The sequence below is a fragment of the Dama dama genome, chromosome 19 (genome assembly GCF_033118175.1).
Source record: "Dama dama isolate Ldn47 chromosome 19, ASM3311817v1, whole genome shotgun sequence".
Taxonomy (NCBI): domain Eukaryota; kingdom Metazoa; phylum Chordata; class Mammalia; order Artiodactyla; family Cervidae; genus Dama; species Dama dama.
This window is the reverse complement of record NC_083699.1, coordinates 4,798,731-4,866,051: the sequence shown is the minus strand read 5'-3', so window position 1 is coordinate 4,866,051 and position 67,321 is coordinate 4,798,731. Positions and strand designations below refer to the sequence as shown.

At 44.3% G+C, this 67,321-nt stretch overlaps 1 protein-coding gene across 1 annotated transcript; it reads left to right on the top strand.

Moving 5' to 3' along the window:
• The first annotated feature begins 22,425 nt into the window (after nucleotides 1-22,425).
• On the top strand, nucleotides 22,426-62,817 carry MINDY4B (MINDY family member 4B). The gene is made up of 12 exons (XM_061167844.1): nucleotides 22,426-22,551; nucleotides 23,078-23,105; nucleotides 24,754-24,921; nucleotides 35,552-35,671; nucleotides 36,393-36,484; nucleotides 39,000-39,165; nucleotides 40,209-40,274; nucleotides 46,861-46,931; nucleotides 48,708-48,780; nucleotides 49,345-49,506; nucleotides 61,190-61,370; nucleotides 62,675-62,817. Exons 1-12 carry the CDS (start codon nucleotides 22,445-22,447, stop codon nucleotides 62,815-62,817), a joined length of 1,377 nt encoding a protein of 458 aa, XP_061023827.1. The 5' UTR covers nucleotides 22,426-22,444.
• The last annotated feature ends 4,504 nt before the right edge of the window (nucleotides 62,818-67,321 follow it).

Here is a 67,321-nt window from a genome sequence, read left to right as displayed (position 1 = left end):
GTGGAGGGCAGACCACCCGGCCCTCGGCCACAACTGCTCAGGACTCAGCCCCCACACAAGACGCTCTGAAAGGGCTCATTCTAAAACATCCTTTTTTTGGGGGGGAACAATTTACAAGAAACAATGACTGACTGTATACTTGCTCTGATGGTGACCCACAGCCCACAGGCTAACGTCAGAACACTCACTTCGTGTCTACATGTTAGTCTCTCTACCTTCATTCAGGAAAGATAACCTGGAGAGTTTCTAGAAGACCACGAGTCCATCTAGTGAGAAAGAGGCTGCTTATTTCAGTAATGGGCCGGGGGCACCCAGTTCTGGAAGTCTTCAGGAAACACTTACATCCCGAAGCATCTCGTGGTCCCATCTGCTCCTTCAAAGCAGCTGCCCCAGGGGTGGGCAGGACAGCTCAAGGGACTCCACAGACCAGGCAACTGGACTGAGATCCCGAGAGGGCCCACAGTCCCATCTGATCCTTTCTCTTCCTCGCTTTTGAAACACGTCTGACACCAAGCTTTCTTCTTTGGAAAACACCTCCCTGGTTGTTCTCTGTTCCATAAGCAGAGAAAACTCAGAGCAGCAGCTGAAGATCCAGGGGCAGCCTTCACAGGCAAACGGATGCTCTTTCCTGATGAGAACGATCACTCCCTGAGGAGGGGAGGCAGGGCTGCCGGTCCCTGCAAAGTGGGGTGCACCCCAAAATACAACAAGATACCAACCAGGCCCTCAGAGGACACCCCGTAAGCTGGCTCCCTCTCTTCTCTCAGAAGAAACCTCTGTGCCATGGGGCCGGTGAGGAAGGCTTTCCAAGGCGGCTGTGGCCGGGTCGATCTCTGAGCGGCCCTCTGGGCGGATCAGAGCCCAGGGATGACAGTCCTCGAGCTGTGTCTGACCTCCCGCCCCCGGGGGCAGCCTCGGTCTCACACTCACGGGGATGCGGGGCCCCCCGCTGGCCCCGGGGCAGCAAACAGGGGCACAGCAGGGCGCCCCTTTCCCGGTGTCCACACGCACCACCGGCATCCGTGCCCATTACCCTGTAGGAAGCAAGGAGCGGAAAGCCGGTGCTCGGGGCAGAGCCGGCAGGGACGTTCGCAACAAGCTCCCTGGAGCAGCGGGAGGCTGCAGAAGCGAACTCAGGCGTACGGGGCCGGGGGGCGGCGGCGGAGGGCGCCTTCCCTCCGCGCCCGCGGTGCCCATTACAAAGGGCCTCTGCTCTGGGCCCCGTCCGCCCGCACCCCTGCCGCCGGAGGCTGCATAGGCGCGCGCTGCCACACAGGCGCCCCCTTCGCCCCGCTCTCGTGTTGCGCCCCCCCGGCCCTCTGTAGCGGGTGATGTTTGGCATTCCCCATCAGCTTCCTCTCGGGCACACAGCTAAGCCACGGGCCCCAGCTCCTTTGCAGCTGGGGCCACGGGAGTGAGTCTGTGTCGATGGGAGGGATGTAGGCTGAAGCGACCTGAGCTACTCTCGGGCTTGGCCCTGAAGACCCCCACTTGCGATCCTCCACCTCTGCCCTCCCTGGCACTACAGCCTGGGAAGTCTGGGGATCCAGGAGCTGAGGTAAGGAGACCGAGGCGGGCTTTGTGACCTGCCTCAGAGTGTGACAGAGTGGTAAATAAACTTTCTGAAAAGCCGCTGAGTTGGGGTGGTTATTTTTTAGTACCCAAGCCTCGGCCAACAAAGCCTTGCTCTCCAGGAAAGCTCTGCTTCAGGCCAAGGAGACCCTCTCTAAGCCCCTTGAGATACAGCCTCAGGCCAGGGGCACCCTCCACCACACCCACTGAGTGACTGTCTGTACCATTGACTTTCTTGAAGCCCCAGCCCTCTAGCCATATTACTCATCCCCTTATCCCAAAAATGAAGACCAGAGAGTGAATTTTCTGCATAAATATCTCAAGAGTAAATGAATACTATAACTTACGCTGGTATCCTTCAGCATGCTTTCCAAATGCTGGTTAGTAAATCCCTTTTCATTCATTCAAATCTTTCATCTACAGTGGATCTAGCTGTGTGTAAGGCATTGAAGATGGGGGAGGAAATGTACAGTCAGGAAAATGTTTTTTTCATTTTTTAACAAACATTTTTTTCTTGATCTTTGGCTGAGAGCCAAGAAAAATATCTTTCAATTGCCTTGGAAAAAAGTGAAAGTGTTAGTCGCTCAGTCGTGTCTTAACTCTTTGCAACCCCATGGACTGTAGCCTGCCAGGCTCCTCTGTCCATGGAACTCTCCAGGCAAGAATACTGGAGAGTGTTGCCATTCCCTTCTCCAGGGGATCTTACCAACCCAGGGATCAAACCCAGGTTTCCTACATTACAGGCAGATTCGTTACCATCTGAGCCACTAGGGAAGTCCTTTCAATAGCCTTATTTCTTTTTAAAGCCTCAATTTATTATTAAAGGCAGAGCTTATTTGCAGTAAAAACTCCAGCTAAGCAGTTGAGACTCTTTAACTACATAAATTCTGCACCCCCCAATCAACAATTATCCTAGAGTTCCGATTTTCACAAGATGTTGTAAGAACTCTATACTTAATGAGACCAAGTAAAGGGTTTTTTTTTTTTTTTTTTTTTTAATGTATCTGAAAGAGTCAGGCGAGAGAGGTGGGGAGCCTTCCACAACCACCCAGGTTCGTGGTGTCAGCAGGGTGACACCCAGCTGCCTCAGGCGGCCACTGTGACTCCCAGAGCCCCACTTGCCCTCACTTCCCCCTTCTGAGGCATCATGGCATTTAGAGGAGGAATCTTCCACAGTTCTGGGTCAGACACGTCCTAAGCCCAGTCTTGGGGCCTAGAGTGATGTCCTTCCTGCAAGGTTGCTGACAAGAGCCTCATTCTCTGCTGTCAACTAGGGCTTCATCTGGACGGCAATGACGATGACCCCTGGGCACTGCCTCAGTTTCCCCAGTGTTCTCTGGTGCTGGAAAAAGGTGACCCTCACTCCAGCAGAGATTTTAGGTATAATCTAGTGTACCTCCTCTCCTTTTCCCGCCCCTCCTGGTCCTAGGGATTTTTTAGCTAGGTTGGAGAAAAAGGGGCTTCCCTGGTGGCTCAGATGGTAAAGAATCTGCCTGAAATGCAGGGCACCTGGGTTCGGTCCCTGGGTTGGGAGACTCCCCTGGAGAAGTGCATTGCAACCCACTCCAGTATACTTGCCTGGAGAATCCCATGGGCAGAGGAGCCTGGTGGGCTACAGTTCATGGGGTCGCAAAGTGGCGGACATGACTGAACGAATCACACTATCACTTTTTGGAGAAAAAAGCAAGCTTCTTCTGCAAGAATGTATCTGACTCTGTTTCACTCCTAAGTTAGTGACCATTGAACTCAATATCACTTTTTACGTTCACCACAGTCACCCCCCTTCTGTCCAAATTGCATATGTAGCTATACCTGGACTGTGCAGAGGTGTTTGGAGTACAGGAGCGGGAGTGAAACAGGCATGGAGGAGCAGAAAAGCAAAGAGAACCAGTGAAACATCGCCCCACCCTGCAAACACATATTAACATCAAACTGGCAACAAGGACATGCTATATAGCACCGGAAACTATGCACAATAGTTTGCAACAACCTATAATGGAAAAGAATCTGTAAAAGAGTATGTATACATACATACATATGTGTATATATACACACACACATATATATAATGTACAACTGAATCCTTGTGCTGCACGCCTGAAACCAATACAACATTGAAATCAATGACAAAGAAATGTTGACACTGGGAACTCTGTTTCACTTTTTTTTTTTCAGTTTTCAGCAAATTTCATAGCCGCCCTTCCACAAGCACAAATATGCTATTTCCTTCTTTAAAATTCATAAATATACAAAAACATAAAATATATTTATGCCATATCCATTAATCCTCTATTCCTCACCTCAAAAGAAAGAAAACGTCCTATTTTACTTCGTATATTTGTCAGGAAACCTTTAACTTAGAAATAAAGACCCACTTAAAACATCTTAAGCAAGAAAGGAGTGAGAGAGAGAATGCATGGGAGAGGGATTCACTCGAAAGACACACGGCGTCTTCATCTCCCGGGTACAGCAGGGTGCCGTGTGCGCTCAGCCCATGGACAGGCAAGTCTGTCGGCAAGTCCAGTGAGAGCAAGGTTGCCCTTCCCTTCCTTTCTCGTCTCTCCTACCCCTCCTCTGAGTGTGTGGATCTAAGGCCACATGCCTCTAGCCCCTGTTTTCTCCCTAAGCCTTTAATTCACTTTCCTCTCTCTCTGCCCACCAGCTTTCTTTGTTTTTTCAAAGCATGAGAGGAGAAACTCCATCTCTACATTGTCTACAGGATCTACACTATCCCCTAAGATCCAGGACCATTGATGAGAGGCAGTGGGGGAGGGAGGGGGGAGGGAGGGGGGAGAGAGAATGACCATCAGAATGAAGCAGCCGGCCTCTGGACCAGATGCCCTTGGGCAGGTGTCCACCCTTGTCCCACACCAGCAAAGAGGGATGAGTCACAGTTACAGGGAGGGGCTGGAGGCAGAGAGAGAGAGAGTGTGCGTGTGTGTGTGTGCACGCGCACGTGTGCACACATGCGCATGCTTGCGTGTGCCTGTGTGTGTGCTCATCCCAGAAGAGGATGTCAGTTTGGCAAGTTCCCCAAAACTACCCTTCATGGTTGGTTATGTGACTCTGTATCCTGCACATTAATCTTCACTACTCATTGTCTTTTAGTGTCATTTCTTGCCTTCTAATGATGGACCAAACTTCCCTCACCATTTCTTACCCATTCTATCGTTTTCTAAAATTGGAGAGATGAGACAGAGTTACATTGAGAGAAAGACATAGAGACACAACTTCACCTTTTCTGTGTACCGTATTCACAGATATCCTGGCCGACTGAACAGTGCGAACTTCCTTTTAAAAAGGGCAGGAGAGCACTCTAGATGATTCCTATGGAACAGGCAAAGCAGTTTCACTCCAGCTTTATTCTTTCTATTCTAACAAAACGTGACGCCCTGTTTCCATCCTTTTTCTGGCCTTCCTCACCCACCGGACAGCACACCTATGGGCCAAACCCACTTGTACATAACAAGCTGGGTGAGCGAAACGGCCCGAGTGGAGATGGTTCTGATCGTGTTTACAAGCACACATTTCTCTGCAGGAAGCTCACTTCAGGCCTTCTTATCTCCCTCTTGCCTTGCTTCTAGCGATTCTGTGAATCACATTAAAGTTCTTTATCTCATGAAACACATGCAGGATCAATAGCCATGCTTTCCCATGTGTTAATGTCTGCCAAAGAATGCTGCAGGGACTGACTCACTAGAAGCATGCCTCCCCTCTGTTGGGGAAGATGCCACATGAACCCACGGAGACCCGGCCACTGGATTCAAGGTGAGAGCTCCCCCCGCCTCACCCGAGTGCTGTTTGGTTTCTGATATAGTCCTTTAGCATATTCACAGAGTGTCCTGCTCTTTGGAGGATTCTTAAATTTCCTCCTCCTCTTGGTATTAGGATTTGTTCTTCTTCTTCCAAAGACCATGGTTGGTTGGCTGTTTCAGGGGTGGTATCATCTCCCCCCACCCCCACCATTGTTTAGTCACTGAAACGCCTAAAGCCCCATCTGTGGCTCACCTGTGGTGTCTAGCATTTCAAGGATACATGTGTCTTAGTAACAAGCCTCACTCTGGGCTGGGTTTGGATTCCAACGATTTTTAAATTTTTGAAAAGTATTTACCTATTGCTTCTACTGGAGAAGGCAATGGCACCCCACTCCAGTACTCTTGCCTGGAAAACCCCGTGGACAGAGGAACCTGGTAGGCTGCAGTCCATGGGGTTGCTAAGAGTCGGACACGACTGAGCAACTTCACTTTCACTTTTCACTTTCATGCATTGGAGAAGGAACTGGTAACCCACTCCAGTGTTCTTGCCTGGAGAACCCCAGGGAAGGAGGAGCCTGGTGGGCTGCCGTCTATGGGGTCACAGAGAGTTGGACAGGACTGAAGTGACTTAGCAGCGGCAGTAGCAGCATTGCTTCTACTTCTATTTTATAATCTCATCATTAATTGCACACTACTTTAGAAGTTGCTTTAAGTTTTTTTGAACAAGGAGGATATAAATTTTACAAATCCAAGTCTTTCCATCATCTTTGGATGACAAGAGCATAAGGAGAGATGTAAATAAAATATAACCCAATCCTCCACATGCTTTCACTGTAAATCAATTCTGTTTTGTCCACTCAGCAGTGGTCCCCAGAATCCCCGATCCCTAGAACAATACCTGACATGTGCTAAGCCCTTGGTAAATCTCTGTTGAATGATGATGGTCAATTTTCAACTCTTCTTTCTGTTCCAGAGATCTGACTGCTTCTATTATTTACTGAAGTCCCGATACTCAGGCTCCTTCCTACCATCTTGCATGTACCCTTTCCCTTGGTTTCTATCTAAAAATGAAGCCACCAGGGCTTTCACTTCTCCATTTAGGAGGGGGTGGCAATGTTAGATATAAGTTTTATTGCTTAGCTACATCTTCCCAATCCTTTGCCAGTGAACGTCCTACAACATTCAAGAGAGGACGCTGATGCTGGTTCTAGTGAATAAAATGACTCACGAGACATTGATTGAACTTCAAACACACACCCTACAGGAAAGATGTACAAGGCGTTGGCCCCTGCTCTTAGAACTTAATCAGTTTCCTAAAATCACTGAAACTATGCTGCCACTAAAACACAGACTATTTTCTCAGTAAGTGAACTCCAATGGAATCAGCTTGCTAAAGTGGGAAAGCAACTTGGTTTAAGCCCAAACTCTTGCTCTCATCAGTTCTGTAATGTTGGGGCAGAAGTTAACTTTTCCTGACTTTTCTTTACCCATCTGAAACCAATCTAAATATCCCCAGACTTCCCAGTAGATGAACATAGATAACAATCATACTAGATTTAATTTCCAAATTTCATGGCTCTTAATAGCCTCCAGCCATAAAGAGAACCGAGGCATTGATCCCTACCCCGCCCTTTCACCCATGTCCCTCTTCAGTTCAGTTCAGTTGCTCAGTCGTGTCTGACTCTTTGCAACCCCACAGACTGCAGCATACCAGGCTTCCCTGCCCATCACCAACTCCCGGAGCCTGCTCAAACTCATGTCCATCGAGTCAGTGACACCATCCAGCCATCTCATCCTCTGTCGTCCCCTTCTCCTCCCACCTTCAATCTTTCACAGCATCAGGGTCTTTTCAAAGGAGTCAGCTCTTCGCATTAGGTGGCCAGAGTATTGGGGTTTCAGCTTCAGCATCAGTTCTTCCAATGAATATTCAGGACTGATTTCCTTTAGGATTGACAGTGGATCTCCTTGCCATCCAAGGGACTCTCAAGAGTCTTCTCCAATACCGCAGTTCAAAAGCATCAATACTTTGGTGCTCAGCTTTCTTTATAGTCCAACTCTCACATCCATACATGACTACTGGAAAAACCACAGCTTTGACTAGATGGATCTTTGTTAGCAAAGTAATGTCTCTGCTTTTTAATACGCTGTCTAGGTTGGTCATAGCTTTTCTTCCAAGGAGCAAGTGTCTTTTAATTTCATGGCTGCAGTCACCATCTGCAGTGACTTTGGAAACCCCAGAAATAAAGTCTGTCATTGTTTTCATTGTATCCCCATCTATTTGCCATGAAGTGATGGGATCAGATGCCATGATCTTAGTTTTTTGAATGTTGAGCTTTAAGCCAACTTCTTCACTCTCCTCTTTCACTTTCATCAAGAGGCTTTTTAGTTCCTCTTCACTTTCTGCCACAAGGGTGGTGTCATCTGCATATCTGAGGTTATTGATATTTCTCCCAGCAATCTTGATTCCAGCTTGTGCTTCTTCCAGCCCAGCGTTTCTCATGATGTACTCTGCATATAAGTTAAATGAGCAGGGTGACAATATACAGCCTTGACGTACTCCTTTTCCTATTTGGAACCAGTCTGTGGTTCCATGTCCAGTTCTAACTGTTGCTTCCTGACCTGCATACAGGTTTCTCAGGAGGCAGGTCAGGTGGTCTGGTATTCCAATCTCTTTCAGAATTTTCCACACTTTATTGTGATCCACACAGTCAAAGGCTTTGGCGTAGTCAATAAAGCAGAAGCAGATATTTCTCTGGAACTCTCTTGCTTTTCCCATGATCCAGTGGAGGTTGGCAATTTGATCTCTGGTTCCTCTGCCTTTTCTAAAACCAGCCTGATCATCTGGAAGTTCACAGGTCATGTACTGTTGAAGCCTGGCTGGGGAATTTTGAGCATTACTTTGCTAGCGTGTGAGTTGAGTGCATTTGTGTGGTAGTTGGAACATTCTTTGGGATTGCCTTTCTTTGGGATTGGAATGAAAACAGACCTTTTCCAGTCCTGTGGCCACTGCTGAGTTTTCCAAATTTCCGGGCGTGTTGAGTGCAGCACTTTCACAGCGTCATCTTCCAGGGTTTGAAGCAGTCCCTTTCCTTCGTTCTGAAAGTCTCTAAGTCTCCTGTTTCCTCAGGGTCATGTCTGCTGCCTCAGCTGACACTGTGGCAGCTCACAGTCCGCCTGACTCTGAGGCTTCTGTGGGAAGATTGCTTTCCCAAGGGCAAAGAAGTGCGCCCCAGGGATGCTTTGCAACCCCAGGGTTCGAGAATGCATGGCGTCTGTGATAGGGTGAGGGTATGTCGGAGAAGAGCAGACCCTGTCATCTGTGCGTAGTACCTCAGTGTTACACGGAGGTGGAGAAGGTTGAAAGCTCTTCCTTCTCTTCAGAAAGTCTACCTTCTCATTTCTGTCTTAACACAGAAAATTCTTTTACTATATAAGTGGAATTAAGCCTCATTTGATCACCCTGGGAGGGGTATGTGTATATGTGTGTATTATATGCGCTGTGCTCAGTCATATCTGACTCTGTGACCCCATGGACTATGGCCTGCCAGGCTCCTCTGTCCATGGAATCTTCCAGGCAAGAATACTGGAACAGGTTGTCATTTCCTTCTCCAGGGATATATATACACATATATATGTACATACATACATACACACACACATAAATCCACATTTTTTTACAGCATTAATAATTGTTGTCAGAGCCTCTTCTAATGCCCAGTTTTGATTGGGAAAGATCACGGAAACACAAAAAAACCACCATTTACCTTTCACTTTGAGAGGGTGAAAAGGCACAGATTTATCAGATGAGAGCACCAAATGTTACACTCTGCCAAATTTGCCAGTAATAAGAGTTTCTTAGTTGAGGTTCTTGTAAGGAAAAGAAACCACTCTAACAAAGCAAAGAACAGAAATGGAACATGTTGAAGGAATGAGGCATCTCATAGAATACAAAGACTTGCTGAACTCCAAGGATCCCAGGGCTTGTAATTGGTTCCTCCAGACCTCAACCACTAACAGGATTCTCTAACCATCATATGACTCTCCAGTCCAAATGCATATTCCCCAAATAAACAGTCAAGCCTGTTGGGACGAGATTCTACATCTGAGCCAGCGATGATTGGGATAAGGTCACATGCAGATGCATGGCTCCCAGCAGCTCACTCCATGAGAAGAGCAGGATGGTCAGATTTCAGGAAGGTACAGCATACCTGGGCTCCCTCCATGCGTTACTTCCCAGGCATGTGGCTCTTCACCCTCTATAAAGTCCAAGCAGTTCCCTCCGGCTATTCTCATCCTCACAGGTATCACATAAGTAGGCTAAGCAGGGACTCTTCAGATGCAATGATGCCTTCTTCCAGGTGAGGAAAACAAGGTTTACAAAGCTTAGTAGACTTAACCCAAGATCACAGACAGACTAGGAGAGGAAGTAGGACTTAAACCTATGTCTCTCAAGCTGCAAAACCAAACTTTGTGTGTGACTGTGGGGGAGACAAATGACTACATGGGTAGGAATGCATGAATAATAGGTGAGTGGGTGTCTGGATCAGAACCACTAGAACTGAAGGAATGTAGTCACTTGCACTCTCAAACTAAGCTATTTACAAGATGGCAAGGAAAAGGGGAGGAGGGACCAGAAGACAGATGGAGGAAAGAGAAAAGCAAGAAATAGATTCAGATCAAGAGGGAGACTTCTGGAATCTGTACATAAACGTATCTATCTATTAATATAAGGCATCAATGGAAGAGGCTATTCATTGTCCCCCCCAGTGGCCTCTCTCCCCTTATAATAGAGTAAAAACATTCTTAGTAGAATGAATGGTTGCCCAGCTAGGGGTTTCATTTCCAATCTCCTTTCCTAGGCGTGGCCAGATGATTCTAGCCTTTAGGACATGAGCAAAAGTGACATGTGCAAATGCCACATCATGCTCTTGAAGGGCCTGTCCTTTCTTCCTTCCGCTTTCTATGCTCTGGAATACAGAGGTAATGGCAGTAGGTGAAGCAGCCATATTGGACCATGAGGTACAAGCTAAGTAGGAGGATGACAGAGACACAAATGGATAAAGCCTGGGTTCCTGATGATTAAGAAGCCACTACACCAGTCACTGCCAACCCAGACTTGTTTTCAAGCCCGAGAAATAATTTTATTACAGTTATATTGGAAAAAACAATATAAGACCATCCATCATCCAGTAGGCACTGGTAAATGCTAAATATTTATATGATTAATATGCAAGCTTAATAAAAGTCGGTACATTTGGCTAGGGAATTAGTAGCAAGTTCTATGATTTCTTTTTCTATTTACTGTAAGATTTTAAATAATTATATATCAATAGCAAAATTATTAATAAACTATACTTCAGCAATTGAAATTTTTTAATGCTTACAGGTTTTAATACAGTTATTCCTCTTCAAGAAATTTTTTTTTCTCATAGGGAATTTTTTTCCAGAAATTTTTATCAAAGAATTATATACTTTTGGCTTTTGTATAAGGTTTTTTGGACTAAATTCCTTTAAAAATACAAATTTTAAATTACTGGTTATGAACACAGATATTTTTAACTTTTTATTATGGAAAATTTCAAATATACACATGATTAAAGAAAGTAATATAATGAAGCCCTGTTTATCTATTACATGTCTTCAACTGCTAACTCTGGACCAACTTTCTTTCATCTATATGGACTCATCCACTTCAGATCCTGCTCAAGTGGGTTATTTTGAGGCATATCCCAGACATCACATCATTTCACCCATAAATATTTTAGTGTATATCTTAGGATAAGGACTCTTCTTAAAAACATGATCATATCATTCTTTGTTATTATGATCAAACATACAGGATTTATTAATTTTTTAAAACATATAGTATTTAATTTCCTCCATAAACTTTTTTGTAGGCTCCAAATACATTCCTTAAATTGCAATTAGTTGATATATCTCTTTTAGTATATAGGTTACCTGGAGTTTTATGGGAAAGACCAACGATCTTTTGGCTTGTTTAAGCCACATACTTGGAGTCTCTCTATCAAGGCAAGGACATCCTAACACCTTTCTCCCTCCTCTAGACCTCCAGCGGCTTTAGCCCAGAATCACTGCAGGTCACAGCTGCCAGAGCAGGCATGGGACTCTACTCTGGTCCCCAGGCCTGGGCCAACCCAGACAAGGGCAGGACCAGAGTCCAGCACCCGATCCTGTCCTGGGTTGAGATATTTCTAGTCCTTATCAGGCCATTCATCAGCCAGAGCAGTAACTAGGACTTGTTGGAAGCACTAGACAGCCCAGGTCTGTTTCACCTAAAGCCTGAAATTCTTTCCCAGGTAAGTAAGGTTCTATGCTAAGACTTAGTCAATTTGTATAGTGACTAAGACACAGCAGTCCCCAACCTTTTTGGCATCAGGGACCAGTTTTGTGGAAGACAATTTTTCCATGGCCAGGGGGACGGTGATGGGGAAGGTTTCAGGATGATTCAAGAGCATTACATTTATTATGCACTTAGGTTCTATTCTTATTACATAAACTCAGATCACCAGGCATTAGATCCCAGAGGTTCGGGACCCCTGGTAAAAGACCATCTAGGTCAGGGATCAGTGAACTTTTTCCTTAAAGGGCCAAATAGTAATTAGTTTAAGCTTGGAAGGCCATACGATCTCTGTCACAACTATTCAACTATGCTGCTGACTCTGAAAGCAGCCATAGGCAGCAAAAAATAACCCAAATAAGTGTGGCCATATTCCAATTAAACTTTATTTCTGGAGACAAACTGGGATTTCATCTAATTTTCACAAATGTTATTGTGTACATTACACATTATAATTGTGCACTATTAAATTACACTATTAAATAGTAAAATATTTTCTGTCATGAAATATTATTCTTTTAGTTCATTTTCAACCATTTTAAAACGTAAAAACCCTCCTAAGCTTGCTGGCCACACATAAACATATGGCAAACCAGATTTGTTGGTCTGTGGGCTGTCATTTGTGAAGCCCTGATCTAGCCGAACCTTCTCATCTCTTTTACTGAGAATTTTAACTGAGGATCAGAGATGTGAATTAATTCAGCCAAAGTCACACAGCAAGTTTGATGACAGAGGCCACATCAGAACCCCCAAGGTACCAAAGAGTAGAATAATATGCAAGAGCAGTGCACTCAAGAACCACTTGAAAGACCCAGGACAGAGAACCAGAGCTTATACTGCATGCCATATGGATACATAATGACAATAGATAGCCTGACTACAGTGCCCGTTTCCTAGTAACCACAGCCTCTCTGATGAAAGATTGCTCCCACTTGTTATTTATAACTTATTTCCCAATAGGGAGGGTGAGTGATTTGTTTATATTTAGTTATAAGAGCCAGGGAAACCCTGATCTACCGTCTCAGGATAGACACAAACCTTCTGGCCACAGCTGCCAGGAGATGGGAGAAAGCAAAGAAAGCCGCAGTGTACGTGCGGTCTCTGTCCCCAGCAACAAGGGTCACATAGAGCAGTTACCAACTGCCTGACACAAAGAACAGATGGCGGGAGGGGAGGCGGGAGGGGACGGATGCATCCCTGTTTACACTCTACAGAGGCAGTCGTTACCAAAAACCTTCCTACACCTTGTTCACTACCGGGAGCAGCTGTTCATTTTGCCTGCCTTTTGACTTTGTTAGCTTTACTTTGCTTCTGGCTCCTAGTATTATGCGCCTGAGAATGAATCCTTCTGTCTTTGAGGGGGTTTTCTTGATTCCACAGAAAATTGGATGACCTGAAATCCAAGAAGAGCGCGGCAAGCATTAGAGAACTGTGAACAGCCTATTAAATAGAAGAGAGTTAATAGGCCTGAGTCAAGAGTTTCCAGGTGGAGTTGGGTAGAATTGACAAATGAAGCCAAAATCAGAGAAGGGATGCACTGAAAGGCTTATCTGGAGATTACCTAGTGTGGTCCAACATCTTATTTGACTTCTGCAGGCTCAGAGAGGGTAGGTGACTTTTGTAAGATCACACAGCAATTTGAGTATGCTCATATCTCATCACTTCACTTTTTTTTTCGTATCTCATTACTTGCTGCCCCATGACCTTTCTGCTGCCTGAACAGCCTCTAAAACAAGGGAGAAAGTATCTCAAAGCAGGCAGAGGTGGAGTGTCAACATGATGAATAGGTGCAGAAGCTTCGATTCTCTTCATCTACAGATGTAAACAGACAATTATATGTCACTGCACAATCACAGGAAAGTAGTCAAAAAGCAACTTTTTTTTTACAAGAATGAGAAAGACAAGCCCTGAAACAACAACCCACAAGTATTTGTGTGGTGCTTTCAGTTAACAGAGATCCACATCCCCCTGAGTTTTGTAAAAACTCTAAGAGGTCAACAGAGCAGGAATTGTTGTCCCTGTTTTGAAGAGAATCCGCTAAAAGTCATAGACACCTGCTATGTCCCAATGTTCTAAGTGCTTCTTAGGTGTGAATAAATCCTCATAGTGATCCACTAATGCATTTAAAATTATTATCCCCATTTTTCAAGGTTAGAAAGTAAGGCACAGAGAGGGGAAATGATTGGTCCAAGATCACTGCCAGAATCTAGGTACGGTGGACACACCCTAAGGTAACCTCCACACCCCAGCAAGTCACCATCTGTATGATACCCTCCCTTTGAGTGTCAGCAGGACTTGTGAATTGCTTCTTATCAACAGAATATGGGATGTAGAAGGATATTACATAATGATAAAATGGTCAATTCTCCAAGAACACATAATGATTCTTAATATGTATGTGCCTAACATGTTGTAGCATGAAACTTCAAGAGGCAAAAATCAATAGAGCTGTGAGGAGAAATAGATGAATCCACTATCATAGCTGGAGACTCCCAGAAATGGACAGATCCAATAGGTGGAAAATCAGTTAGGACATAGTTTAACCCAACAATGCCATCCATCAACTGGATATAATTGACACATAAAATACTGTGTCCAACCAGAAGCAGAATATATGTTCTTCTCAAGCTTACATGGAATGTTCACCAAGATAGACCATATTCTGGGCTATAAAACACACCTAACTTACTATAAGGTATCAGGTTGGTGCCTGCATTCTATTAGGTATTAGAGAGGCCATGAAATACATTTAACTGGTCCACCAGTTGAATTCTTACAGTTGTTAACGAAAGCCAACAAATTTAAAAGAATAAAAAATATACAGTGTCTACTCAGACTACAATGGAATAAGATGAGAAATCTATAATAGATCACTGGGAAATCCCAAAATGTGTTGAGATTAAACATACTTCTACATAGGACATGGGTCAAAGAAGAACTCTCAAGATAACTAGATAAAAATAAAACACAACTTATCAAAATTTGTGGAATGGAGCAGAAGCGGTGCTTAGAGGGAAATTTATAGCATTGAAAAAAATGAAATTTATAGCATATATTAGTTAAAAAAAAAAAGATCTAAAATCAATCATCTAAGTTTCCACTTTAGGAAACTGGAAAAAGAGCAAATTCAATCCAAAGCAAGGTAAAGAAAACACATAATATGTAAAACTACAGCAGATATCAATAAAATTAAGGACAGGAACTGAATAGAGAAAATCTATGAAACCAAAAGCTGGTTCTTTGAAAAGATCAATAAAAATCAATGAAGCCTCTACCCAGGCTAAGATAAAAAAGAGAGAGGATGCAAATAACTAGCATCAGAAATTAAGGAGGGACATCACTGCAAATCTCATGGACATTAAAAGGGTAATAAAGGAATACTATAAACAACTTTATGCTCACAAATTTGACAATTTAAGTAATAAAATTGACCAGTTCCTTGAAAGACACAATCTGCCAAAAACTCACACAAGAAAGAGACCATCTGAAAAAGCCAACAAACCGTGGCAATGGTGGTAGGCTATCACTCTCATAATTGCGTTACCTTATACGGCAAAGGTGAAGGAAATTTGCAGATGTAATTAAAGTCCCTAATCAGTTTGACTTTCAGTTAATCAAAAGGGAGAATACTCTGGGTGGGCCTGGTCTAATCAAGTTAGTTCTATTGTAAGAGAGCTTAGGCTTTCCCCAAGATCAGAAACTTGAAGCAGCAGAGCCTCCCTTTTTCTTTCTGGTCTTGAAGAAATAACTTCTACAGTCACAAGGAGATGAATTCTTCCAACAACTATGTGAGTTTAGAAGAGAAGATGAGCTAGATGAGAGTACAAGGCCTGGCCCAAAGACTTGTGAGACCCTAGGCAGAGGACACTAAACCATGTCCAGACTCCTGACCCAGGGAAACTGAGATAATGAATGTTGTTGAAATCATCTAAGTTTGTGGTAATTTCTTATGCAGCATTAGGTAACGAAAACCACAGAGGAGCTTCCCTGATGGTTCAGCAGGTAAGAATCCACCCGTAATGCAGGAGACACAGGTTCAATCCCTGGGTCAGGAAGATTCCCCTGGAGAAGGAAAATGGCAACCCACTCCAGCATTCCTGCCTGAAAAATCCCAGAGACAGGGGAGCCTGGTAGGCTACAGTCTGTGAGGTCACAAACAGTTGAAGACAACTGATGCATGCATAGGAGAGGAGCAAAAATTCCCACCCACTCTGACTCCAGGACATTTGCTTTAAATACTGGTTCTCAGATTCTTTCTGACACCAAGTGGGAGACGTTTTCCCCCAAACAAACTAATTCTCCATTTCTCCAACACCACCTAGGTGTTCTACAGTTGAAATACCAAGGTTTTTAGGAATTCTGTGGATAAAGACCAAATATATTTCCTACTGTATGTACCACATTGGTCTTTAAGACCTTTCAGAGCAGGACTATGACCCAACACCAGTGTCTAAGTGACCAACCAAAGATCACATGGCCACTGATGGGGGGACCAATGCCCCAGTCTTCAGGTTTGAGCACTTCTGACTTCTCATTGTATCCCTAGCCTGTGCTACCACCCATAAAATGCATAAAGGTAGGAAAAAGTAAAACTTTTAAAGGAGAATTTTTAATATATAAGAGGCAAGAAAACATTGGTTAACGGTTAAGAATTTTCACATAAGTCATATTCATTATGATTCTGTGAGGTAAGTCAAAGGAGACTCAGAAAGTGCAGCTCATAGAAATGAAATAACTTTTCCAAGGTTAAGGGCACGAGGGAGGCTCTGGGATTTGACCTCGGGCCTGATACTCTCTTTCTCTTCCTTACCACACCACCAAGGAACAAAAGAGGAATATATCAGCTATCTTCTAGTTCCCAGGCCTTAAGGAAGGACTTAATCAAGAAATTTCTATCTCCACAGAAAGAAGAACTAAAGAAAATGAATGATTAAAGCGCAAAGGATTTAACTTAATCCTAAGGAAGAGCTATCCATGGGTAAGTTTAATTAAAGCACTTAACAAGATTTTATTTAAGAAAAAACACCAAAAGGCTCTCAAATTCTCCTTCCAGATTTCTGTATATAAAGCCTCCTATGAAAACAGCAAGAAGAAAGGTTGGGGATCATTTTACAAGCTGGTCAAAACACTTGCAAGAACAATGTTTTTCAAATTTGACCATAATGATGAACTGAGTAACACTATAAAGATCAATCATAGTTTGCTTAGAAACTATAGCAAATGGTAATAACATTAAGTGTTCATAGGTTAATTTCCAAGTTTGGAATAAAAACTAGTTTTTCTCATGAAATCATTGGAATTAATTTTCAGAATTATCAACGAATAAAGCAAATGGATTCAGGCACAAGTTTCTGTACTTAGTGTATTTCCTTTATAGGCCAATGATTTCAGACCCTCTACCATCCTCCCTAACCCCCTGCCTCACTGCAGGGTTGCAAAACTTCCCTCCTCTCCCACAACTCCTGCTTCATACTCTCCTTTTGCTACGATACATCCACTTCTGTGTGAGACTCTGTGTTCAGGCTGGATGCTGCGGTACACTGCAGGCAGTCTAGGGAGATTTAGGTGACTTCACATGCCATGTGGTGGGAATAAAGGTATTAAAAAGTGAGGGGGACAACCCTAAATTCTACATATTTCTATACCGCCCTTCCCACCTTATCTCTCCAGATCTGGCTCAAGATCCCCCAATTCCATCTTTTCTTTTCACCCTACTTCTTACACCCAGACTCCTGCTCTAAGTTCTTTGACAAAATGCCCAAGAGAAACTGCCTTCCTCTGAATATAACTAAATCACATTCTGACAACTCCTGATGTCATCTACAGACCAGTCCTTTCCATTCCAGAACCTTTATCAACATCTAACTGCAAAGAAATAGAGGAAAACAACACAATGGGAAAGACTGGAGATCTCTTCAAGAAAATTAGAGATATCAAGGGAACATTTCATGCAAAGATGGGCTCAATAAAGGACAGAAATGGTATGGACCTAACAGAAGCAGAAGATATTAAGAAGAGGCAGCAAGGATACACAGAAGAACTGTACAAAAAACATCTTCACAACCCAGATAATCACGATGGTGTGATCACTCACCTAGAGCCAAACATCCTGGAATGTGAAGTCAAGCGGGCCTTAGAAAGCATCACTACAAACAAAGCTAGTGGAGGTGTTGGAATCCCAGTTGAGCTATTTCAAGGCCTTAAATATGATGCTGAGAAAGTGCTGCACTCAATATGCCAGCAAATTTGGAAAACTCAGCAGTGTCCACAAGACTGGAAAAGGTCAGTTTTCATTCCAATCCCAAAGAATGCTCAAACTACCGCACAATTGCACTCATCTCACACACTAGTAAAGTAATGCTCAAAATTCTCCAAGCCAGGCTTCAGTAATATGTGAATCATGAACTTCCAGATGTTCAAGCTGGTTTTAGAAAAGGCAGAGGAACCAGAGATCTAATTGCCAACTTCTGCTGGATCATCGAAAAAGCAAGAGAGTTCCAGAAAAACATCTATTTCTGCTTTATTGACTATGCCAAAGTCTTTGACTGTGTGGATCACAATAAAGTGTGGAAAATTCTGAAAGAGATGGGAATACCAGACCACCTGACCTGCCTCTTGAGAAATCTGTATGCAGGTCAGGAAGCAACAGTTAGAACAGGACATGGAACAACAGACTGGTTCCAAATAGGGAAAGGAGTCCGTCAAGGCTGTATATTGTCACTCTGCTTATTTAACTTATATGCAGAGTACATCATGCAAAATGCTGGGCTGGATGAAGTACAAGCTGGTATCAAGATTGCCAGGAGAAATATCAATAACCTCAAGATAAGCAGATGATAGCACCATTATGGCAGAAAGCGAAGAAGAACTAAAAAGCCTCTTGATGAAAGTGAAAGAAGAGAGTGAAAAAGTTGGCTTAAAGCTCAACATTCAAAACACTAAGATCATGGCATCTGATCCCATCACTTCATGGCAAATAAATGGGGATACAATGGAAACAGTGACAGACTTTATTTCTGGGGGCTCCAAAATCACTGCAGACGGTGATTGCAGCCATAAAATTAAAAGACGCTTACTCCTTGGAAGGAAAGTTATGACCAACCTAGATGGCATATTAAAAAGCAGAGACATTACTTTGTCAACAAAGGTCTGTCTAGTCAAGGCTATGGTTTTTCCAGTGGTCATGTATGGATGTGAGTGTTGGACTATAAAGAAAGCTGAGCACCAAAGAATTGATGCTTTTGAACTGTGGTGTTGGAGAAGACTCTTGAGAGTCCCTTGGACTGCCAGGAGATCTCAGCAGTCCATCCTAAAGGAGATCAGTCCCAGGTGATCACTGGAAGGACTGATGCTGAAGCTGAAACTCCAATACTTTGGCCACCTTATGCGAAGAGTTGACTCATTGGAGAAGACCCTGATGCTGGGAGGGATTGGGGGCAGGAGAAGGGGATGACAGAGGATGAGATGGCTGGATGGCATCACGGACTTGATGGACATGAGATTGAGTAGACTCTGGGAGTTGGTGATGGACAGGGAGGCCTGGCGTGCTGCAATTCATGGGGTCGCAAAGAGTCAGACACAACTAAGTGACTGAACTGAACTGAACTGCAAAGAAGGATAAGAGAAGTAAAGACAGCACTTTCTTGATTGAAAAGAATGGGACCACAAGTTCCAATTTAGGAATACAAGGAACAAGAGGGACTGGGGAAGGGATGCCCACAAATGATGGTAACACTTGACAATATGTAGCAAAAGTCTTTAAATAACCATATCATTTGGTTCAGGCACTCTACTCTTAAGAATCAAACTAAACAAGATAAATAAGACCTGTGTAAGTAAGTGATATACCGTTTTCATAGATATGCAAATATTCCCATTTTACAGATGAATAAACTGGCCACGGAGAGGTTAAATAACTAGTTCAAGGCCATACAGCTAACAAGAGGTGAAAACATGATTCATTTAATTGGGGCCCAGAGGCCATGCTCTTTACCACTCTGCTCTGCTATCTGTCCCCTGCATTTCCATAGTTCCAAGCCACTATTAAAACTGTAAAGGAGGAAACGAAAAAGAATTTCTTTATGCCTCTTATGTTTACAACCAAAATTCTGAACCCAAAGGAAGTTTATGAGACGTCTGAATATTAAATTGTTAAACATTCACTAAAAGTCAGTTTAAGAAAACTGGAGGTGGAGCATCCTCAAGCAGAAGTGGTTGATGTGGTGTCTGGCTGCATTTGATTGCAGCAAATGCAAATGATTGCATTTCCATATGCAATCAGTCCCCTCAGCGCTGACCCTCACTCTAGCATAATAAATCCACATAGCCTCTTTGCTTTGACCTCTTAGTCTTCCCAAAGATTTTACAAACCTTATAATCAGAAATGTCATAAAGTGACCTCCTGCTTAACAGGTTCAGTTTCAAACAGAAAAGATAGGAATCCTTTTCTGATAACCAGCATTTGTTTTGATTAAAAAAAAAAAAAAAAAAAAACCCACCGTATCTCTCAGCATTCTCCAGAGAAACAGAACCAACAGGATATAAGAATCTCTCTCTTTCAATATATATACATATATATATTGGCCAGGGCTTCCCTGGTGGCTCAGACGGTAAAGAATCTGCCTACAGTGTGAAAAACCCAGGTTCTATCCCTGGGTTGGGAAGATTCCCCTGGAAAGGAAATAGCAACCCACTCCAGTATTCTTAACTGGATAATTCCATGAACAGAAGAGCCTGGCAGGCTACAGTCCATGGGGTTGCAAAGAGTTGGACATAACTGAGTGACAAACACTTGCATGTATATCGGCTGCACGACTGTGGGGACTGGCGAGTCTAAAATATACTGGGCATAGGGCTAGCAGACTGGGGATCCAGGAAGAGGCTGACTCTGCAGGTTCAAGTCTGAAGGCTGTTTGCAGGCTGACTTCCCTTCTTCTGCTGCGGATCTTGGTCTTTTCTCTTAAGGTCTTTGACTGATAGGAAAAGGCTCACCCACATTATGAAAGATAATCTCCTTTACTCGAAATCTACTATTTAAATGTTCAGTTCAGTCGCCCAGTGATGTCCAACACTTTGTGATCCCATGGAAGGAAGCATGCCAGGCTCCCCTGTCCATCACCAACTTCTGGAGCTTGCTTAAACTCATGTCCATCAAGTCTGCGATGCCATCCAACCATCTCATCCTCTGTCGTCCCCTTCTCCTCCCACCTTCAATCTTTCCCAGCATCAGGTGGCCAAAGAATTGGAGTTTCAGCTTCAGCATCAGTCCTTCCAATGAATATTCAGGACTGATTTCCTTTAGGATGGACTGGTTCGATCTCCTTGCAGTCGAAGGGATTCTCAAGAGTCTTCTCCAACACCACAGTTCAAAAGCATCAATTCTTCTGTGCTCAGCTTTCTTTATAATCCAACTCTCACATCCATACATGACTACTGGAAAAACTGTAACTTTGACTAGATGACAAACCATAGTTTTTTCTGTAAGGTAATGTCTCTGCTTTTTAATATGCTGTCTAGGTTGGTCATAACTTTTCTTCCAAGGAGCAAGCATCTTTTAATTTCATGGCTGCAGTCACCATCTGCAGTGATTTTGGAGCCCAAGAAAATAAAGTCTCTCACTGTTTCCATTGTTTCTCCATCTATTTGCCATGAAGTGATGGGACCAGATGCCATGATCTTAGTTTTTTGAATGTTGAGTTTTAAGCCACCTTTTTCACTCTTCTCTTTCATTTTTATGAAGAGGCTCTTCAGTTCCTCTTTGCTTTCTGCCATAAGGGTGGTGTCATCTGCATATCTGAGGTTATTGCTATTTCTCCCAATAATCTTGATTTCAGTTTGTGCTTCCTCCAGCCTGGCATTTTGCAGGGTGACAATATACAGCCTTGACGTACTCTTTTCCCAATTTGGAAACAGTCTGTTGTTCTAGTCTGGTTCTAACTGTTGCTTCTTGACATGCATACAGATTTCTCAGGAGGCAGGTCAGGTGGTCTGGTATTCCCATCTCTTGAAGAATTTCCCACAGTTTGTTGTGATCCACACAGTCAAAGGCTTTGGTGTAGTCAATAAAGCTGGGTACCATAGCCTAACAAGTTGGGTACACAAAATTAACCATCACAACCATCAACATTCTTCATTATGCCAGTTATTAAAGCTACAATTCATTCAGCTAGTAGGAAGAGACATACTTTTAAATTTCTCCCAGAAAGAAATCAAACCAGTCCTTCTTCACATTGTGTAAGACTTCTGTGTGCTAAAATCCATATCAAGTTGGCCTTGATATGGCCAGTTTCTTCCTCGGTCTACACTTTATCCAATAGTACTTGATACTGTTTTTCAATATCATCATGATGGCTTTTAGTCTCTTTGACTACACATTTCCAAGGAGGCAACATAGCAGAAGGTGCTATCACATTCCACGAACATGATATCTCTCATCAATTAAATTATCCCAGTTGCTTTGATACAGATAAGTAATTGCTGTCCTTTTGTTTACAAATCTGCGTCTTGGATTAAACATTCATGGTATCCATACAGTGAAGAAAAACAGAGAAGCATTCCACCCCTAATGAAAGTTTAATCATGACCTGACAGCAAGGTCTTACAAAAAGCCCAGAGCTGCAACTGTGGGCGTGATCTCCTCATTGGTCAAAAGGTAGGGACTGCACACGTCACCTGGGCATTGTTGCCAGCCGACTCATTTCACTGCCAGCCCGCTTTCTCTCCCATTCCTTCTTCCAATTCTCTACAGTATCTAATAGTTATGGAGCCGTCAGATGAGGCACAAAACTCCCAAGGGCTGGATTTAGAGGAGATAACCAGAAAGATTTTATTTCTTGACAAATGGAGGGAAATCTTTAGTTATCGCCGGTAAGATGCTCTCATTTTCTCAATCCTCTAGAACCAAAGGGATTTCTTGTTTTAAATTCTGTATATTTATTTTCGGTCTTTTGGGGGGGGTCTTCCTTGTAGGCTGCTCTCCTACTGTGGTGCGCAGGCTTCTCATTGCAGTGACTTCACTCATTGCAGAGCAGGGGCTGTATGGCTCCTGGGCTTCAGAGCACAGGCTCAACAGTTTGGGCGCACAGCTCCAAGGCATGTGGGATCTTCCTGGAGGCGGGGAGGGGACCCCTGCCTCCTGCATTGGCAGGCGGATTCTTCACCACTGAGCCACCAGGGAAGCCCCGCTAGAACCAGGGGGATTTTACGTGGCTAAACAGCCAGCTTTTACGCTTGCTATGTGAGAAGTCTCCATTACAGATTTACATTTAAAATGCTTCAGGTAAAACTGTTTGCAGAAAAAGCATCCCAAGCAAAGTGGAGGTTGAGGAGGTTTGAGGGAATAAGGGTTGAATAGAGTGAGTAATTTTCTTGATGTTTTCTCTTTCATTTATAGGTTGGGAACCAATAATACAACTTCTCAGGTAATTACTTTTCTCAAAGCCAGAGTGTTTTCCTCTAGTTGCTTCTTCAAACAATCACATTAACAGCATAATCTGCATTTATTCTGTGCATATAATGTCACTCGGGCACTTGGCGTTTAATGTGTGAAAACAAAAAACTGGAAACCCTGCTGGAGATCTTTTCTTGTGCTTCCTTTTTTCATAAAAATCTCTTCTTACTTTTAAGAGCTACCTTGCATCATTAAAAGCACCATATGGTTATTATTTTCAAAAATAAAAATCACATGAGAATCTAGAGTTCCTACACTTGCGAAATAGCACTAGATTCTGACATCCAAGTGCTTCAGTGATCCTGAAGAAAAGTAGCTCTGAAAATAGTTATCCTATTGATTCAGCTCCTGAAAAACTGTTTTCCTTCACCATCTTCAAATAAGGAAAAGATGACTGAATTCGGATGTTAAAAGGTATTTTAAAATCTGTTATACAATATAAGATGAAAGATGTTTTCCTCTCCTGCCACCTGAAAAGGTTAGAAGGTAACGGGCTTTGTATTTCAGATATTAATTCAATCACTGAACAAACACTGCACAAAATATTAAGGTGATTTTCCTGGCACTAGTGTATAATACAATCAAACAACTGAATTATTAATATTTTAACTATAACACTAAAGCACCTTGCTCCAAGTAACATATGATCAAAAACCTTATTATTTCTGCTGAAACTCTCTTAGCCAGTCTACATTACAGTCAGAGAGAGAATACTTCTATTTCAGTCCTAGAAGTATTAAATGGAGCCAGCTATCATTTGGGGAAATAGAATAGTCAAAAGATAAAACAATCTTTGCAAGGAAAAAAATAAATGTTGAGTTAAGCTTTCCACAAGGTGGGGGAAACCCCCTGCTACAAATGTAAAGATTTTCCATGTGATTTTTATAAAATGCATCTTATCCCATTAGTAGTCTATGACTTGCATACTGTGTTTCTGAGATAAAGTATCTTAGCCTCTAGGAATACAGAAAACAAGGAAGGCAGTTTCCTTCATGTTTCAGCTACCAACTGGTCAGACATGTTTCATGACATTAGGATAGAAGTTTAAACCAAGTGGAAGAAGAACTGATGCTATCTTATATTTAAATGTTGTAAGAATCAGTTAAGAAAAGTTTTTCTTAAAGATAGGGAGTATTTTTTTTAAGGAAGAAAATCATTGCACTCACTTGCTAGGGATCAGGAATCTGACGGAATTAAAAGAGGGTAACCTGACTTTGTTTATTGGCCAGTTAACAATATAATGAGAAATACTTCGTATAGACTAGAAAGATTCACTCATTGTTTATAAAATGTTGTCTCCTCAAAACAAGAGACAGAAACATTTACAATCGTCTATAAACATAACTTCAAGTCAAGGTCTTGATAGCATTAATTATGTTTCCATAGTTACACTTAACCTCTTCGAGTCACATAAAACTTGGGAGAACCCCTTTGACACAGACACTGGGATTTTTCTGCCTCTTTTATATCTATTTATGACCATTTTCAGACATCTCTAAAAGGGAGACAACATTTTATGAACACGGATATTTCAGAGAGAAAGAATAGAAGGAAAGCAAAGTAAAAGGTCAGCAGCAGCTGTTTGCTTTGTTTTTTGGTGGTGGCGGCGTTTCACACAGAATCATGAAGGTGACCACATATCTGCTGGTGAAACCGAAGATGGAACAGGAAGGCCTCAGCCAAAAGGACAAGGACATTTGCCATCAAGTAGCCTTTGTTCTGTTCCCAAACCCTCTATCATCTCTTCAAAATCGGGCGGTTTTCCTGTCTCCCTAGCAATGGCCACGGTAAGTATAGCTTGTCAATTAAACATGAAACGAAACGTAATCTTCCCCAAACAACAAGGCTAGGGGAATCTAATCGGCTGTCATGTGAGAGTATTATGGAAGATAAGACTACGGACAGCTGTTATTGCTAAAGGAGAATATAATGAAACTGACTTACGCATGGCGTTTTTCAAGGGCACTGGTGATGTTACAGGCTTTCCTTCCCAAGCTCTGAGAGTCTCTCTTTATTGACTTCCTCAATTTGACAGCTAAATGTGAAGGCATAGGGTGTTAAATTCAAATAATTGACCATATAAGGTAGGATGGGGTAGATGATAAAGACGGTAAAGGTAGAAAATCAGAGTAGATGTGGGAGACAGGACCCCTGTGCTGTGTGGACAGGAGGAAGATGGGGAAACTTCCCCAGCTCTGTCCTGCAGCAGAAACATGATCCCAAGGAGGAAACACTGTCTGGGGTGCCAACTAATAGTCAGATTTGAAGAGAACCTAAAAGTTTGAGAATCCAAGTGGATCTGGAAGCTGCTATTTCCAGGGACCACTTGTTCCATTCAAACCTTGACCAAGGTAGGGGCAAGGGGTTAAGGCAGAGACCCAGCCACATCTCCTTGAGTGGGCAGGGGCAATGCCTTGGCAAGTGGCCAAAGGACCAGCTGTCATGGTCAATGAGGCATGGTTGGGACCTGGGGAAGCACAGCCAGGGATCGAGGAAAGGAAAAAAAGCACCAGTGAGGCTGAGCGATCTTTCCGACAGGATGGTCCTCCAGTATCGCCCTTTCAATCACAGTGAACATCAGGGATAATTTCTCCACATTCAGCCCATCCTCTCAGACTATATTCTAGAGACAGGCAGAGACCTCTCCTTGGGGCCCTAAGAACAAAAGTAGGAAGAGGTACTTTCTTCCTGAGGACATGCTGCACCTGGGTATACTCTGAGAACACACCCAGGACCAGCCTGACAATCCAGGCAAAGACCAGCAAGGCTGCAGTCAGGCCACCGTGGACAGAAAGTTCCGCAGTCTGTGCCCTACAGGCAGGATCCTTGGTGGGAGGGAGGGATGGGAGCCGGACCCCTTTCTGGGGGAACCTCACAGTCTCCACCTGCTTTGTGAGCCCAGAGGCCAGGCTGGCCCTCACTGCAGTATTTCCAACCTCAACATAACCCATAACCATTCCTCAGGCTCCCAGATGGGACAACATCACACACAGACTATAGCCCCCGTGTTCTTCATCTTCACACACATCCTCATGGGCTTCACGGAGCAACTCTCTCCACTGCCGGAGTTGTGGTGCAGACATGCTGGGAGGCACATGTGCTCTTTCTCATCATCACAGATCTTTCTGCCTCAACCCACCTTCCCCCTTGTGCTCGAACGCCGGATGTCCCAGGCAGACAAGGCCGGCAGGGCCCTCAGAGATGCAGCCCTTGGCTCATTGGTGGCCCAGCCCCTGGATGGTGCTTTAACTTGTATCTCAGGCATCTAGTGTATCACTCTCCTTCTGAATAACTAAGACAAGTAAAATGTCATCCTGTTACAGTCTCCAGCCTCCATGGTTATTCTGCCTACGATGTGCTATATAGGAACAGTAGTTAGGGCAACTGAAGTCACACCTCAGTATCCTGGGGGATTGGTTTCAGGCACCCCCAGAGGAAACCAACCCCCACCACACTCAAGTCCCTTATATAAAATTGCCTAGTATCATTGGTCCCCCAATATCCTCAGAGACAGAGGGCTGAGTGTATCTGTATTTTACTGTACAAGGGTTTTAACAAACAATCTTTGTTGTTGTTCAGTCGCTCAGTCATGTCCGACTCTTTGTGACCCCATGAACTGCAGCACGCCAGGCCTCCCTGTCCGTCACCATCTCCCGGACCTTGCTCAAACTCATGTCCATTGAGTTGGTGATGCCATCCAACCATCTCATCCTCTGTTGTCCCCGTCTTCTCCTGCCTTCAATCTTTCCCAGCATCAGGGTCTTTTCCAATGAGTCAGCTCTTTGCATCAGGTGGCCAAATTATTGGAGCTTCAGCTTCTGCATCAGTCCTTCCAATGAATATTCAGGGTTGATTTCCTTTAGGATGGACTGGTTGGATCTTGCAGTCCAAGGGACTCACAAGAGTCTTCTCCAACACCACAGTTTAAAAGCATCAATTCTTTGGTGCTCAGACTTCTGTATGGATGGTCCAACTCTCACAAGCATACATGACCACTGGAAAAACCATAGCTTTGACTAGATGGACCTTTGTTGGCAAAGTAACATATCTGCTTTTTTTTTCTGTCTAGGTTTGTCATAGCTTTTCTTCCAAGGATCAAGCATCTTTTAATTTCAATCTTTAATAAATAAGTATTACTGGGCACTAATGAATTTCTATAGAGAAGGTCATTTTAAAATTTACACATATCAGGAAACAGGAAATACACTACCTTTTATATGCAAAACAGAGAAAACTATGATTCTATACTAGTACTGTATTTGCCTGCAAATGCACACAGAATTTTCCAGAAGATTTCCTAAAATGTGACAGTAGTGGGGGGTGGGGGAGAGAGGGACAAAAGACTTAGGGCAGGGGGAAGTCTTCTCAGCATAGCTTTTTGTGCTCTCTGGATTTCAAACCATGTGCATGGACAATCTGTTTTTTAAAAAAACACCATTATAGGACTTCTCTGGTGGTCCAGTGGTTAGGACTCTGCGCTTCCAAGGTGGGACATGTGTGTTCGATCCCTGGCCAGGGAACTGAGATCCCACATGCCATGTGGCACAGTGCTCCCCACCAGAAAAAAAAAACAAAAACTACATTTTAAAAATGCATTTATGCATTTTAAAAACAGGGGGCAAAAAAAAGAGGCAGTCACCGATGTTTCCAAAGTCTTCTAGTTTCTCTCTATACTGTGGAGGCCAGTGAATCTGGGTCTGAATTCTCCCACTTGTCTGCAAGCACAGACATGATGCAGTTGGAGACCTCTTCAGTGACTTTTCCAAGATAATTCTCTCCCTTTGGAAGAGGCTTGGAGACAAAAGAATCAGACTTGATGAAGTGTTAAGGAAGTCCCAGGAGAAGAGAGAATTGATTTTTCTTCAAAAAAGCTGAATTTGGACGAATTCCAATTATCAGGACCAGATGATAGAGTGTCCTTTAAACAGCAGCAGCATTAATTAAACACACCCTGGGATTTCAAGATGATGAGCCTTGGGACTCTGAATATGCATGTCCAGGAGTCAATCTAGAAGCTTGACCAGACCAGATCTAATGGACTATTTCAGCACTGTAGCTGCCTGGCAAATTTGCAGAGTGATTGGATCTTCATTCTCACATGAGAGCTCCGTTTGTCATCATCCTGCTACTCTCGCTGTCCCCATCCATTTGGAATTGGGATGCATGGGACTTCCTGACATTTGCACACGCTTTTTGCTGGGAATCTGCTGAGAAAGTAGGGTGGGCAACGCACACAAGGCCCCTCCGCTGTCTAACTCTCCAGTTTCTCGCTTTTTGCTGACCTATTTCCAGTTCCACAGCCTTCTCCCTTCCCCAGCCTCACATCTCACAGTGTGTGTGGTGTAATGAATGGCCAGCCAGGCTGCTGACCCAGGTGAGGTCCTCAGAGAAGGTAAGAGTCCTCCTCAGGGCTCTTCCGCTCCCCCATCTCACCCCCTCTCCGCCCCTCCGCCCCCACAGCTGCTGATCTTCCCACCAGCAGCAGCTTCCATCCTGCAGAGCCAGCCCTTCTGCAGACCCAGACTGGAACACATTCCTGTTGCCTCTTTTATCAGCAGCCAATAAACAAACCCCTAGTTGCATTTGGGATGCCACCCAGCAGGATCATCTAAAAAACGTAATATGGGAGATCAAAATATTCTGGGGGAGACCCAGAAGAATGAAGCTCCAACAGAGGATAACAGGCAATGGGTTGGCCTTGAGTTACCAGAGCCTGGTAACTCCAGCATGCTGTTATTGTTCAGTCACCCAGTCATGTCAGACTCTCTGCGACCCCATGGACAGCAGTACACCAGGCCTCCCTGCTCCTCACCATCTCCCAAATTTTGCCCAAGGTCATGTCCATTGCATCGGTGATGCCATCCAGCCATCTCATCCTCTGACGCCCTCTTCTTCTACCCTCAATCCTTTCCAGCATCAGGGACTTTTCCAATGTGTCTGTTCACATCAGATGACCAAAATAATGGAGCTTCAGCCTCAGCATCAATCCCTCCAATGAGTATTCAGGGCTGATTTCCCTTAAGACTGACTGGTTTGATCTCCTTTCTGTCCAAGTGACTTTCAAGAGTCTTCTCCAGCACCACAGTTCGAGCGCATCAATTCTTCATTGCTCTGCCTTCTTCATGGTCCAGCTCTCACAACTGTACGTCACCACTGGGAAGACCATAGCCTTGACTATACAGACCTTTATTGACAGAGGTCTGGCTGACCTTTGTCAGCACAGATCTAATAGATGGTCTTACTGCTGCTGCTAAGTCATTTCAGTCGTGTCCAACTCTGTGCAACCCCATAGACGGCAGCCCACCAGGCTCCCCCATCCCTGGGATTCTCCAGGCAAGAATACTGGAGTGGGTTGCCATTTCCTTCTCCAATGTATGAAAGTGAAAAGAGAAAGTGATGTCACTTAGTCATGTCCAGCTCTTAGCGACCCCATGGACTATAGCCTATCAGGCTCCTCTGTCCATGGGATTTTCCAGGCAATAGATGGTCTTGAGTAGATGTTTATTTAATTAATTAATTCACTGCCTCTGCACAATCTCCAAGAGAAGCATTTCAGTACAGGAGAGTGGATATCATCCGTGTGCCCCTTCAGATGCCTGTTCTACCCCTTGCCACTCTGCTTACTGCCCTGGAGACTGAGCTGTACTCACTTCATCAATAGGGCTCCCTCCTGTGACTTCCTGTTGAGTTTGAACAAGGGGAGCCCTGGAGGGAGGGATGGGAATGAAGTCAGGTTGAGCAAGCTGGCAGAATCCCTCTCCTCTGAAGGCAGTGCTCCCCCAGGACTCTTTCCTGCCTTCCCCACCTCCAGGTCCAGGAGACATAACAACTTCTCATTCTTGGTAGCTCTGGCACTCTGCACTAGCCCTTGTGGTTTCCCCACATGCAGCCATCATCTTTATAAACAGTCCCTGAATTAAACTTTCCTCAAGTCAATTATCCTGACTTGAGTGCCATCTGTTTCCTGCTGGGACCCTGACCGGTGCCAGCTGAAAGGCTTGCATTTGAGTCCTGGCAGCACCATTTACCAGCTATATGACCTTGGGCATACCACTTCACTGCTCTGGCCCCAAGTTCTTTAACTGTAAAATGAAAGGGCCAAGTTAGATTTTTATTCAACAAATACTTCTTGCGAGCCTACTATGTACCAGGTACTGCACCAGATGATGAGAAACTGACCGTGAACATAACCAGGTCTAGAGATTACCACTCTACTTGGCAGGCTGGTTTAGAAACGTCTTAGGACTCACTAGTTCTAAATTCTCTGATTCTACAATGGTCCAGCAATTTCTAAGGCAGGAAAGGATTCAGGGAAGGAGCTTCAAAGAGAATTATTCTACTTCAAGTTGTGAAGTACGGTGATGTGGCTGAGCGATGGATGGAGACAGGCGGTCACAGGGAAACTCTAAGCCCAGGGACCAGGGACAAGGCAGTCAGGGTAAGGAAATGAATCTGTTGGGGAAGAATGATCTGTGGGTGCGTGCGTGCATGTGTGTATGAGAGAGAGAGACATAATGATCATCATCCTTAGTATCATCACAGCCATCAGGAAAGAGAGGTAAGTATTCCTGGAAAACTAACAAAGTAAAGAGAAAAACTACGAACCCTGCTTGACTGTGTTAAATAATAACACTCATTACAGTCATTCATTAGGACCATTTACCATTTGTGTCTAGTTACTAGGCAGCACAAAATATATGTATCGTTTACCATGTGTCAGGTTAATCTTGTTATAAATTATATTGATATGAAAGTCAGTGTTTGGGGGGATAAACCGGGAAATTGACATATACACACTACTATATATAAAATATATATAATATAAAGATACTCTGGGTCGGGAAGATCTCCTGGAGAACCTTCTCCGGTAATTTTTGGAAAAATATCTCCAGTATTTTTGCCCGGAGAATTCTGCAGACAGAGGTGCCTGGCGGTGTCCAGTCCATGGGGTTGCAAAGAGTTGGACACAATGGAGCGACTATCAGTCATATATAAAATAAATATCTAATAAGGGTCTATTGTGGCTTTCCCTGGTGGCTCAGATGGTAAAAGAATTTGTCTGCAATGCAAGAGACCCGGGTTCGATCCCTGGGTTAGGAGGATCCCCTGGAGAAGGGAATGGCAACCCCTTCCAGTATTCTTGCCTGGGAAATCCCAAGGACAGAGAAGCCTGGCGGGCTACAGTCCACAGTATCGCAAAGAGTCAGACGTGACTGAATGACTAACACACATGGACACACACACAGGGACCTATTGTGTAGCACAGGGAACTCTGTAATGACTTACATGGGAAAAGAATCTAAAAAAAGAGTAGATATACACATATGGATAACTGATTCACTTTCTTGTACACCCGGAGCTAACACAACATTGCAAATCAACTACACCCCAATAAACATTTTTTTAAAAGTCAGTGTTACGTAAGTAGAGTGGGTCATCTTCACTGCCATGCTGGTCAGCGGGGGCTACCCCGAGGGGCCTGCAGCCCCTCTGCTCTAGGCCTCCCCAAGATGCATCTGGATGGCAATGCTCCCTAAGTTGGAAGGGGCAGCTGGCAACATAAACAGGAGTCTGATCTGGCTCATGAATTTTTCAATTGAATTTGAATTCTAAGCTTCCTTAGTTCTGACGGTCTTAGTCTGTCACATTATCCACGGCTTCTCCTCCCTTACTCCTGCCTGTCTCTGGTCTTTTTCCATCTGGGCTGGAACTTTCTTCCACACAGCATAAGACGTTCCAGCACAGACAGACTGTGTTTTCACAGAGGTAATAACAGCACTTATGGTTCCCAGAGTTCCTTCCATACATCTTCTCTTGCAGTGGGATAGCTTTCCATTTCAGGGATGGGGGCTGAGCCAGGGGTTATCCCCGTTTCAGAAGAAGCAAAGAAAGTCTTAGGCTTGGCAATCGGTCAGCAAGGAGCAGAGCAGGGACTTCGCAGCCCTGGAGTCAGGAGGGAGCCCTTTTCCTTCCGCACTGTGCAGTCTTGATGTCAGGGAAACACTTTCCATCCAGGGCCAGTCCCCTGCCCAGGAGCTGGTGACCTTTTTTGGTTAGAGTGCACACCGATTCTGTCTCCCAAGAGCAGCCTTTGTGTCTTCTGCTCCCTCCCCTTGACAGACACGGGACACATCATTTTCCCTCAAGTGCAGTTTCGGGCTCTTTCTCACTCTGAAACGTATCTGCCTCTTTTTCTCTATTGCTGTTCAGTCGCTAAGTCATGTCTGACCCTTTGTGACACCATAGACTGCAGCACGCCAGGCTTCCTTATCCCTCACCATCTCCCGGAGTTTGCCCAAGTTCTTGTCCATTGTACTGGTGATGCCATCCAACCATCTCATTCTCTGTGGTCCCCTTCTTCTCCTGTGTTCAATCTTTCCGAGCATCAGGGTCTTTTCCAATGAGTTAACTCTTCCCATCAGGTGGCCAAAGTATTGGAGCTTCAGCTTCGGCGTCAGTCCTTCCAATGAATGTTCAGGGCTGACTTCCTTTAGGATGGACTGGTTTGATCTCCTCTCTGTCCAAGGGACTCTCTTGATATACAGCCTTTGACAGCCTTGCTGTACTCCTTTTTTCTCTGTCGAGACAATCTTTTCTTTCAAAGGTGGGAGCGGGCTGGCCAGGAAATAAACTCCAGCCACAGGTGGCACTAGCGGTAAAGAATCCGCCTGCCAATGCAGGAGACGCAAGAGACATGGGTTCGATCTTTGCATCTGGAAGATCCCCTGGAGAAGGAAATGGCAATCCACTCCAGTATTCTTGCCTGGAGAATCACTTGGACAGAGGAAACTTGTGGGCTACAGTCCATGGGATCACAAAGAGTCGGACACAAATGAAGCGACTTAACATTCATGGACGCATGGAAGCAGCCCCTGGTCGGACACTGAGAAGACTGTTCCAGACGCATGCTTCTCCTGCCTGTGTCCTTCTTGGAAACCACCAGGGTCTGCTCAGTGCACTGCTGAGAAGAGGTGCTCTGGCTCTGGGTCAGTTGTGCTCCAGGTTCCATTCGTCCACACTCTTCAACTAGCTCCAAATGCCTGAGCGTACTGTTCAAAACACTCCACAATCAGACTCAAGGTACTTTCCAGTCTGAGCTTCCACTGACTTTCTGCCCCATGACCCTGGAACACACACACACACACACACACACACACACACAGTGTTCTAGCCTCACTGAACTGCTCACTGTCCCCAGATACCCTGGTACCAGGTGTGTGCACTTGTAGGTCTTCCTCTCTGCCCAGCCTCCCCTCTTTCACAAGTGACAGGCCATTGTGTGGTTGTTGCAGAGAGTGGGATGTGTCCCTGGGCTGGAGTATGTGGTGTTTGGGGCTGTGGCAGTAAGTGACATGGACTAACATGGAGTTGCGTCATGGAAATTCAGTCCCCTCTCCACTCTGGCAGGCCAAAGAGAAGACCAGTTAAGGGGCAGGACATGTTCACATCTTCCTTTGTAGCTCAGTTGGTAAAGAATCCACCTGCAATGGAGGAGACTGGGTTTGATTCCTGGATCAGGAAGATCCCCTGGAGAAGGGAGTGGCAACACACTCCAGTATTCTTGCCTGGAGAATCCCATGGACAGAGGAGCCTGGTGGGCTACAGTCCATGGGGTCACACAGAGTCGGACACAACTTAGCTACTAAACCACCACCACCATCTCCCTTTTTAATTAAAAAGAGTGCAGGGTTCAGTCAGAGACTTCATAGAAAATGGTTTCTAGCATGATTCAACAAGATCATTTTATTTCTATTACATATGTATGCATTTACTTTTGGTCACTATTCTGTACAGTTTTTTATTTTTAACTGGATTATAATTGCTTTATACGGTTGTGTTGGTTTCTGCTGTACCACAACATGAATCAGCTATATGTATGTATATATATCTGTCCCTCTTTCTTGAGCCTTCCTCCAAACCTCCCCCCATCCCACTCCTCTAGGTCATCGTAGAGCACGGGGCTGAGTGCCCGGTGCTATATAGCAGCTTCCCGTTAGCTATTTTACCCATAGTGGTATACATATATCAATGCTACTCTCTCAATTCGTCCCTCCCTCTCCTTCCGCTACTGTGTCCACGGGTCCATTCTCCACGTCTGCGCTTCTATTCCTGCCCTGCAAACAGGTTCGTCAGTACCCTTTTTCTAGGTTTCATACATATATGCATTAACATATGGTGTTTGCTTTTTTCTATTTTTTATTATGGCAAGTGATTCTGATTCCCAATTAAGGACATGGTGTAAAGTGTCCTTTTAAATATTTAAATAAACACTTCAAATGTTTTCTAAATTACCAAAGAGTGGCCCAAGCCAATGAGCAATATTAAGTCAATAATGACCAGCACGTAAAGATGACAACAGTCATAGGGATGGCGCATATAGGACTTAAGCTGGGGGTGGGTCAGTGCTGCTAGACTGGTGTGAATCCCAGCTCTGCTGCTTCTGGCTGGGTGATCTAATGCAAATACTTTCCCTTAAATGGAGGATAATAAGGGTACCTTTCTCAAAGAGTTAAATTAACATAATGAACTCAAAGCACTTAGCCCAGTCCTGGTGCACAGAAAACACTCAATAAATACGAGATGCCATTCGCCAGCCTAGTTCAAACGCCACCTCTTCCACGAAGCTTCCACTGACTACTTCAGTCAGAAGTTTTCTTCACGCCTGGCACTTTGCCTGGTGGAATGAGACACATTCTTTATTGCACACGGTTGCAAGGTTAGACTCTTTACGTATCTATACCCCACATAGGACCTAACACATACTAAAAGATTCTTGTGTCTCTGATTATAAAGGCATTCCCTTTTTGTCGTGTGTTTGGTTTACAAAGGCTTGTACCAAGCTTTCTGGGATTTTCTAAAAGACCCCCTCTAATCTCAAAATGCTGCTGAGTATCCAGAAAAAAAACATAAAGATTCTAGGGCAAGAACAGAGGCTGCTTGTTGAATACCATTTACACCACTATCTCACTCAGGTTACAATCATAGAGGCCTGCCTATTCCCTTTTTCCGGAGCAAGAGAAAAAGACCCAAAGGCAGGAGAGGTAGAGGTTTCAGAGTCATGGATGGAGGGGAAAAGGGCATGAGAACAGAACTACAGCCTTATCGCGGATGGTAAGAGTGGACAGGGAAGATGCCAGCAATGGAAGGTGAGACAGACATGGGGACAGAACTCAGATGGGGACAACAGGTGCAGAGTTGACCCTCTGGGCCTTCAGGATAAAGTGTCCTAAGTGAACCTGATGCAAACCTTTTGCGGAGGGCTGGACAATCACGCTCAGAGGAACAGAGTAATATGCTAACCTGATTCTAGGAAAGGGACAGGCCTACCTCCGTGATTTCACAGTCTGGTTAGGGCTGTTTGCTAAGGGCTGTGTCTAGGAAGAATACCCTTTGAACCATTTGTTCCCCCTTTTTCAGAAACTGCGCCAGACCCTCTTTGGAAATACCACCCAGGTCTTCAGCTCTGACTGGACAAAGGCCTATTTCCAGTTTCATGAGCCTTTTTCTGACCTGGCTTTTGCATTGCAAGTGGGAAAGGTAAGCACGGGTGATCTCTTTTTTAATCCTATGCTCCCCGTGTTTCCTTCCAACCTCCTCCATATAAATGCATGTTTTCATTATAATCAAATGTAGAAACATGTTTATAATTTAAAATGTAACCTTAAATGATAACAGACTTAGTGTGTTGAAAGTTCTAACACACTATCAAGGATGTAATAAAGTCTCCAACTCCTCCCTACCCTCTTCCAAATTCTGGTTTTCCTAGCTCTTCTTTCAAAGTCCTAAGTATCACTAAGAATTTAGAGGTAGAGAGAGATCTAGGAATTTCTGACTTGTTTTAAAACCTCAATAGTTCATATCATTGATCACTAGCCATGCAGAACTTCAAGAGTTAGCCGACTAGTTTCTTCCTTCCTGCAAATCTCAAAGTTGAATGTGAGACAGGAGCGCAGTGAAGGTAGGACAGAGGAAGACAGACAGCCCGGGTGCTGGTCTACAACGCTCCACAGAGAAGCAAGTCAGTGCAGATTCTAGTCTGGCCACGGCATCCGGCCACAGTCCACGGAGAGGTGTGGCATTGTAGAGTGCAGCGGCGCTTTGCTAAGCCTAGGGAAGCTGGGCGCCAGCGGGAAAAGGCTGCCAAGGAGAATAAATGATGACCTCCATTTCCAAGAGTTCATTTTTATAAAGTGGGCCCTGAGGGTTCCAGCACCATTGTAAAGCCCTGCTCCTCACTATGCATCCACTCCCATTTCAGGGAGGTGTCCGAAGCATTCAGATGGCTGTACAAGGATCCATCATTAAATACCTGCTGTTTACAAGGAAGGGAAAAGACTGTAACTTCCTCAGGTAAGAGGCCTATGAGAAGGACTTGAAAAGAATTAACCGTTTTATGAAAAACTTTATGGACTAAACAATCACCAGGGAAAAGCCCCTGGGTTGCCTCAGGAAGGAGACTTGACTCAGAAGGCAAAACGTGGGGACTTGCCTGGCAGTGCAGTGGTTACGACTTTGCCTTCCAATGCGGGGGATCTGGGTTTGATCCCTGGAGAGACAGCCAAGATCCCACATGCCTCACAGTCAGAAAACCAGAACATAAAACAGGGGCAATATTGTAACAAATTCAATAAAGACTTTTTAGAAACAGTCCATATTAAAAAAAAAAAAAACATCTTAAAAAGTAAAAAAAGACAGAAATGGCCCTGGTTCTCCCAGAGGGGCTGGATTTCACAACTGGGGAGGGCTCTCCCAGAGTCCCCCTCAATGTTCAGCTGCAGGAATAATGCTGACAGTTTTTATGCTCCACCGCAGACCACCCTGACAGGTAAAATGAAGTGCCAGGTCTCCAGGTGGGCTCAACTGACAACACTTGATGGGAAGCCCCAACCTAACAATTCCAGAGAGAGGACCAAAGGGGCGATGAAAAGCCTCATAAATGGAGAATTCACCTCCCATTTAATCAGGCTGACAATGCACAGTGTCTGGTGGCTGCCTGTTTTTGTTAAAAATTCAGTTCAAATGATTTTGTTCTTAGATGTTAACAAGCCTCTATCCTGTGCAAGGCTATACAATTGCTATTAGGAGAAACAGAAATAATTAAAAGGCACCTACCTACCCTCAAGCAGGATAAGTTATCACCGAAAACAGGAACTGAATATCTCATCTATCCTAAGAACATGAATTGCCAGGTTCCTCAGACGCAGAGCCAAAGGTGGGAATTCTTTATGCAGGTGCTTTATTAAGGGAATGAATGTCCTCAGAAGAAACCCGTAAGAGAGCAGAGTAAAACCGGCTTGGGAAAGAAGTGGAGGAAGCAGGTGGTCGCCAGCGATGGCGAGGCTCCCCTGAGCCATCGGCGCTCTTGGTGGTGGGGGGCTGGGGGGGGGGCACTGCTCCATCTTCAGATAAGGGGGCGGGGCCTTATCACCTCTCACCCCCGCTTAGGCATCTACTGCGTACCCTCCTATGGGAAGACGGCACAACTCCTAGTCACTTCCAGAGAAGATGGCTCCAGGTCTTCAGAAAGTTTAGAACTACGAGCCAATAGCAGGAGTACCCAAAGCAATGGCAGGATGTATCCACCAAGCAGTCTAGGTGAAACACATACATTTGCTGCACAAATAGAAAGCATTTAGCACAGTACCTGGTATTAAGTCAATGGTAATGAATAACTGCTATTATCCACCATCCCCATGAAGCCTTCTTGAATGTTCCCAGGCACAAGTTCTCTCTCCTTCCTCTGCAGTTTCCCAGCACTTTGTTATTCTCATTCTACCTTGCACTGGGGTTTTGGAGGATGAGGCTCTTGTTACTCGTTTCTGTATCATCAGAGAGCTAGGTGGGTTTTATAAATCATGGCTGAGTTCACTCTAACCTCTAGCATGTGTTTCTTCACTAGGACCACAGCCGTCAATGTTAAATACTTAGAAAATGAGCATAGCACAGGCCTCTGATGCAAAGCGTGGCTCTCACTTCCAGGGAAGTCGGACCCACTGGGATTACTTGACAGGGCTCACGGTTAAGGATAATCTAACTGATCTTAACAGTCAGGAGCACACTGCCTGCATTCAAGTCACTGATCTGCGGCTGTAAAGGCAGAAGACGAGGGGCAGACTGCTCAAGCTCCCCATCTTCCTTTCCTCACCTCTAAAACAGGAGAAATAATAGTGCCCGCCTCACAGCTTGTTGAAAGGATTAAATGAGGTGATATGTGTTAGGTGCTTAGGACAATGCTGGACCCAGTGAGTGCCAGATGAGAGTAAATTACAAGTCACCAAGGGCAACCTGCTGCTGCTAAGTCGCTTCAGTCGCGTCCGACTCTGTGCGACCCCATAGAGGCGGCCTCAAGTGACACGTAGGATGTGATCAGGCAGAAAGCACAGACAGGGCATGCACATGAAACGTGCATGAGACACGTGCATGAGAAAAAGCAGAGAGGTGGAATGCGGAAACAACATCCAGGGGACCGGTCCATCTGGGGCAGAGGGTTTGCAAAGTGGAAGTCTGCGAGATAAACCTGGGAGGACTGTTTGGGGTTGTGCTTGGGAAGGGCCTGTGTCACAGGGTTAGAGAGTTTGGATGGAGCCTGACTAGAGTTCAGGAGAGAGGACAGTGTGGGGGTTTGGTGGGGACCGTAATGCACAGGGTGGAGAACCAAAAGGAATAGTGTGCTGGGATGAGGACGCCCATTCCATGGGGGCAGAGAGGACGAGATCCCCCCACCCCACGACATTCTCAGAGTGCAGGCTGACGAGGAACCAAACAGAGCCGTCCTGTACTCAGAAGGGCTCCTGAAAGCGGAGGCCCGGGCCCTCAGCTAGCTGATGCCTTTGCCGTGTGCTCCTCCCCTCCTTCTGCGCTGAAGCTTGTGCAGGATGAGCAAGCACGATCAGGGCCGCACGCTGGCGGCGGCGCTCGCGGGCATCCTGTGGGCCGCGGGAGCAGCGCAGAAGGCCACCCTCTGCCTCATTACCGAGGACACTTACGCCGTCCCGACGCCTGGCTACTCTGGGGACGGTTTCTCTGAACGGGTGAGTGCCCTCCTGCCCGTCCTGCCAGATAAGGGTGACAGAGCCTGGGTGAGGACCAGACTCCCCATAGCAATGGAGTTGGAAGCCCGCGGCTGCTCTGGGGTGGACCTCTACAATGTAAGCATCTGATGTGGCCAAAGAGGCAAGGATCAAGGCCATGCAGAGCCCAAGCAGCCAAGACAGAGATGCCTGCTGTGAGTTTCTCCTTCCAAAATTTACCATGATCAAGAATATTCCAGGGCCTTCCCGGGTGGTCCAGTGGTTAAGACTTCCCCTTCCAATGCAGGAGGTGTAGGAGCTAAGATTCCCACATGCCTCATGGCCAAAGAACCAAAACATAAATAGTATTACAACAAATTCAATAAAGACTTTAAAACAGTCCACATCAAAAATAAAAATAAAAAAAGTACCTTCCCTACCTAACAGAAAAGAAGCAGATTCACAGAACACAGAGAACAAAGCAGTGGTTATCAGTGGAAAGGGAAGGACGGGGGGCAACGTAGGGTTTGGGAATTAAGAGGTGAAGACTATTATGTATAAAATAAGCTATGTTGTATTCCCCATACAACATGGGGAATATAGCCAATATTTTATAATAACTATAAATGAAATATTACCATTAAAAATTGTGAATCACTAGATAGTACACTTGTAATTTATATAATACCATATATTAACTACAACAAAAACATTTTTAAAAAGAAAATCTCATGCCTGAAATGATCATAAACTATACTTTCATAACTAATCTTTTAAACTTGGCTAAATTCTACCTATTAGGGAAAAAAAAGATGTGCTTATGGTTTTCCAGCTCAAGATACCATATTAGTTTAAAACAGAGGAATGCAAACATGAGGCTGGTGGCCACCCAATTTTACCATGTATGCTTTACATGACCTTGGGTGAGATAACACGTCAGTTCTTAGAACTGCGATTTTGCAATGAAACAAAGAACTCCCTTGAGGTAATAACAGTGCGTTGATATCTTCTAGATGTGACTTTCATCTTCCTTTTCATTTTTATCTTCTATTTCTGACTTATAGCTCCAGCTGTTTGAACTTTCAGACAAAGAAGCCACTGAGAAATTCATCTATGATCATTTACAATGTGTAAGTGTTTAAGCATCGAGGTAATTCCTTTATGTTGAACTGATCTTACAGGAATTTTCTTCCTTTTATAAAGTATATTTCTAATGATGCTTGTTAAGAAAACCAGGTCATTTTGAGGACTAAGAGAGGGCGGAATGAGAGAAAGAGAAGCCCGTCTCTCCCTCCCCACAATCTAGAGAGGCCAGATCACACACAGGCCTGCTCACAAATGCCTCTTTCTCCTTGACTAATCAAACCCAGAGAATAATACTATAGAGGGCATATACAGCAAGATGGCTTTTATGGGAAGAGAAAATTTTACAGCAGTCTTGCCTCCTCTGAGGGATAAAACATAAAAATGGTAGTCTAAATTGCCAAAATGACCATTCACATTGGCTCAAAAAAAATGACTTTCTGTCTGAAAAAGGTGCCCCCCCCTCACCTCTTCTAACAGCCCCTTCTACACAATGCCCTCCCCTGCGATGAATCTTCCCCACCCCCTGGGTAGGCAGGACACAAAGCAGGAGACAGTGATGGGTGAAAATGGAAGGTGCTTTTGTAAGATTCCTCTGCAGAGAAAGAAAGGAAAGTTGGTTTTCCAAAGAATCAGAACCTTACAATGTAGCAGGGTAACTATAAATCCATGTGTATGTGGCTTGTATGGAAAGGGGAAATGTGATTCATGAAGCTCAGAGCTCCATGCCTTTCAAAGGTCACAGGGATGGAAAACATGAGCATGAGTTCTCAAACACACACTAGCAATAAATAAACTAGTTTATTTAGTTTAATAAACTAGTTTAGGATAAACTAGTTACCCCAGACCTACCTCCTCCATCAGCTCTAGGGCTATGTGGTAGGCAGAAGAATCATCTCCTGAAAGATGTCTATACTCTACCACCTGGAACCCATGACTGCTTCATTACCGGGTAAAGAGGAGTTAAGGTTGCTAATCGACTAACTTTAAAATAGGGAGATTATCCTATATTACGTGGGTGGGTCCAGTGTAATTACAAGGGCCCTTATATGTGGATGAGGAAGGCAGAAGAGAGGAGAAGCGTAGTGTGATATGAAACTTGCTGCGTTGAAACTGGAGGCCATGAACCAAGGAATGCGGACAGGCTGCTGCAAGAAAGGGCAAGGAAACAGATTCTCCTCTAGAGGCTCCAGAAGGAATACAGGGCTGATGACAATTTTTTTTTTTCTTCACTTGGGTATAGTTGTTTTGGGCTTCCCAGGTGGTGCAGTAGTAAAGAATCTTCCTGCCAATGCAGGAGATGTGGGTGCTATCCTTGGGCCAGAAGACTCACTGGAGGAGGTAAGGGCAACCCACTCCAGTGTTCTTCCCTGGGAAATCCCATGGACATGTAGCCTGGAGGGGTCGCAAAGAGTCAGACACGACTGAGTACACACATGCACACACATAGTTTCTTTACAATGTCGTGTTAGTTTCTACTAGAGCTGCTGCTATCTCAATTTTAGACCAGTAAGTCCCATTTCAGACTCCTGACCTCCAGAACTATAAGATAATAAAATAAATCTGTATTGTTGAAGCTACAAATTTATGGTACTTTGTTCCAACAGCAATATGAAAGCAATCAAAGCTGTGTGATAGATTTTAAATTATCTGACATGAAATGTTAGGCTAGAAGCCTGCTTGGGGACTCTCTGTTGCAGAGGGAGATGTTTAAGGGGGCTACGCAGAGAGGAACCATGTAAGAAATTACTCTCCTGGCCAACAGAGGCAAACCCTTCCCTCTCTACCTTCCATCTCCTCAACTCAGCCCTGAGAGAGTCTGATTCAATAAGAAGGTCTTTCACATCTGCAAGGGTTTCTTAAGTGTGCCAGAGCTGACAATTGGAAAATCAGAGCTAGAGCTATATAGAGGCTTTCCCCTCAAAGGCTAAAGGTTGAGCTGGAATAAGTAATAAACAGAAGTGGAATCAGACCTCACGGCGTGGGTGGGTTCGGCACAAGAGTTACCTGTGCCAATCAGACTCAAGCTGACCTTGACCATAGCCACACTGGGGAAGGGCCAGTGCCATTTCCTGGATCAGGGGGGATCTTGCTGCATAGACACCCCGCTCTCAAGGGCACTCCCAGACCAGGGGCTGCCTGTGTGATCAGCCTCCATCCAGACCTCCACCCAATGTCATTACTACCAAAGAACAACAGCTCTGGAGGGGGGCGAGGAGTGGGAGATTGGGAGGACACATATACACACTGCCATGTTGGACAGAATAGACGACCAATAAGGATGCGCTGTGGGGCCCAGGGAACTCTGCTCAGCGCTCTTTGGTGAGCTGAACAGGGAGGAAACCCAAAAGGGAGGGCATATACGTATATGTACGGCCGATTCCTCTTGCTGCACGCTAAAAACTTAGTGCAACCTTGTAAAGCAACTACACACCAATAAAAATTAACTTTGAAGTGAAGTGAAGTGAAGTCGCTCAGTCGTGTCCGACTCTTTGTGACCCCATGGACTGTAGCCTACCAGGATCCTCAGTCCATGGGATTTTCCAGGCAAGAATACTGGAATGGGTTGCCATTTCTTTCTCCAAATTAACTTTAAAAAACATTAAAAAAAAAAAAATCTCTGTGCCTATCTTGAGGCAGGGATCACAAGCTGGAGAATTAAGGGCTACACGTGGGAGCAGGCCTACTCTTATTATAGGCTGCATCACCTCCCCCCACCTCCCACCGCCAAAAAGTGTGTGTGCCCCAGCAGCTGCGAATGTGTTCTTACTTGGATAGAGGGTCTTTGCAGATGTCACCAAGTTAACATTAGGTCATGCTGGATGACGGTGGGCCTCAATCCAATGACTTCTATCTTTATAAGAAAAGAGAAATTTGGTCATAAACCCTGACACATGCAGGGAAAACACCATGCAATAATGGAGACTGGAGTGATATATCTCCCAAACCAAGGATGCCAAGGACTGCCAGCAGCCACAAGAAGCTAGAAAGATAACCAGGAAGGTTCCTTCTCTGGGGCCTTCAGAGAGAGCATGGCCCTCCTCTGACACCTTGATTTCAGACTTCTAGCTTCCGGAACTGTGAAAGAATAAACTTCTGTTGTTTCAAGCCTTTCGAATTTCTGCCCGCTTGTAGGGCAGTTCTAGGAAACTCATACATCTACCACATAAGATGGGCAGTGTCAGTTCACCTGGTGTTGTATTTTTAAAAATTTGAGTCAGTGAACTTCAAAAAGAATCAGAAAATTCCATTTCAAAACCTAAAGGTGTAGATCCTTCTGGCCAAATCAGAAAATCTGGCTGCACTAGACCTATATTCTATCTAGCATGCCCTCTATCAGCTGATATAGGGAGCAATGACTCCCATTAAACAAGTCGTGATAGACTGAATGATGCTACCTAACTGGTCAAAAGGAACTGCAGATGAGATTAAGTTTTAAGTTTCTCAGATGGGAAGATTATTCTGAATTTCTCTGGTGGATCTGATTAATCACAATGGTTTTAAAACAGAAAGAGGATGGCAGGAGAGTCAGAAAAAAAGGATGTAATCAGAGAAGCAGAAGAGAAGAAGCTATGCAATGTGGGGTCACAAGCCAAGGGATTAAGACTGCTACTAGAAGCTGGAAAATGCCAGGAGACACCATTTCCCATAAAGACTCCAGAAGGAACGTGGGCTGACCAGCAGATAGGGTCGAGTCTGGAGATACCAGGGCTGGACAGCTAGCCTCCAGAACCCCGAGATGATGGATTCCCATTATTTTAAGCCGGTCATCTGTTAAGACAGCAGCAGGAAACTGACCCAAGGGTGCTTTCCTGTGCCTCAGGTTCCACCTCTCCCGTTTTCCCCCACGCCCTGCAGCACAGCCACTGAAATTTGTTCTCCTGCATGAGATTCCAGCCCTTGTTAGCACAGAGAGTGAAGCACAGATTAACTCACAAAAGGGAAAGCATATGCACTTTCAAGGAAACCTTTCCGACACTATGCCTTTAAAGAAAAGGCTTTAACTCTGGGCACTTTGAAAGCCAGCCAAGGAGCGTCTTCTCCTCAGCAGGTGGAGTACTGACACAAAGCCAAGAGAAGGCCAGCCAGCAGGAGGCCCTGAATGTGGGCGGATCATATCTTGGAGCTCACAGGGCACCTTCAGAAAGTTCAGAGCAGAAAAGTACCCTGGCCAAGAAAAGAGACAGAGACGAGTCCCTTAGAGAGGGGCAGATAGTAATTTTTCTGTGGTCCTATTAATAGCACGTTCTAAGAACCAAGGTGAGCAATGCAAAAAAATAGAGGGAAACAACAGAATGAGAAAGACTAGAGATCTCTTCAAGAGAATTAGAGATACCAAGGGAATATTTCATGCAAGGATGGGCTCAATAAAGGACAGAAACGGTGTGGACCTAACAGAAGCAGAAGATATTAAGAAGAGGTGGCAAGAATACACAGAAGAACTATAAAAAAAGATCTTAATGATGCAGATAATCACAGTGGTGTGGTCACTCACCTAGAGTCAGATATCCTAGAGTGCAAAGTCAACTGGGCCTTAGGAAGCATCACTACAAACAAAGCTAGTGGAGGTGATTGAATTCCAGCTGGGCTATTTCAAATCCTGAAAGATGACGCTGTGAAAGTGCTGCACTCAATATGCCAGCAAATTTGGAAAACTCGGCAGTGACCAAAGGGCTGGGAAAGGTCAGTTTTCATTCCAATCCCAAAGAAGGACAGTGCCAAAGAATGCTCAAACTGCCACACAGTTGCACTCATCTCACACATTAGCAAGGTAGTGCTCAACATCCTCCAAGATAGCCTTCAACCACACATGAACTGAGAACTTCCAGATGTTCAAGCAGGATTTAGAAAAGACAGAGGAACCAGAGATCAAATTGTCAACATCTGTTGGATCATAGAAAAACCATGAGAACTGTAGAAAAACATCTACTTCTGCTTCATTGGCTATGCTAAAGCCTTTGACTGTATGGATTGCCACAAGCTGTGGAAAATTCTTAGGGAGATAGGAATACCAGACCACCTTACCTGCCTCCTGAGAAATCTGTATGCTGGTCAAGAAGCTACAGTTAGAACTGGACATGGAACAGTGGACTAGTTCAAAATTGAGAAAGGAGTACGTCAGGGCTGTATATTGTCACCCTGCTAATTTAACTTATACACAGAGTATATCATGTGAAATGCCAGGCTGGATGAAGCACAAGCTGGAATCAGGATTATCAGGAGAAATATCAATAACATCAGATATGCAGGTGACACTACCCTTATGGCAGAAAGCAACAAAGAACTAAAGAGACTCTTGATGAAGGTGAAAGAGGAGAGTGAAAAAACTGGCTTTAAACTCAACATTCAAAAAAACAAATATCATGGCATCCAGTCTTATCACTTCATGGCAAACAGATGGGGAAACAATGGAAACAGTGACAGACTTTATTTTCTTGGTCTCCAAAATCACTGCAGATGCTGACTGCAGCCATGAAATCAAAAGACACTTGCTCCTTGGAAGAAAAGCTATAATCAACCTAGACAGCATATTAAAAAGCAGAGACATTCCGTCTCTGCTTTTAAAAAGCAGAAAGAGTCCATCTAGTCCAAGCTACAGTTATTCCAGTAGTCATGTATGGATGTGACAGTTGGGACTATAAACAAAGCTGAGCACCAAAGAATCGATACTTTTGAACTGTGGTGTTGGAGAAGACTCTTGAGAGTCCCTTCGACTGCAAGGAGACCCAACCAGTCAATCCTAAAGGAAATCAGTCCTGAATATTCATTGGAAGGACCGATGCTGAAGTTGAAGCTCCAAAGGTTGGCCACCTGATGCGAAGAGCTGATTCATTGGAAAAGACTCTAATGCTGGGCAAGACTGAAGGCAGGAGAAGGGGACGACAGAGGATGAGATGGTTGGATGGCATCACCGACTCATTGGACACGAGTTTGAGCAAACTCTGGGAGATAGTGAAGGATAGGGAATCCTGGCAGGCCACAGTCCATGGGGTCACAAAGAGTAGGACATGACTGAGTGACTAAACAATGACAAAAAAAAAAAAACCCAAAACCAAGGTAGGCACTATACATTATTTCCTTCAACTTTTGCAACAATCCTAGGGAAAAGGTATTTATATCTGCAATTACAGATGAGACTGAAACGCAAAGAAACAAGCTGGAGTTAGTATAATAGAACTGGTTTTGAACTCGGGTTTCTGTAACTCCAAAACTATTTCTAGAAAACTTCTCTGCTCTCCCTGAGTTTAACAGGGTAATGAGGAGGAATGCAGTGACTGAGGGAGGCTAGATAAAGGCCATCCAGAGCAACTCTGAAGGGCTTGGCTAGGATGGATGCTGGAAAAATGGAGAGGGAAAATACACTACGTCTTAGCCATGAGTCAAAGAGAATCACGTGATATAAGTGGAGGAAAGAAAGATGGGTTGAAAACTAAGAGAATGCCGGTGCCACTGAAGCAAGGCAAGAGGATGCATTTCAGAGTGGAGATGACCTAGGGAAGCAGAGAGAGCTTCCACTGTCCTTGCGTCAGCTAGGAAAAATCCCTCAGGCTGTAAATCCTCAAATTTGTGCCCACAGGCACACAGAGACCACTGCATTTAGGCAAACGTGTTTTTCCTTTGTTTTCCAAACAGTTCAAAGGAGAAGGAAGCCATGGTGTCATCTTGTTCCTTTACAGCCTGATCTTCTCCAGAACATTTGAAAGGTAAATGCTACAAATACTTGCATAGGTATTTCCTATAGTTCTGGGGTCACACGAACAACGTTCTCCTGTGTTGGAAAGTATTTTTGTGCCTTATGGAAACATGAGAGTGATTTTTTTTTTTCTAGTAGACACTCTTCTGTTGCTGCATCCTTTTCTGTAGTGGGTTTGGCCATATTCATGGGAGAGTGGATGTCATCAGAAAAGTGCGAATCTACTTTTCTAGCACTGTGGGAGGTTCCTTCTTGTGGTTATAAATATTGGCAGATATCACTCAGGCTTATTTATACAACTTTCATAAATGAAAATAATTCATGATTTCTATATACAATAAAATATATACCCACAAATATTTATTTTGTCCCCATTAAATGCAAAGCACTGTTTGGCACTGTGGGATATATACAAATAAAACAGGATATGGCCCTGATCCCCTCACAGGTTCTAGTTTGGCAAAAACCAGATATACACACACAGAGACTGGGAAAGTCCCAGATGGTACTTGGCATATCAGATGACATGCAAAGACAATGACTCTTAAGGGATGCCAGAGGAGGAAGGGGCCCCAACAGATAGGGCAGTCAAGGAAGGCGTCTTGCAAGAAGTAGACCTTCTTCTGGACCCTGAAAAAAGGATAAGCTTTTGCAAATCAAAGAGAGAAATACAGGGCTTCCAGAAAGGAAAAATTTCAAACCTTGAAGCAGTGTTCCTGAAACGTGTCATTTGCATATCATACTTTTATGATATATTATTGCTTAACAATTTCCTTAAATCAACACACATTTGGGATTTCCCTGGCAGTCCAGTGGTTAAGACTGTGATTCCACTGCAGGGGGCAAGTGTTCTATCTCTGATGAGAGAACTAAGATCCCACATGCTCCATGGCGCAGACAAAAAAAGAAAAGAAGAAAAATTCAAAATCAATACACATTTAAATATCCTCTTCTTAAATTTAATATCCTTTAAATATTAATATATGAATATATATGATCTAAATCATTTATTTGCTGTGCTAAAGAAAAAATGTATTAAACACTTAAATGTGGAACTTTTTAAATGTTCACGTCTATATCAACTAACATCAAGCCATACTTTAGGAAACACTCCCCTGAATTATATCTGATGCTTCACCCACGTCTTTAGGTCTGATTCACAGAAGCGCCTGACCTTCCAACCCTGTGGCTAGGTTCATCCAAGAACATATACAGCTCACACACTCAGCATCTCCCTCTGGGTTACAGCTGAAGCCACTTTCCACCTTGGTATTACATTGCCCTGGGTAGGACCCTGATCCCTGGTCCCCGATGAAACAGTGGAAACTGCAACCAAGAAACAGGCTTAATGCCAAGCTGGTGTTTTCCCCTTAAACAGTCTGCTCAGCTCTGCCTTGGGCCAGCACTCTCTGGAGTGGTCAAAAGTCACCACCCCAAGCCAAGCATCCCCTGGGACTCAGAGCAAAGAGTTTCTCTGCTGAGTCCAGCATCCCCATAGAGCCCACACCGAAGGACTGTCACATGTGAGGTCCATCACTTCTTCCTTCTCCCTCATCGCTTCTCACTGGCTTCCCCCAATGGCATCAGAACTTCCCCAGTCATCTCCACGGCCCCAGTCCTAGAAGCTTTCCAGGGGACAGATGGAGACACACCAGGCACATGGGAAGGACAGTGACCAGACGAGCTCATGTCAGAGCTGCTCGGTGCTGGGGGTGAAGGCAGGAAAGGCTTGGGTCCCGGAAGCAGTCATGGTCCCTGAGTGCCGATGGTTCCTCCCATCCCGCAGGCTCCAGAAGGAGCTGGACGTCTCCACCACTCACCTGCTGCAACCAAACGCTGGAGGCTTCCTGTGCAGGCAGGTGGGTTGTGGGACTACCTTTTTATTGTAGAATCTGAACAAGGTTTTTATTTTTTCAATTAAGTATATTCTCTCCTTAAGTGAAGGGTGATCAAATTATCTTTGAAATACTAAGATGTCCCCCCTCCCTTTTTTTTTTTAACTTTTCCACTTTCCATTACTGTCCTTTCTAATTTACCTCTGAGAGTCTGCCACTCCTGAGAGTCTAGAAATGTTAGAAAATATCTTGACAAGACCATGCCCCCCAGGAATCCCTCATAACTGAGAGGAAAGCACTATAAAAATATCTTAGTTTCATGCATCTTAAATCACAATTATAGAAACCAAAGTTTAAGAAAATATTAAGGGCCCATGGGGAGTTATGGGGCATGGTTAAAGAAAAAAATTAATAAAGTCCTATTTTAACTCTACCAAACATTTATACCATATGTTTTTCCAGAATTATATACAGTGGGATTTCATTCTTTTCACTAAAAATGGTCATCTTTGTGATTATTAAATTAAAAAAAATTAAGTCCCTGTATCAAGGTTATCTTTACACATATTTGTAAAATATGTCACCTAGGCTGTTCTGAACCTGATTCTAACTGGAAGAGCAAGTCCACACGTCTTTAACGGCTGTCAGAAAGGAAAGTCTCAAGAAATATTACATGGGGTCCTGACGCGCAGTGACGTCGGCTATCTGCAGTGGGGTAAGGACACCTCAGAGGGCGACAGACTTTCACAGGTGAGCGTGTCCCAGTTCTCAGCCACACCGCCAGTGTCACTATTTGGACATTTTATTACGTCTCTAGATCGCATGTGTCCGTACTCGGTTGAGTCCAATTCTTTGAAACCCCAGGGGCTGTAACCTGTCAAGCTCCTCTGTCCATGGGATTCTCCAGGCAAGAATACTGGAGTGGGCTGCCATTTTCTCCTCCAGGGGATCTTCCCGACCCAGGGATCGAACCCACGTCCCCTGCATCTCCTGCACCAGCAGGTGGCTTCTTTACCACGAGCTCCATCTGGGAAGTCCTAATTCAAATCTGAGCTTACTTTTTCCTCTACTACTTTACTGCATGCCTGTAAATTTTTCAGGGTCTAGCTGGAAATATAGAAGTCTTGCTTTTTATTTTGCTTTATCAATTTTTATGTATATAGAGTATAGGTGATACAAGTCATATGCAAATCATTTTTTAAAACAATACTTGAGGTATACAAATAAAGTCCCCTAGCATCCCCACTCAACAGAAATCGATACTGTCAGCTGACAATGAGTATCTTCCCAACCCTTTATTTATGCAAATATGAGTGCATATATTGTATCTATTACTCAGAGCTTTAAAAATCACTGAAAAAAAGGGAACCTCGCTTATGAAATGCCTCTCAAAACACTTTCCAGCTCCGAGGATTTATGACCTCTGACAACCAGAATGTAGACTGTGCTATTGAAAAGCACAACCAGAGAATTAAGTAAGATGTGATTCTGCAAAAACAACCAGCAGAGAGCGTGAGGAAGCTAGTATACCCACCCAAACCACAAATCAAAGATGCTTCTGTGACATTTTCACAAAAAGTTCATCCTAAAACCTAGGGAAGGCAAGGCGGTCCTGTGAGAAGCAACGCTTCTCTGGAGCAATCCTGAAACCAGCTGCGATGGAATTCAGTGTGATGGTGACAGAGCCTCCCAGGTTCACCGTCTATCAGCGCCAAAGAGCCCCACTGCTCAGAGCCCGTGCTGTCCTTCTCTCTGCTGGTTCAGGCTCAAAGTCCCTTTCCCTCGTACAGGGCCTTACACTCTATAAGGTCCTTTTATATCTATCGCTTCATCTGGCTTTCCTCCTACTGTTGGGTCCAGCTACAACGTGCTATTCATGAAATCGGCACATCACAACACACACAAATCATGTCTGATGGTGTTGGGAACGTGGCATCTGACTATCACAGAATAACTATCTTTTGCACAAGTGTGTCTTCAAAGTTTACTAAGTATTCCTTGAGTTTGAAATCTAGTCCATCGTAGAAAAATGGCAACAGAAACTAACATAACATTATAAATCAACTACACTTCAGTTTGAAAAAAGAAAAAATGAGAAGTGACAGAAAAGCTAAAAGTAAAACAAATGAACCCAATCCATCACCCAGGGTCAATTCTCTCGGAAATGCTTCCTTCTCTTTTGCATATAAATATGTCCTATTCTACTTCTTCTGAACCCTGTCTTTCTCATGTAATACAAATGTCCTTACATGTCAATGAATATGTGTCCTTCATCATATTTAATGGATGCAAACATTTCCACTATATGAAACTGAAAAACTGTACTTTGAATATGTCCTAAACAGAGAATGGATCTATTATGACTCTAAAATTCCTAATTGCTTGTCCCTGATAATTTGGGAATTCATCTTAGAATTTGATGTATATAATAACAAGGGAAACTAAGCCAAAAATAGGGGACTTAAAGATTTCATTATACATAGTTTTCTTTCAACTGCAGAAGGTCACTTAATGTCCTTGGTTAAGCACCCTGTATCTATTAGAACCCAGTAATAGGCCAAGACTCAGTCTGGTAGGCTACAGTGGGGGCAAGTTTCAAGGAGCGAGGTACAAAAACCACAGCTCTAGTGCTTTGTCTATTATTACAAAGTCCTTTCACAATATTATTTCACCATATCCTCATTACAAACTACAAAGATTTAAACCAGTGTTTCTCATAGTTCTGTTATCTGAGAAGGTAATTTGCAAGCTTTGTCATATCTTCACATCACCTCTGTTATTATTTGCTTAATATTTTCCTTTAAATGAACTCACTCTTAAAATTTGAATCTAGTCTTTGCTATGGGGGGCTTCCCTGGTAGCTCAGCTGGTAAAGAATCTTCCTGCAATGAGGGAGACCTGGGTTCGATCCCTGGGTTGGAAAGATCCCCTGGAGAAGGGAAAGGCTACCCACTCCAGTATTCTGGCCTGAAGTCCATGGGGTCGCAGAGTCGGACACAACTGAGTGACTTTCGCATTCATACATACATTTTCTATAACAGTAATATAAGCAATGAACTTGATACACTATTTCTTTCTAACACATATTAAATAAATAGGTAACCAGTTTTAGGTCAGTTAAAGCAGTTGTTGGAGAAGACTCTTGAGAGTCCCTTAGACTGAAAGGAGATCAAACCAGTCCATCCTAAAGGAAGTCCTGAATATTCATTGGAAGGACTGATGTTGAAGCTGAAACTCCAATACTTTGGCCACCTGATATGAAGAGCTGACTCATTTGAAAAGACCCTGATGCTGGGAAAGATTGAGGGCTGGAGGAGAAGGGGATGACAGAGGATGAGATGGTTGGATGGCATCACCGACTCAATGGGCAAGAGTTTGAGTAAACTCTGGGAGTTGGTGACGGACAGGGAGGCCTGGCATGCTTCAGTCCGTGGGGTCGCAGAGAGTCAGACATGACTGAGTGATGAACTGAACTGAAAGCAGTTTTAGGTTTACAGCAAAATTGAGTGGAAAGCACAAAGGTTTTCACATATTCCCTGTCCTTACATGTGCATGGCTTCCACATTATCAGTATCCTCCACCAGACTGGTACATTTGTTACAGTTGATGAACCTACAGTGACATAAACTAAGTCCACAGTTTATGTCATGGTTCACTCTTGGTGTTTACACTCTATGGGTTTGGACAAATGTATAATGACATGTATTCACCATTATAGCATCATACAGAGTAGTTTCACTGCCCTAAAAATCCTCTGTGCTCTGCCAAGTCAGCCCTGCATCTCCCTCAATGATGGATCTTTTTACTGTCTTTGTAGTTCTGCCTTTTCCAGAGTGTTACTAATATATAGTTGGAATCACAGTATGTAGCCTTTTTGGATTGACTTCTTTCACTTAATAATATGCCTTTACATTTTCTCCATATATTATCACAGCTTGATACCTCACTTCTTTATAGCACAGGATAATATTCCATTGGAATATTGTGAATAATATTTCTGTGAACAAATATTATTCCACTGATATATCATGGTTTATTTAGCCACTCACTTGTAAAAGATATCTTGGTCGCGTCCACATTTTGGCAATTGCGAATAACGTCGCTATAAACATCCGTGTTCAGGTTTCTCTGTGGACATGAGTTTTCAGCTCCTTTGTGTAAATATCAAGGCAGGGCGGGCAATTGCTGGATCACACGGTAAGAGTATGTTTAGTTTTACAAGCAGCTGCCAAACTGCCTCCCACAGTGGCTGTACCCTTTTACATTCCCACCAGCAAGGGGTGAGAGGTCCTGCTGCCCTGCATCCTCGTCTGCGTTTAGCGCTGTCCGTGTTCTGGATTTCAGCGTCTCTAATAGGCATCACATTGTTTGTTTACTTGCATTGCCCTGACAATTAGCATATGCGTAGTTGCCATCTGTCTATTGTCTTTGGTGAGGGGTCTGTTACTCTTAGGGAGCATCTAAAGTTATCAGCGCTCAGGTCACCCTCTGGAACAGGGTCAGCTATGTGTGTGCGCGACCCGTGTGAACACACATGTTATATGTGTGCAGGACCCGTGTGAACACACAAGTTATACGTGCGTAGGACCTGCGTGAACACACAGCCCCACACTGAGAAGGCTCTGCTGTCTCTGCCTTAAAATTCTCCACAGTTTTTGAACAAAGGCCTCCAGTTTTTCATTTTGTACTGGACCCCACAAATGGTACAGCTGGTCCTACCCAATGACTGGTTTATCTGGCCTGGAAACCATCTGATAACAGAGGTTGTTTAATCCCTCAGGTGCATCCAGAGTTAGAAATCTCTGTTCTAGAGAAAGGCTGCTTAACCTCAGCACGACTAGTACTTTGGAATGGATGATTCTTTGTGGTGGGGGCTCTCCTGTGCATATGGGCTATTCAGCAGCATCCTGGCTTTTACCCGCTAAATCCCAGTAATACTGCCCCACCCCGTGTAACAACCAAAAATGTCTCCAGATTTTGCCAAATGTCCCCCAGAGGACAAAACTGTCCCAGCTGAACCACTGCTCTAAAAAAGGTGTGTGTGGGGGAAATCTTGTTAGGCTTAACTGATTAAATCCATGGTATACAGAATGAGAGAACTATCATTTCCAGTGAAATTACAAGAAAGGGTATCTTCTTTCAATACTGATATTTCCTTCAAGTTTGAGAAATGTTGACAGCTTTCCATTCCTTTTCACCAAGGTGTTAGGGGCAAGTTTCAAACCTTAAAATTAAACAGGCATTTGCTAATAGCGACTAAGCTGCTCTGAGAAAAGGGACTATACCAAAGGCTATGCACCCCGGCCCCAAAGAAAGTGAGATTGAGAGAAAAAGAAAGAGAGCTTCAGAGAAGCCAGAATTCACAGCAATCACAGTGCTACTATTTGTCCTGGATCACATATCCTTCAATACAAGTCAGCTCTGACCAACAGCACTGCTAAGTCATACTCTAAAGAAAATTACCTGCAGAGCCTAAAATATCCTCCAGTAATAAAGCAGATGTTTGTTGGGACCTTTAAGTTCCATCAAGATGCCAAGGTCTAAGGTTAAAAAAAAACAAAAAACATAAACGCTTTCTTGCCGGGAAGAGGGCAAAATGTAGCCAACCTCAGGACCCCCATCCAAATGCCTGCTCACAAACTGGAAGTAGGGCAAAGGATGGTGAGACACCGGGTTAGCTTTAAAATCTACATAGAAATCACATCTACAAAGCTTCCATCTTTTCAAAAAGTGGCTAATGTGGCTTTTCATCTTTCCTTCTTAGAGTCAGTGTTCTCTCCCCAGGGAGATGCCTATGAATCCTGCCCTCGGTGAAAATTGCCTGAAATTGTACACTAATGGCTTGAAACCCAGAGGATGTTTATTATGTTGTCTCTGACATGCACTTGAAGTTTGGTTTCAGAACAAATGTATTAAAGAGCAAATACAGGCTGGCAGGTAGTTTTACTTGAACTGCTGAGATATATGACTCTGTTAGGCATCTACATATGTACATATAAAGTTTATTTAACCTGAAGGTGCTTTTTTATTCTCTCTATAGCAGCTTATTATATTCTGGGGAAAAAGCAATCTATAACTCACCAAATATTATCAAAATAATTTTTGCATATAATGATTTTATATCCATAAGAATTTTTTACTTTCCCATCACTCCCGAAGATGGGAATTAAAGTATTTTTTAAAGCTCAATCCCTCCTGAAGACGATATTTTTTAAAGCTCATTTAGTCATTATAGGCTAACAGCCGCTTGTGCAGAGCACATACTGTGTGCTGGGCTCTCTCCAAGTCACTGGTAATGATATCTTCTTTCACTTAACCCCCATTTCCACTCAGAGTTACAATCGGTGTTAGTGCAAGTACAGGGGCTGACGTGTGATCATTCACTTTATTTATTTTTATTGGGAGCATAGTTGCTTACAGTGTCGTACAATGAAGTGAAACAGCCCTATGTGCACACACATCCCCTCCCCCTTGACCTCTCCTCCCCTCCCCACACCCAACCCCTCTAGGTCATCACAGAGCCCCACGCGGAGCTCCCTGACTATACAGCAGCTTCCCACTAGCTATTTGTTTCAGAGATGAGAAATCCCAGACTGAGAAAGCGGTAAGAGGGCCACCAACTAAGGAGGTGTCAGGGCCAGGACGCTGAGCCCAGACCTATATATGTTCCAAGGCACTTTCAGCCCACTGCCTGTCATGATCATCTCTACCTGTTTCTGATAAAGTGGTAAATACAAAACGCTTGTTCTGTGTAGGATATCTTTCAGAGGGGCTTCTGTAATCAACCACATCAATGTATTGACATAGACATGTATATTTGTATTATGTAAGATCTATGACAGATCCTGCCCTCAATCTCTCCCAGCATCAGGGTCTTTTCCAATGAGTTGGCTCTCTGCATCAGGGGAGAAGGGGGAGACAAGAGGATGAGATGGTTGGATGGCATCATTGACTCAATGGACATGAGTTTGAGAAAACTCTGGGAGATAGTGAAGGACAGGGAAGTCTGGCGTGCTGCAGTCCATGGGGTCACAAAGAGTCGGACACGACTAAGCGACTGAACAACCAATTACAGATCCTCTGATGCTGGACTACAAGTGGTTAGATGGTGGCAAAATCATGGCTCGGTCTTAGAATGCACGATGGTTGTACTCCATATCTAAAACCTTATCCACTGACTTCTAGGTTAAAGCAGCAGTGAGTCTGAGTTGATTGTGAGCCGCAGGTACTGGTGGTACACACCCTTTCTAGTATCTGTCACCCCTCACCTGTGGTTTGGCGGACTGTGTCTGTCACTATACGCTAGGAGGACAAGCTCAGCGGCGCTCAGAGATGCGCTAACCAGAAGACTCATCTGATGGTAGTGCATCCAGATATCTAATATTTCATAACCTTCTATCATAAAACTTCTTGCAGCACAGCAGTTTTCTCAAAAAAGAACCAGATGTGGTCCGAGGGCAGTGCTTTAAGCATCATTGGATTGAGGACCTCACAATCACTCCCTTCCCCTTCTGCTCTGAGGCATGGAAATGCCTCTGCACATGGAAATGCCAAACGCATGTAGGTATTGGCGCTAAGTGGTAAGAACGCCCCTGCTAATGCGGGAGACATAAGAGACGCAGGTTCAATCCCTGGGTCGGGAAGATCCTCTGAAGAAGGACATGGCAACCCACAGCAGTATTCTTGCCTGGAGAATCCCATGGACAGAGGAGCATGATGGGCTAAACTCCACATGGTCACAAAGAGTCGGATATGACTGAAGCGACTTAGTTTGCACATAAGCATTTTTTGGGTATTTAGGGACTCCTGCCTCCGGCGGGCATTCTAAATAGGAAGATTATATGTAAGCACTGGTAAGAGAAACCTAATATAAGAAGTTTTCTAAGTTCAAAAGAAAATCAGTGTGCTGCTTGGCAGAACCTGCTGTCGCGGTGAAACCCCCTCATCCGCCATTGCATCTGTCTTCCCTATGTGAATCTCTTCTAACTCGGTGATAAAATTGCAGAGATTGCAAAAACGCACGTCTTTCGGTCCCAATGTCACAGCCCAGTAGGTGAGATTAAAAAAAACCAAAAAACAAAAAAGGAGCTCTCATTAGATGACATGCAAGCCCCCCAGAACCCTCCAGACTGGCAGTTCCTGCAGCACACAGCCAGCTCCCCGCAAGAAGAGGCACTATTTTGAAGCCTCCCATCACTTTTCTATTTGAAGGGACAGGTTTGAGTGTGAAGTTCCAATACCTAAGTGAGAGCATAAAGCAGTTTGAGTCTAACACCATCTGGAAAACCTTAGGAGGTTCACATTATCTTCGCACCTGCCACCGAGAAGAAATATCAACTCTGAATTTTAGAAGGAACTGAAGCCATTTAGGTCTTGCTGGAATTATTCCCCCGACAGCCCTGGCAGAGCACATCACCATCTGAGTCCTACCTTCTTCCCACTTTACATTTTTCCCTTTAAAGAGACGGACAGGAAGAAATCCAACACTGAACGTCCCAGATGAAGCTCCACCCACTGTTCTCTACCCCTGAGTCGCTGGGGTAGCGCCCGGAAAACATGACAAAACTCCTGCAAGCTCGCTGAGAGAAGTTCCATCAACTCGTGTTCCGGGCGGCAGAGATGAGAGCCAGACTGTGAAGAGCCACGTGTGCGAATCGTCACCAGGAATCCGCGGAGAAAGCCCAGCATTTGCACACCTTTCTCCCAATCAGATCCCCGGACGGGCCCTGGGACGTCAACGCCTTACGCAGAGGCGTGTTCTAAGAGCCACTGTTCTGGAACCGGCCTATGCTAGCGCTCAGTCACTGGCAGGTCCGACTCGTTGCGTCCCCACGGACTGCAGCTCACAGGGTCCTCTGTGTAAGGGATTTTCCAGGCAAGAATACTGGAGTGGTTTGCCGTTTCCTCCTCTAGGGGGTCTTCCCTGACTCAAGGATCGAATCAGGTCTCCTGCATTGGCAGGCGGATTCTTGACCACTTAAGCCACCACATGGACGGATGGATGCTTCCTTCCGTCTCTGGTGCTTAGAATTTGTCCCTTCTTCCTATCTTTGTAACTTTACCTTCAATGACACCTGCTATGGAAGGTTTGATGCCGCATGGGAGGCTGAACTGACTGGGCTTATTACACAATGAGTGAATTTAAGGAGAAAGGTATTTTATTTATAGCACCACTCTATCACAATCTAATTTCCTTTTTACCATGGCAACATGAGGCAACATGCACAAATTCTGCATTGATGACATCTCACCAGTAAAACATACTTAGAATTCTCTTTTGTGGGGAGGTTAGCTGATCAATTGTGTCTATCCCAAAGCAGTACAAATTCTTAACTGAAGATGCCAGTCAAACAGATTCCACGGTGCACTGAGGAAAGGGCTTTGATGTTTGACTGGGTTCAGTTGGGAGGTGCTCAGTTTTGGATCTGCAGGACTCCCTTCAAACCAAGCACGTTCTAAGCTGTAACCTGAGGCTCACCTCTTGGAGTTAAAACCCAAAGTGCTGTGACAGACATATTTCTCTTGACCAGAATCTCTCAGGGCAAGTGGGTCTCTGCCTGCTCAATGCAGGGTCTCTGAATGGTCACTTTGAGTGCTGGAGATTGTTATATTTATGACTCCTTCGTTTTCCTCCTACTTTAATAAGATCATGAGTAGCTTTGAGTTCAGGAGAGAAAACTGTTGCATTGTTGCATAAAATCACAACAGCGCAGTGGCCACACCTTACCGAGTATGAATCTGAGCTCCAGTTGAATTTTGCCTACGTCACAAAGATTTTGTGAAACAATATCATGTATGCCTACAAGTCAATTACATCCACCCATACATCATTTACAGTTACCATCACTGATTTAAAATCAGCCAGAATATGCATCTGGAGTCAAAATGGAGTGGCATCTTATTACAAGCAGCCCTCAGGTTCCTAGTTAGTTTATCCATATTTTTCAAACTTAATAATTCCAAGTCCTGCAGATCATATTTATACATAACCTTAGTACTATTGCAAGAAGGCCTAAGAAAAAGCTGCTTTTATAACTGATGAATGGTGATGACATTCTTTGGAATGGGGGGGGGGGTGGATTCTGGGATGTAAATATATGGTGTTGCTTCAGTGGCACATCCTCCGTGTTTTATTTCCAATGTAGCCAGTGGGCGACTTGCCCCAAGTTTGGAGTGTTACACTCAGTCCAGGGAGGGCTGGTGTTGATGTAAGCCGATGAGCATGCCCACTGTGAGCATGTCCAGACTGGGGTGCTGGGCTTACACCCTTTTTTCAACTATCAACTAAAACTGAGGTCATTTCTTTTAAACACAGTAGTATAATTTTTCTCCAGGAGCTAAAGAGTAAAGTTTAAAGACAAAAGCACCTCTGATTCTCCCACTCACCCACAACTGAAGAATTTCAACTCTAGAAGAAGGAAGGGATTTGAATAGAACGATTGAGAAATCAAAATGTCAAGTTACTAGCCTTTAATACTTGGGTTGACAAAACACACAGTCATTTTTTCAAAGCTGGATTTTGCACGCAACAGAATTTGTTCCTGAATACACAGTACAACTCTTAGGACCAAGAAGAAAAGAAACAGAATGGAATCCTTTTGTTACGGGAAGATACGCCACAGCCGAGGGTCCAGAGCTCTCCCTGGCATTGAGGGAAATGATGGGGGTTTCCATGGGGCTCACATTAATCTCTATGTGTTTTTTAAAAAAAAAACAAAAACAAAAAACGTGTTTCTTAAAAAACATTAATAAGTTTCCATGGTATTAAAAAAAATGTGCTTCCCTCCCTCTTTAAACAAAATGGGAGCTATCATTAAGAAAAACACACTATAATCCTGATACCCTCACGTGTTTGGACTGCAAAGAGATCAAACCAGTCAACCCCAAAGGAAATCAGTCCTGAATATTCATTGGAAGAACTGATCCTGAAGCTCCAATACTTTGGCTACGCAAAGAGCTGACTCATTGGAAAAGACCCTGATGCTGGGAAAGATTGAGGGCAAGAGGAGAAGCCGGCGACAGAGGATGATATGTTTAGGTAGTATCACTGATTCAATGGACATGAGTTTGAGCAAACTGGAAGACAGTGCAGGACAGGGAAGTCTGGCGTGCTGCAGTCCACGGGGTCGCAAAGAACTGGACATGGCTTAGTGACTGAACAGCAGCAACCATCCTCGGGGGTGACTGGAAGATGCAGGGTCCTTTACTAGTGAGCCTCCCAGAGTGGTGCTTTGGTGAATCGAATTCACTAGCCTGAGAATCCAAGGCTGAATTGACAGTTGCCTGGAAAAACCAGAAAGCAAGCCGATTAAAACACTGCCCTTAGGCTTCCTGGTGACTCAGTGGAAAGAATCCACCTGCCTATGCAGGAGACACAGGTTTGATCCTTGATCTAGAAAGATCCACATGCCACAGAACAGCTAAGCCTGTGCTCTGGAGTCCAGGGCTGCAACTACTGAAGCTCGTGTCCCTCATAGCCTGTGCTCCATGAGAAGCCACCGCAAAGAGAGGCACTTGCACCTCAACTTGCCGCAACTAGAGAAAAGCCCATTAGCAGCAAAAATCCAGCACAACCAAAAACAAATAAATAATTTTAAAGAATAGTGAGCTTAATATTATACGTAATATTGAACCAGTACACTCAGCTCTAAGTACATCTTCACGATTGATCTACATGTTAACACGCAGATACGTGTATATCTGTGAGACTGTTTGTGTGCGCTCCACTCATTTCCCAGAAGCTTTTTTCTGTATTCAAAATAGTCTCTCTTCCCATATTCTAGTCTCTTTTTCCTATGATCTAAATGGTTAGTGCTGCCAGAATGACCACCTGCTGAATGAAATACTGTCCTATCTTGGGAACAGGAATAAGTACACTAGTCAACAAAAAGACCAGTTCAAGTTCTCATATTCCATTCCTACACTTCTATTTCAGTCTATTTATTCTCCACCTCACTAACAAACCAAACTGAGATCATTCCACCAGCTCCATAAGCCCACCCTCAACATGTTTTAAAATAAAATCCGTGAAGAGAAAAACTGGAGCATTACCACCACACCATTCATAAATGCAAATTCATTCACGAGAAAGCCTTTGTTTGAAATCTCCCTCCATGCACGGGGCCCTGCCCAGCTACAAGCACAATGCCAAGTCTCTGAGCTGCCTTTAAAAAAAAAAAATTTTTTTTAAGCCTTTATTGAATTTGTCACAGTACTACTTCTGGTTTTTTGTGTTTTGGTTTTTTGGCTGTGAAGCATGTGGGATCTCAGCTCCCCCTTACCAGGGATCAGACCCACACCCCCTGCATCGGAAGGCGACGTCTTAACCACTGTACCACCAGGGAAGTCCCCGAGCTCTCTTTGATCCTGGTGACGTGTTCTGTCGTGGGCAGCCAGATCTAACGTCCACCTGCCTTCCTCTCTCCTCCTGCAGGTGGGCAGCATGCTGAAGACTCCCAAGTTACCCGTCTGGCTGTGCAACATCAACGGAAATTACAGCGTCCTATTTAGCACAAACAGGCAGCTCTTATCAGACTGGAGGGTGGAGCGCCTCTTTGATCTGTACTTCTACAGTGGCCGGCCTGCACAGAACAAGCCTGCACACCTTACCGTGGGTGAGCACGCAGACCCCGGTGCCCTCAGCTTAAGGCGCTCAGAGGGCCGAGGCTGGGCTGGGTTACAGCCGTGTGGATGCCCGGGCTAGCTCCGCAGGGAGATGTGGAGGCTCGATCTCTGAAATGAAACCTAGGCTTCAACGTCACGGATCAACCTAAGCATTGAGAAATTTATGTTTGTGTGTATGTGTATACACAGACATGTGCTTAGTTGTTCAGTCATGTCCAACTCTTTGCGACCTCAAAGACTGTAGCCCGCCAGGCTCCTCTGTCCATGGGACTCTCCAGGCAAGAATACAGGAGTGGGTTGCCATGCCCTCCTTCAGGGGATCTTCCCAACCCAGGGATCGAACACAGGTCTCCCTCATTACAGGTAGATTCTTTACCATTTGATATACCCTAACATCTGATACTGATTGATACACCATCTGATACTGATTGATACACCCTAACACCAGGGAAGCCCAATACATACATATATATATGTGCGTGTGTGTGTGTAGAGATATATATATATATGAACCCAGAAAAATGTATATTATATATACACACACCTATTTCACTTAGTGGGACGTTGCCAATGCATTCCTTAAGATACATTATTGTTTCTACTTTTCTACTATTATTGCTTCTACTTTACTCTCATCTTTGAGGAAAACATTGGGATTTTTTTTGTTTTGTTTTTGTTTTTTATTAGCTCCCACACATGGCAAGCACTGTGTTCCAGGCAATGTGTTGAAAGCCTTACATACATTATTCCTTTAAATCCTCCCAACAGTCATCTAAAGTAGACACTATGATACTTATTTTACATAGAGGAAACTGAAGTGGCCAAATGGATGAGGTTGAAAGATACTAAGCACATTCCCAAAGGTCATTTGTGATAAACTTGGGCCTTGAAGTCAGTTCTAGATTACCTCATGAGAATACTTGCACTTCACCCCAAAATTCAAATGTACTCTTAGTATTGAGAAACTCTCTCTTTTCTTATTTTTCCTGACAACATTCAGTGATTTATTGATACACCCTAACTCTATGTGTTCCATCACGGTACAGGACCACACCATTACATGACATAAATACTGAGTTTTCAAAATCTACAACAACCCAGGCGATCATGGACATGTCTTGCATGGGGCATATCCAAACACCATCTACTGGAATCCCCATCAGCTCACTCACTTCTAGGAACACAGCTTGCCAAGCCCAACTCCTGCCCACTCATCCTATTTTCCTTCTTTCCTGGCTTCTTCTGAAATGGTATACATAGGCTGGGGTCTAAATGTTGGCTATTCCTCCCTCAGACACTCACTCCCACCACTGGGAAAGAGTCCAACACGAAGATGAACACAGCCCAGGAAGACGGTTTTCCCCACTGGAGATGGTGATCAGAACCAAGTGGAGAGATGCCACCATCAACTGGAATGGATCTGTTCCCTTTTTCTAAAGAGGAAGCCAAGATGTACAATGAAGTCTGAAGCACCAGCACTATGGGGACATAAAAGCCTAACTCGGGGAAGACCATTTAAGTTTATGTTCCTTATTCAGAAGCCCCACCCAAAACACTCCCATAAGCAGTACGTTTTTCCTTTTGTCTCTGTGAACTCTCTGCAGTTGCTGCTGGTATTGTTGGAGACACACAGAACCCTTACTTCAGGGTCTGGAAGGTGTATCCTTTATGCTCATATAGACTGGTTCCTCATTTTTATTCAGAAGAAAAACCGATGTCTCTTTCCTTCATGTTATTTCCAAATTCCTCTCTCCTCAGTGTGATTCTCCCTGGGGATTACGGAAGGGGGGAGCTAGCTTTCATTTGGGGATGAAGTCATCGGTAATACATCATTAGATTTTCAGTTATGGCAAGAACTCAAGCCTTCTCAAAGATTTCCTGGTATGAAGAGCATTCCTTTCCAAGGTTACATTTCAAAGTGCCCACATTAGCAAGTTCTTGTCATTAAAATAGTAAATGGGCTTGAAGTGGGGGCTATTCCTGGTAGGCTGGCTATTGTAGTTGGCTGTGGGTTCAAACCATCCTGTGAGCACACAGGAGACATTCTTTCCATCAGTGCTGTTTCCTTCATTTCTTTATAAGTTGAATGTAAATAATGGGTGTGTGCTTAGTCAGGTCCAACTCTTTGTGACCCCATGGACTGTAGGTGGCCAGGTTGCTCTATCCATGGGATGTTCCAGGCAAGAATACTGGACTGGGTTGCCATTTTCTTCTCCAGAGAATCTTCCTGACCCAAGGATCAAACCCACATCTTCTGCATTGGCAGGTGAATTCTTTACCCTGAGTCATCTGGGAAGACCCTGCATATAAATAAACAGATGGACAAATGTACTCTGAGAAGCCTGATTCCTAACCAAAATAAAATTATATACAAAAGTAAAATCTCTTCTTCCGTCAATGTTCAAAGGGGAAAACAATTCTTTTTAGAACTTGATCTTTCCCTGTTCTGTTGAATGGCTGCACTTTTTCTGAAGAAATACACAGAGCAAGATACATATTCTTTATAAAAGAAGCCCATGGGAACCATTTAGACCTTTCTCCTACCCACCCCACTGGTCTACCGACTCACAGATGTAGGGTTTCTTATTCACAAGCCAAACTTTAGTCGGCAAAGAACAACTTTTCTGCATCCATTGTCCAAATTAATTTGTTAAATGCATTTTCTTTTGGCCCCAAGAATAATGTTTTAACTTAAGAAGCATGTAGAAAATGAAACTTCAAGGTGAATCATAAATTATGTCAAAAGAGAAAGCCAATTTGGCTTCGATTGCTGATTTCAGTATCCTTATCATTGATGCTTCTATTTGGGATTTTAAATACATTGGACAAATGAGCGGATCCTGACAGATCCTCAGCCTATTTCTTAGTCTTAGCAATATTGTGCTTTTCCTGAGGTGCAGGCCTGTTTCAGTTTTATGAACACTGACTTATTTCTAATTAAATCCCTTTTGGTGTGGACTACTGGAAAACTTGGAGCCTAATGAGAACCCTAGCGAGTATATCGGTCAGAAAGCTCCCAGCCACAAGTGAGGGACCTCACTAAAAGTCTCTCTCACAGTGAGGACGTTCCTCTCTAACAAGCATGAGCCAGTTAGGGATCCACTGGCTCTCCTGGGTCCACCGTGGTTCTCCTCCAGACCCGAGCACAGAAGTCTCGGCACCAGGACATGATCAGAGCTCTGTGGAAGGAAAAGGGCAGGATGACGGTGGTGGAGACTGTGGTGTGGCAGCGTGGCCTGGCAGCGCATTCGTCCTTACGAAAGGTGCTTTTTCAATCGGCCTCATATCTGAATCTATTTTCTATTTCTACCCTATTTGTCTTTGGATTTCTTAATTGATCTACGTGTGCATGCTGTTTTATCTGACTCTTTAGGACTCCACGGGCTGTAGCCCGCCAGGCTCCTCTGTCCATGGGATTTTCAGGCAAGAATAGTCAAGTGGGTTGCCATTTCCTCCTCCAGGGTATCCTCCTGACCCAGGGATCAAACTTGTGTCTCCTGTGTCTCCTGTATTGGCAGGCAGATTCTTTACCACTGAGTCATTGGGAAACTGATTTATAATTTACGTATTTTGCCATATTTTATACACTGTTATAATGTCTTATTATTCCTGGAACAAACTTATTAATAATCAAAATAATAAAGATTAAGAACATGTTTTATATATAGTTGTATAATCATTTTGACACATAAAGGTATTAATCACTTTGTATGTCAATGTTCAATGAAATGAGTGTTTATTTCATCTTATAAACAATATTTTTTTTTGGTAAGGTGGAAACATGTTTTTTTTAAGTAGCTAGAAATTTCCTAGGACCATCAGTTCACCTTTGAACTCTCTGTGTTTTGAGATAAATGACTTTAATTGTCTTGTCAGCTTCTAAAACATGAAGCAGGAAAATGCTATTTACTTGAAGACAGAGATGATAATTTTTCTGAATAGTTACTAAACTGAGCATCTCTTTAGTGAGACCATGTCCCTGAGGAGATGGCAAATCCTTTTGGTTTGTCCCTCAAAATTATTGTTTGTTCTTAGCAAAGATGTATGTATCATTTTGTCAAGTGTACATTCACCAATGTCACAAGACCAGGCGGGACCAAGCCAGGTCGCAGGCAGGCCTGAAATTCCCTGGCTGAAATTCCCTTGCCATCTCCGGATTATGTGCAACCTTTAGCCACACCTGAGCCTCATTTTATCTATGAGTGAGTAACACAAACTATCCGCTTCATTGATCACAGCTTTGACATGGCAAAGAGACTGTGTCACTCAATGACGCCATGAGCCATGCAGTGCTGGGCCACCCAAGACAGATGGGTCACAGTGGAGAGTTCTGAGAAACTGCGGCCTGCTGGAGGAGGGAGCAGCAACCCATCCGGTACGCTCACCCGCAGAACCTCCCAGACAGTACGAAAAGGCAGAAAGATATGACACCGGAAGACGAGCTCCCACAGGTCGGAAGTTGTCCAGTATGCTACTGGGAAAGAGCAGAGGGCAATTACTAACAGCTCCAGAAGGAATGAAGTGACTGGGCCAAAGCAGGAATGATGCTCAGCTGTGGGTGTGTCTGGTAAAGTCAAGTCTGATGCTGTAATGAACGATATTGCAGAGGAACCTGGAATGTTAGGTCCATGAATCAAGGTGAATTGGACATAGTCAAGCAGGAGATGGCAAGATTGAAAATCAACGTGGGAAAGATTGAAGGCAAAAGGAGAAAGGGGTGGCAGAGTTCAAAATGTTTAGATGGCATCACTGACCCAATGGACATGATTCTGAGCCAAACTCCAGGAGATGCTGGAGGACAGGGGAGCCTGGTGTGCTACAGTTCATAAGGGTGCAGAGAGTCAGACAAGACTTAGCGACTGAAAAATAACACAGACTATGGATATACACCGTGGACTGTGGTAATCGCCTTGTCAGGGCCTTAGAGACACAACCGTTCACTCACTCAGGGAACTTGTTAAACATCCCCCACGTCACCCGGACACTCGCCTGGGTGCTAGAGACATACAGTGAGCAACCCTAGCCACAGGCCCTCTTCTCTCTGGAGCTCTTCTGAGGTGAAGGCCTTCATCAAGAAACCGCTGTGATGAATAAAAGCTTGAAAACTGAGATAGGTGTTCAGAGGGAGGGGATCCATGGTGTGCAAAAGCTCGTAAGAAAGCCCTGGAAGTTCAGAGAAAGACCTCTCTGAGAAGCAGACGGTTAAACGGAGGTGGGGAGGCTGAGTGGTGAGGGGCAGGGGAGGGGCAGAGGGATGAGCAGGTGCCAATCCCTGCAGGTAAATCAGAGCCAGTGGGACTGCCGCGCAGAAGGCGAGGTGCAGCGCGGCTGGGAAGCAGCTGGAGGGGAAAGGGAGGGCGCAGCCCAGGCATCGTAGATGAGGAGGCGCGGGCAGCCTTGCAAGGTTCCGTGGCCTGCCCAAGGGTGGGAAGATGTGCGTTCTGAGATGTCTCAGTGTGGAGAGTGGGGAGAGCCCACAGTGGACAGAGACTCGTGAGAAGACTGCAGCAGGGATCTAGATGAGACATGCCAGGGCAGAGCGGGAGCAGTTCAGGCAGACCCAAGTGGGCCACTCGAGAGAATCTACTGGGTGGGTAAAGCAGACAAGGCCCAGAGACTGATGCTGGGGGCGGGTGGGGCAGGACGTGAGGGAGGAGGAGGCAGCAGGAATGGCTTCTGAGTTCCAGGTTTGAAAGTGGCATGGATGTGTGTGCCTTCGTCGAATTTAAAAACACACTAAAAGAATAGCAAGTTAGGAGGGGACGAAATCCCAAGTTCAGTCTTGGATGTGAAACCGTGATTCTCGTGGAAAGGTAGAATAGCGGGTTAGAGATAAGGTTATGGATCTCACAGGAGAGGTGTGGGCCACAGAAACACATTCGGGAGGCACTGATGGTGAGGAACGCGGTGGTAGGGAGTGAATTTGCCTGAGGAGACTGTT

What these genes read in the sequence shown, in the direction of transcription:
- MINDY4B (XM_061167844.1), top strand. Translation starts at nt 22,445, where the DNA reads ATGGAGCCGTCAGATGAGGCACAAAACTCCCAAGGGCTGGATTTAGAG. An exon ending in AAAGACTGTAACTTCCTCAG is followed by an intron (nt 36,485 to 38,999) that starts GTAAGAGGCCTA and finishes TCTGCGCTGAAG; the next exon opens with CTTGTGCAGGATGAGCAAGC. An exon ending in GCCTGCACACCTTACCGTGG is followed by an intron (nt 61,371 to 62,674) that starts GTGAGCACGCAG and finishes TTCCTCCCTCAG; the next exon opens with ACACTCACTCCCACCACTGG.